This window comes from Scaptodrosophila lebanonensis, unplaced genomic scaffold, assembly GCF_003285725.1.
Source record: "Scaptodrosophila lebanonensis strain 11010-0011.00,11010-0021.00 unplaced genomic scaffold, SlebRS2 tig00000142-arrow-arrow-pilon, whole genome shotgun sequence".
In the NCBI taxonomy this organism is placed as follows: Eukaryota; Metazoa; Arthropoda; class Insecta; order Diptera; family Drosophilidae; genus Scaptodrosophila; species Scaptodrosophila lebanonensis.
Window position 1 is genome coordinate 54,866 of NW_022060589.1, and position 72,089 is coordinate 126,954.

General features: G+C 39.7%; 1 protein-coding gene across 1 annotated transcript; it reads right to left on the reverse strand.

The window, feature by feature from the left end:
• Positions 1-4,024: 4,024 nt before the first annotated feature.
• Positions 4,025-32,494, reverse strand: LOC115629382. The gene is given in 5 exon segments (XM_030525836.1): positions 4,025-5,484; positions 29,984-30,113; positions 30,286-30,382; positions 31,006-31,162; positions 32,140-32,494. Coding segments are annotated over 5 exon segments (2,199 nt in total).
• Positions 32,495-72,089: the final 39,595 nt, after the last annotated feature.

Sequence of the window (72,089 nt, forward strand, 5' to 3'; positions counted from 1 at the left end):
ACAGCATCAAATTGGCCACTAACAAGCGAGTTGGCAGCGCTGTTCGCGACGAGGGCGCACAAAAATTAACAAAACGCAAGAACAACACCAACAAAAAAAAATAATAAAGTAAAATAAAATAAATACCGTTGAAAGTACACACAAAAAATAAAAAATAAACGAGTCTGATAATAATAAAAAGCGACGGACGGGTAACAAATAAACAAATATCAACTCACGCGCTTAATTACCTACAATCAAAATGCATTTAAAAAGCATTTAAGCCTAATTGATGGTCAACAAAATAAAAAGTGTTAAAAACCAGGCGAAAGCCACAACTTGAGCATAATGACGATGTAGGGAGCTGCTGTGCTCGGGACCCAAATGTGCAGCATTAATGCCAGATGTTTATGCGAAATTTGAATTGTTTAGCTGATGGCAAATTTATTGAAATTTATTGCCTGCGATAAGAGTGAAATGTTTGCGGTGCACAGCAGTGTGATAACAAAAACCATTTGAACGAAATTCAATTAAAATGAAATAAATTAACATGCAACTGCAGCATGCAGTAAGGTAAGTAGTGCCGATAATCCGTACATATGTATATGTGAATGGTCGACTTATTCATCAGTGTACTAAGATTTCGGATTTCTAGTGCGAGTCCCGCACCTTTCATTCAAAACATCAGGCTTGATTCAACGCAATGCTAGTTGGGAATATCCTGTAGACATTGCACTTGTAAGAGGTACTTGAAAAACAATCCACCGACAGATTCTGGTCCTTCAAAATGTACTTTTGGTATGAAAAAGGGTCCTGATGTTAACTAAACTTTCGCAAAACAATTTTGATAGCGGGCTGTTCTTATATCATATTTTTCAAATGATAGCTTCTCAAGAAAAATGTATTATGAAAAGAAACGCAAGCTTCCGAGTCAAAAATTAAGGAATTAGGTTAAAAAGTTCTTAATAAATAGAACATGTAAAGGGTATACAACTAAAGTTAATGTAATGTAAATAAAATAAATAGTAAATAATAAATAAAATAAATAAATAAATAAAAAAAAAAATTAAAAAGAAATCAAAAAGAAATTGAATATTTTGAGCATACAAGTCTATGCAATAGTTTTAAAACAAATTAAATAACAAAGTTATAATTGATTTGTTGTGTAGAAATGCTTGAAGTTGCTTTAGGAAATTGTTTACATTGATGGAAAAAATACTAAAAACGACAAATATTTTTTTAACCTGTTTTTTCAACTAAATATTTATCAAATTACATGTTTCAATTAAAAAAGAAAAGCTTTGAGAAAATTAAGATCAGGAAAAACGTTTTTTTTTCTTTTCTGATTGGAAAAAATATCTACAAGATATAAATTAAAATTTAAACTCAAATAAACACATACATTTTATAATTCCAAAAAATTAATGATACATGAAATAATTTTTAAAAACTTCTGCGCATAATACCCATAATTTCCAATAGTTTGGCACAAATTGAAGGATCAATGGCATACCAATCGGTCTGCACTTTTGCCATAAATCGTCTCTGTTTTTGGCCTTAATCCCAGACATTTTCTTTGTTAATATCTCATGTGGGTGTTCTATGGTATTTAAGGTATAGAGAAGCCATCTGTACAAATTAATGAAATATTTGTAAAAAATGGACTGCCCTTATCCCCAGTTGACTAGCTTTGTGTGCCAGTTGAACGACCACTCAATGCAAAATGCGGAGAAAAAAGAAAAAACGATTTTGAGGCACGTTGCGTCGAGAAATGAATTTCAAATAATACACAAATGGATTTTATAAATAAGTAAGCGCGAGCAAATGAAATGAATAAATAATGCAACCAAAATCGAAAGCACGCATGTGGGGACAGGACAGGACACCCTGTATCAAACAGTCAGTTACAACATCGAACAACAGCGAAGCGAAGCGTTTCGAATTTGTTGCTTATCCCTGCGGTTGACAGCGAATTTTGTTCGTTGCCATTCACAATGCACATGACAATTTTCGAGTGGCATTTGTATGACAGATTTTAGACATGACAAACGCACGTGCAGCTGCCACCAAAACAAGCTGTCCACCCGCCACCCCCCCCTTTCCCTTTCCCATACCCTCACTATAACTAAGTTAAGGTGCAACTATGCGACTATGAGTTGACATTCACCCAAACACACATTTATGGGAGAAAGGGCGAACAATTCGTTACCAGAAGGCCACTAAAAATAGTAACAAAAACAAAAAAAAAAACAATAACTAAACATTACTTTTCGCGTCCATCTAGTTTCGTTTTTGTTGCGTATGTACGAGTATGCCCTTATTTATTCATACATTGTTTTATATATTAATTTCGGTTTTCACTTTGGGCATTAACAGCAACACTTCATGCAGCATTCAATTATTTATGCAATTAGAATATAAATTTACTTTATTTATTTGTTTTTAACTTTTGTTTGTTTCATTTGATGGCTTTTTGTTTATGCTGCTGCTGTTTCTGTTTCTGTTTTTGTTTTTGGTGTTTTGTTTCTGCATCAGCTTGTGTTTTTTTGTTTTATAGTTTTATTTACACACATAATAATAAATATTTGCTTAATGTTCATAAATTTACTAACACTATATGGGCAATTGTTTTTCTTGTTGCTGTTGTTGTTGTTCTGTTCTCGGTGTTTGTAGTCTCGCTTAATTAAAACATAATGCTGCCGCCTGCATTGTCAGCTCGTAATTGTTGTACATACATTATTGTAAGCTGTCCAAAAAAAAGAACAACTTTCACACTGGCTTGCAGAACTGTACACTCAGAGAAAAATTGTATGAAATTATGTGAAACTAATTTCCTTTTGCTTCAAAATGTTTGGGGAAAAGGAGAGCATAAAGCGTATATATTTTTAGACAGAAATTAAGTAAATTGTAGTAGAAATGCTCTAAAATTAATTGTCTATTTTAGAAACTATTTCAGTATCCCTTCTCGGACAGCACATTCAAAAGTCAAGTTTTGAGATTTCATGAAAAAATATTTATTTCTAGTCGATTGGTCCGTTAGTTGTGTTTTCTACAGAAAGTAAACTGAAATGTAGAAACAACCCTCTGGCGAAACAAAACGTTTAACAAAACACATTTTTACACAAAAATATCAGAAGAAATCGGTGCACTGTTTGATATAATTTCTGTGGTAAGGGCAGGAATTATAGAGGAGTTCGTTGGATCCTCTTGGACCCTGTTTGATAAAATTTAACAAAAGGAAATAATCACGATTCTGCCAATATATTTTACGATAAATTTCTTCAGCCTGCATTGAACTTAACAAATAGATGGAATAATCGGACAAAAAAAATATTGCACTTATTTATTTTTTATTTATTTATTTATTTATTTTATATTTATTAAAAAAATAAGGAGATCCTTTCAAATTGTATGGATTTGTTCCATTAGGATAAAGTAAGCTTCGCCTTTTTTATAGTGTAGATTGAGAGTTACTTCATCCAATAAATGGCTGAGTGTACAATAAATTATATTTAATTTATACTTGCACTAAAGTCCACATCGTACAGATCCCGTTAGAGGTGCGCCGATTAGCGATGGCAAATGAAAAATGTCTGATTGAACCAAAGAACGCATATTTTTCTTCGAGTGTATATACTTATTTAGTGTGTTATTGTTACAAGGTCGTCGAGACTGCATAAGTAGCATGAGATACTCGTAACTGTATCGCATCGTAGTTATGGTTTAGTTGTGTGGGTGCAAGTACTTACAGTGATAGTTCGAATGTTCGCTTTTCAAATGAATATCTCTCTATGATGTTGTATGTGTGTGTGTGTGCGTGTGTGTGTTTGTGTGTTGGCGTGTGTGTGTGTGTGTGTGCATCTGCAGAGGCGTCTTAGACGCGTATCACCTCCCCTGGAGATGATTTGGGACAGAGCACATCCTCAATGCTGTCGCGTAGTCGGAGTGCTGCGCTCAGCTCGGCAGCAGCCTCCTGTGAGTTAGCTTTCATCGCAGCCGCTGCGGTGGTTGCCTCCCCAAGGGGTCAGCTGAGCGGTGACTCGCGTCACATGAAAATATCGGCACCTGGGCCGGCGCCCAAAAGAGCTGCATTTGAGGATTTGCGCGGCGTGGTGGGAATACCGTGCGGGCAATGCATAGTGGCACCCCCTGCAGCGCTGGCACCACTCGCTGCCGCCTTGGACTCATCCTCGAAGGTGACCATTTTCTCGCTCCGTGGCTTCAGCGTCACAATCTGCAGCTGGGCTGGTGGTGGTGGCGGCGGTGCTCCGCAAATCAACGTTTGTGGCGGTCCCAGCTGCAAGCCATGCGGCAAACCCATACCCATGCCCATGCCCATGCTCATGCCCATGCCCATATTGCTGGGGGAGTAGCGTCGTGGTGGTGGCAGTGCCAGATCTCCCACGCCGCTCAAGTTGAATTCGCTAATGCTGCGCGGCACGAAATATTCCATGTGGTGCTCCGGTATGCCCGTGGAGCGGCGTATGGGGGTGTTGCGCTGAAAAGCGGATGATGAACCACCCACCATGCCGCCAACACCACCACCACCACCACCAGCGGCAGCGGCAGCGGCCGCGGCCGTGGCAGCTCCCCCGCTATGCATATGACTGCGACGCGGCAGGGAGCTGTATTGGGTGAGCGTGTGGGCCGGTCCAAAGAACATTGTCTGATGATGAGCCAAACTGTTGCTTTGAGCATTGGCAGAGGTGCTGCCGCCAGCACCGCCAGCGCCGGCCAACATTTCGGCGTTGGGTCGTTGTCAGGAGGGCTTGGGCGTGACCGCGACCGAAACGAGTGCCACTTCCTCAGCTTTGGGCATTACATGATCCTGCACGCTAAATTTTCGCAACCACATCACAATCTCCGTCTGAATGAGACTGAAGCACATGGCGACCACTGCCATGCCCACCAGTATGTACACACTGGCGGTGTAGAGGGTCACTGTGCCACTGGGCGCCAACTCACCGAACCCAATGGTGCCCAGCGAGGTGAAGCAGAAGTATAGGGACTCCAGTACGCTCCAGTTCTGCAGCTTATGAAAGAGTACAGCGCCGCTGGTGATATAACAGAGCAGCACGCACACACATACGGAGATGGGAACGCTGGGTGAAGCCGCACGATTCCCATTGCCACCGCTTTCGCTGCCTCCAGTGCCACTCTTCATTTTACCCTGCTGCTCGCGCTGCTGCTGCTGTTGCTGCTGTTGGTAGACGGAGGGCGGCAGTCCGTACGGATGGAGCTTGCTGGAATGCTGGTGGCCATAGTGGCCGCTCTTGCCAGCACCACCTTTGTCTCCCTTTCGCGAGCCGGACCCGCCTGCTGCGGTCGCATTGCCGCTGCTGACGCTGCTCTTGGAACGCGAGCGTCGAAAGAGGCAGCGCATGCCGGCGGACAAGGCCTCGCCCATCGCGGACAGATACAACAGCACAATGGGAATGCCGAACAGTGCGTAGAGGAGCGCAGCAATGCGGCCCCACTGTGTCCTTGGCGAAATGCCGCCGTAACCTGCAAAGACATAGAAAGGAGAGGGAGAGCTCATATCAGTATCATCCTCGCGCAGAAGCCATAATAAGAGCTTCAAGTTCGCAATATATCATTAAACCAAGACAATTCTAGAACCCGAGGTTACATATCGATGCACTACTGTAGATCGAACTGGCTTTCAAGTTCGCATTATATCATGAAACCAAGGCAATTCTAGAACCCGTGGTTACATATCGATGTACTACTGTAGATCGAACTGGCTTTCAAGTTCGCATTATATCATGAAACCAACACAATTCTAGAAACCGAGGTTACATATCGATGTACTACTGTAGATCAAACTGGCTTTCAAGTTCGCAATATATCATTAATATTATCATCAGCTTTTTTTTGGAGCGTAAGGATGTTGTTGTTATCTTTATTCTAAGAAATTTTATAAGCGGCTGGCAGAGAACTTTTATTGTTTTATTTATTTTTTTGTCATAAGTATATTGATAAAATACATCTTTGAAGAAGATACTATTTGTATGAGCGTTTTAGGGTATACAACTACATATTACAAATGTTCGCATGATGAGCCGCCGTTTTCAATCAATCAATAATTTTTGGAATTAAATAATTGTTCATGATCTCAAGGATTTTGTTTATAGCACTCTTTCGTTTGAAGAAATTTCTAAGTGCGTTCTCTCCTTTATGATTTGTATAACATGGAAAACAATATTCATTCTGCATTAATTTTGTTAGTTGATCACATATAATTGAAGAATATAAGCATTTTTAAGTTTACAGAAATAAGGTTTTGAACTGGTTTATCAACAGTCAAGAGTCTGTTTTTAGCAGAAGAAGAATACTTGTAGAATTTATTTCTATAATGCTGAAAAATTAAAATCTTAAAACTAACAGAAGTCGTTAGCAATGGCCTGCACGGCCTTGAGCTAAAGAAGAATACGCTGTTTGTTTGCATTATTTACAAATATCCCAGAAAATATCCGATATAAGGATGTCCCCTTACATCCCTGTCATTGACAGATTCCAATATTCGAATAAGATAACATAACACGAGGCAGTGACTCAAAACACACAATTGCAGCAATTGCAAGAATTTCTTCAATTCACTGGCTGTGTTATGAAAGGCAGTTGTTAGTTGGAAAGTGCTAAGGCATGCGGACACAAAAGGGTTAAGTGGCGGCAGTTGTTGTATTTGCTGTTGCTGCTGTCTCTGCTGCGCAAAAATGATGCCTTTTACATGGCCAAGTCTTTCATTAGACTTTGCTGCAGTCAAACAATTGACTTCCTGCCGCATTGGCCCCCAGCCTAATGGCCTCACACGCATGCTCGTACAGCAGTTCATTGCAATTGTCAGCAGAAGATCCTCGGCTCCTTTCTTCCTGGCTCGTGACCATCTCTTGTACAAACTTCGATAGTCGTTCGAGAGTCATTTGCGAGTCTGGGTAGAATTGCTGTTTGGTGGGAGGTGTGATGGGAGGAGGGGGAGCGGGGGGACTGTATGCAAAGATGACATCTAAGCACATATTTAATTTTTCCTGTGATGGCCACAAAAACTTTTACGGCCAGACGTTTGGCTTTAGCTTTGATGTGGGCGCTCATATGTATGGTTGGCTTGTGGAGGGACCCACTTCCTTCGTCTCCGTCTGTAACTGTGACTCGTTAGTGCCCGCATCGTGTGCCCGGCTAACGCGACCTAGCGCAATGAGCAGCGACGAGCTTGGCTTGGCTTGGCTTGGATGGGCTGCCCTCGAAGTCCCCCCGCCCCGGGAATGAACTTTTAATGTGGAAACTTTTATAATTGAGTAAAATTGTGCGTGTAGCTGTGCGTCTGAGTATCTGTGTGAGTGCGACTATGTGGCTGTATGTATTAAATTTTATTACTTAAAAATAAAAACCGAGCAGCGACAACACCAACAACAAAATACTACCAAAAAAAAAAAAAAAAAAAAATCGCCTTTGCCCTATGCCTGAGCCTTAAAAACCCAAGCACGTTTAAGTACACATGTGTTTGCGGTGGGGGGCAATGGGTCGGAATGAGTGGGGGAAGGCCTCCACTTGAGTTCCCTCCGTTCAGGCTACAAAAAAGTTGCTAAAAATTATCATCATGCTTCTGCTGGACCTCTCACATCGTCTGCTCTGCTCTGCTCTGCTCTACTCTACTCTCGACTGCCCAATGGCTCGTCCTTGTACTCGTCCACTGTCCAGTACAGTCCGAACCCTCACACACACACACACACACACGGACACACGCAAACACAAATTTGTATGCCCCTGTCCGATTCTGTTCGCTCAAAATTGTTAGTGAAAATTATAACATTTACAATATGGCATACATAAACTTGTATGTAGTTATAACTAACTAGCTAACGGCGCACACATGTCGACCCATGTGGGTGGTTGTGACCCCAGCTCCAGCCCCATCCCTGGCCCTGGCCCTGCCGTTGCCCACTCAGTTCGCTCCCTGCTTGTTCAACTTATGAAGATTTGTAATGGAGCTGCCTGTAAAAACTGGCAATTATGAGTGGCAATTTCCAAGTTTTCCTTCAGCACAAGCACAACTATTTTCATAGATATGTTGGTGTTCGTGTTGGTGTTGGTGTTGGTGTTGTTGTTGTTGCTCTGGCTCTTGCTGTTATTTTCTGCTGGCCTTTGCCCGCAATTGCCGCATGGCTAACAACATTTACCGCTGGCCCCTCACACTGGCAGCTGTCGATGGCATTTTGGCGAAAGTGTTGTGCTTACTTAGTTCTTGTACTCGTTGATTGTTGACTATATGCTTGTATATAGTCGTTGTTGTTGTTGTTGTTACTCGTATTGTTTATACAGCATTAGTTGTTGTTGTGCTAAAAACTAGCCCCTGATATTAGGCACGGAAATTCGGGCCAGCATGTACAAGTGATTAAATGATAGAAGAAGCGGAAAGTAAAACTTGACCATGGCCAGAAACTTTTTAATTTCCAAAACCGATGCTCGGCTACAAGAACTAAATAGAATCATTTCTGTAAAGTTGTGCCAAAAATACAAGTTCCCCTCTAATATAAGTGATAAGAGCAGATTTGAAATGGTTATTTGAATTTAGTAGGAAGTGTTTAACTTTTTGCTAGAAATATAAACAACAAATTCAGGACTGAATGAAAGGCTTTGATTAACTTAAGTAGAGTTTTTCATATGGCATTCAACCTTTACCAAATTTTGCAAGCTCAGTAGAATTTGCTTGTGGCCCAACAGTTCGTGTTTGGCCCGGTAATGGAACCTTTTAATTTAAATTTAGGTTTGGCAACTCGAGGTCAAGTAGATAAACAAAAATCCGTTTTGTTATTTTTGACCAAAACAAATAAACCTACACCGCAATTTGCATCATGCGAAATAAACATGTAATTATAATTCGGTGTTGATTTTGTCAGTCATTTGTTTTTAAACATGAATACTTATGTAAATTTAAAAAAGGAAGTATAAAGCGATTTAGGTCATTGATATATTTAAGTGTTTTCGGGCTATTGTTGTTTATTTCAATGTGGAAAATATGTTTAGAGCCTTTTACAACAATGTCGAATCGTTCTAGCAACTCTACAAAATTGTTAGAAGGAAGTAATTGCTCCAAAACTTATGTACTGTACTGCTTGCTAAACAAACCTTCGGGTGCTTCGAATACAAAGTTTTGCCCAACTTCGAATCTTCTATACGAGTATGTATCTAAAGCGTTCATGTATATTGTATATGTCTGTCGCTGTTTGTTCGTTATCCATTTCTATTATTTTAAAGCCTGTACCGGAAGGCCAAGAAGAGCATATTGGTTTGTCTGTCTGAACGAACGCCCGTAGTTCGGAAACTACTACGGAAACTACTTGGTACGTAGATTTGTTTATTTTGTTGACCTTTTACCCCCTCCCGTCGATACAGAATTTCTGCAATATTGCCCTGAAACGTAAGTGAATCTTTGTAACTATTTATTGCAAATATCTGCCATCGATGTTAGCTTATTAATTTTCCCATTGTTCGAAGCAATGCATCAACTATGTACTTGCAGTTTGCAGCCAAATTACTAAGGACCTATCATTTTCAGCTTTTCAGAGTGCCTGCAAAAGACTTGACAGTCCGTAAACATATTGTTTTGCCCAAATTATCGCATCAACTACTGGAGTTGGCGAACTTTTGTCAACTGTAAGACACAAATAATTGAATTTACAACGAAGAAAGCATAGGGATTACTAAAAGTAGTTCACAAGTAAAAGGCAATTGACATGGAGGGGACATGCTCGTACTCTACGAAGCTGGACAGACGGCTTTGTAAGAAGGACTTGGCGTAAATGCATTGGACATCCTTGGAGATGGGAAAGACTCGCTTGTGAATTTGCATCAGAGTATTTACTGATATCAACTGCTGGAAAATAAACGCCATTTAATTATCTTTGACGTAAGAATTAAGCTACTAAAGCTTTTATATTTTGCCACATACTTATCTTCATTGCAGGCGAAGGTGTTGGTAGATAATAGACAACAATCATATTGGTTATTACATTAATAGACAAATTTAATTGCAGTTTTTTCTTTCTTTTTTCCCCTGGTTTGAGTTCTGACTCTTTGAGCATTAAGTTAATATACTTATTAAGATAATAAGTTATAATACATTTATATATTTCACAACTATACGATTTGTAATCCAATTCTGTCTAAATAGCATTAATCATATCATCAGTAACATCACATACTTTATCAGAATGAGCTTACAAAAATGACTTTTTTTAAACTGGCCCCGAACCCATTTTTAAATTAAAGATTTAGTTCAAGGTAAGAATCGAGACGCTCAGATACTTTCGGAGACGGGGAAGCAGTAACTTGAAATCCAAATTCAGCATAAAATTTATTTTTTAAGCTTTAATTACTCAAGAAGTCGTGCTGTCGATACAGATAACTATAAGATGTCTTATAATATACTATATTATATTACTATAAAAATATAGAATAATAATATGTTTTGATTTCAACTTTAAAAAAGAACAAGAAAGTCTGCAAAATAACTATGCAATACACGTTGGGAGAATTTCATTTACCATTTGCCCAGCTATGCCCTGATTCACAGCCATACACGTGGTTTATATTTATATATTTTATAATAATGAACTACAAAACTTCAATTAATAGCAAATTTTAAATTCATTTGTGTTCGATAACTTTAAAGCAATCCGCGGTTGAGGATCAGCTCGCAACTTCTCAAAACATTCGGCACAATTATGTTTAAGCTAATTGTGAGATTATCATTCTAAAATCGCACTCAATCTTCCGTTCTCTGTCTCTCCCGACCACTGACGGCTTACTGAGTCATTAGATTTGATTAGCGGTCATTGATTACAATGCACATACACGTACATACTCGTATATATGTATATACTCGTATACTCGTACAGAGCTCTGCATAAAGAGCAAGAAACAAAAAAACTAGAAACACACAAAATTGCCAATGGCCAACGCCTAAAGTCAGCGAACGTCAGCAAAGCCAGTGCGGACGGGAGAGTGCGGACAGGAGACTGGGAGAGAGAGAAGTTGGTTCGCCAAAGGCCCAAGTCCGAGTCCAAAGTGAAAACCAACAAAATGTTTTACTACGGCAATTTGGGGGCATGAAGTAATTACAAAATACACACACACAGAGACGCACATTATCAACCTCTCCCTCTCTCTCTCCCTCTCTCTCTCTCTCTCTCCTTCTCTATCTCTGTCTCGCTACCGCTTGTATTTTCTTATGGCATTGGTTCCCGTTTCTCCTCCCCCTCCTTTAAACTGCCACGATGCAGCATCCCCCCTCTGCGCTCAGTCTAATAGCTAAGAAATTAATTTTCACAAAAAGCTATTAAGAGAGTCACAAAAATTTTCAAATATAAAACCAAACAATGGGCATAAGTGGGGGTGCTGTGAGGCTGTGGCGGAAGGCGGAAGGCGGATGGTGGCAGGGTGGTGGAGCGGGTGGTGGGGGGATGGGACTGGTCGATGGTGTGTTGGCTTTTGGCCGGTTATAGGCAGGGCGTTGAAGGTTAGGTGGTTAGCTGACTGCTGACTATTGCCGCTGCTCGAGCCTTGAGGTCAAGTACCAATGGCTGCATGGAGTGTTTGCCCATACACTGAAAGAAACTCATGGATTTCCCTTAAGCAACTTACTAAAATGTGCGAATAGTTCGTAAGAACAGCCAGATTTTTCTAGCGAGTTTTAAGAGCAGTAGGAGTTTCTAAATTTTGCACAAGTCGAGCTGCTCCTAATATTTCCTATATTCAGGTTTCAAAGTCTTTCCCATTAGAGCGTTCCACGTACTTTATGGTTTAAAAAAGAGCCCGAGGAACAAAATAAAAAATTTAAGTCACTATTTTCGACAGAGGCAACGCATATTTGTAACTTTATTTCAGGATATTTGGCTAAACATTGCATTTTGTAAGAATTGTTGAGTTGAAGCTTTGTTAATCCAGTTAAGCAAATTATAAATTAGTAGAATCTCTAAAAATTATAAAGTTATTTAAAGTTATTAAAGCATCCGTATTGCATCTGAAATGCTAAATTTTGAGAATGACTTCAAAGTGCATTTCAATGGCTTAGTAAATTAATTGGTAAATGAATTGCTCGTACCTCTATCAGAGTAAGCAGGAGAAAGTTTCAATTGTTTGAAGGATTCATTCATTTACAGCTGTGTATATATGAGTTACGCTAACAAAGAGCTGCTGGTCCAAACGAAGCAGATTTCATTTTGAAATCAGTTGGCAGTGTATTTGTTATGATTTAAAAAGGTTTAGAAGGTCAAACTAATGAATTTTGTTATTTGACATGTTACAATCACTTCAACTGATTTAAATCGAGAAGGTGTTTAATTTATTGCTGTTCTTAGCACGACTGCAGCTGGAGAACGAAGACTTTGGATATGTAATTTGTTCAGTGTAGCTGTACTGCGGAACGGGGTCGTCGTCGTCGTCGGCATCGTCATCGTCATCGAGCCGCCAGGCTGGTTTGAGAGCAACAGCAGCCTCGGGACCGTGCGGGGCCGGCGCCTCTGCGGTTGTCTTGCCGGCAACGCTTTAAACGTTTTAATTACAGCGCCCAGGACCGAACAGAACGAGCGGAACAGGCCAGACCAAAAAATAGGGCCATGTGCCTAACATGTATACTACTTATATATATGTATATATAAATGTATGTGTGTGTGTGTGTGTGTGTGCATGAGAGTGTGCGACGGCTGCTTTGAGTAATTAAATTGCGACACAATCACGCGCAAAACTGTAACGCCCATAAATAGGCAATGCTCAATGCAAAGAACACAGAAACGCAAGAGAACATCAAATAAAAGTGAAATAAAATAAAACAACAACAGGAAAAAGAACACAAACAATAAGAAGGGAAAAGAAAAGAAAAATAAATGCCATCAGTGTGATAATCATAATAATAATAATAACAATGATAATATGCATAATATGCGCGCATGCAACGACAATAAAATACAATAAAAAAGAGCAGAAACAAAAACATATCATTAAATGACGGCAGCAGCAACGACATCGGCAACAACAACAACAACAACAACAACTGTGACAACAAACAAACAGCAATGCCATCAAACATGACAAACATTTTTATGACACGGCAACTTGGGCCGCTTGAAGAATTAATTAAAAATTAAATGGCCTATTAAAATTGTTATCGAGACGCACTGACGCCATCGTGACTATGAAACAAAGCGAGAGCGAAACAAAAGACCAAGTCATAGTTAAAGCCAAAGTTGTCCACACATATACAATGTATATACATACATACATACTTGTATATGAATACATATGTACTTATAATATGTACATATATGTATGTATAATCGTATATAACGACACATTTATATAAAAAGGCATTGCCAGCTGCAGCCTCGAATTTTTGTGGCTTGTCAATGTTAATGACGTGCGGGTTTTTTTGTCGTCGACCGATAGATATGTTTGTGTTTGTGTATGATGTGTCTGTGTGTGTGTGTGTGTGAAAAGACACACTCACACACACACACACACACAAGCACGCAGGCATGCATTGAAATTCCAACGCTGTACGACGACCGAATCAACAAAGGTCAAATGACAAAGCTAACCAACAAAAGGCTGGGCGGCCGGCGTGGCATGCGAACGCGCTCAGATGAACAAACGGTGGCTTAGAAATCAGCTGCTAATTGCCAACTACATGCCCTGCAAAACAAGAGCAAGTACAGTTGTGCTTAAAATTTCAGGAGTTGCCAATAAACAACTTTCAGCCAATAAGCCTTATATTGTGAAGCAAATTTCGTACGAGGAATAACAAATACAAATTTGAAATAAAACTAAGCCCGCCATAGTTTGTGGCAGACTTAAGTAAAAACTTAATGCGAATGGAATAAAAAGCTGCTACTATTTAAAGAAAATATTTGATTACTGAATCGGTATCAGCGAAATTTAAAATAATAAAGTATGAACGCAATTAAAAAGCTGTTGGTAGGAGTTAAGTGTTCGTTCTCCACGTTTCACTGCACGGGGGAGAAAGTATGTTTTATATTTTTGTAATTTAAAATTTCTGCAATTTTTACACCTCAACTCGCACAGAAGCATCGCGAATTTCATAATTATTTGTATTATATGTGCATACTGGGGCATTATGAAGTTATTCCTGGAGTGCGCACTGCCTTCAGAATCATGTTAAATAGCGAACTAGCCATATCTTCTTCGGCAAAAAAGTAACACAGTTTAACAATTTAAAAAGCATCCCTGGTTGAATCAGTTAATTAGAATAGTGGCAGGTTGAAGTGTTTTCATTTTTCGAAACATTTTTCCTCAAATGTTATGTAAGTTGAAATGTGTATTGAAGAATTCTTCCTAAAATGTGTCGACACCATTTTCTAAGTATACATTTGTACTTTTGTAATTTCAACTCGCACGGAAGGTCCGTGTGGAATAGATAGGAGCATCGTGAATTTAATAATAATTTGTATTATATGTGTACACTGTAGCAGTATTAAGTTTTTCCTTCGGACAATCTCGACAATCTTTTTAATAAGTTATTCAATGATTTAAAAAATGTCTCTTCATGAATCAGTTCATTAGAATAGCTATAGTTATAATTGCTTAAGTGTTTTCATTTTCTGATATATTTTTATTCAAATGCTATGTAAGTTGAAATGTATTGGAGGATTCTTCGTAGCTGGAAATTCGACCTGTTGCTAACCACATCTTTAACGTTAGCCAACGTTCCTCCCAGGTTAGTTCCAAGAACTCTGACATAATCCCACCACTTCAAGCAACTTTTGGGCGTTCGTTCGTGTTAGTGAAGAAGGCTGTCCGGATGACACGTAGTTTTCACCTCCACAGTCATAGTTTCTTCTCATAGTACAGACAGCTCCATAGGATGTCATTTTTCCGCCTACGTAGCCATTTGCAGCAATCATCAGATCTCTGACTTATGTGTAGTGACATGTCGTGCCCTGAACGCCCCAATTTGTTACACAATAGCCCCATAATAAACTTTCTCTTGCTATACCCTAGCCCATCGATCTGTGTCTGTGTGCAAGAGTGTTTCTGTGTGTGTGTGTGTGTGTGTGTGTGTGTGTGTGTGTTAGGCTGTCACATTGCCTATGCATAGAGTCCACATATTGTTCTACATAAGGCACTTTGATTTTATGACTTTATTAAGCATTGATATGCGACAATATACAAAATGCAGGGGATGTTTGCCAAGTTGATTGGTTAGACAAAAAAAAAAAAAAAAAAACAAAAATGTAGTGAATAAGTGAGTGAGTGAATGAGTGAATGAGGGAATGAGTGAGTGGAGCAGAAGGCATTCGACTGACGACATTAATGGCATGCCCAAAAAGACAAAGACCTCACAGTTTTCCGCAAGCAGATAGCGATACACAGTCGCCCTGTCGCCCTCTCCTCTGAATACTGAATGTTTGAATGCGCATGCATATGTATGTATGTATGCATGCATGCATGTACATATGTATAGATGCATGGATGTATGTGTGAGAGCGAAACATTCGCTCTGTGGGTGAGATTGATTGCCTGCAGTAAGCGACGCATAGGCGTTGCGTGAAGTGCATAACAAAATGGCTGGCAAAAAGATGAAAAACTACCAAACGACAAAGACAAAGAGAAGCAACGAAACGCGCTGGCAACATGAGTGGGCGAAACCGTATGACTGTGTTACTGGATTCAGCTGTCATGGGTCTACTACAGGACACCCACAGTATGTGTGGCTTAAGAAAGGAGCTGCGGCTTTAATTTCCAACTGATAATTTGATCAGGCCAGCCAATTCGACAGGTGTGTATTTAGCTCTACAGTCTAGCTTTGACAGAAAGTTTTTAGAACATATTTTACTTTTTTCAGCCATGGATTTATCGCATCATATAATTAAAACAGTATATTATTCTTCTTGATCATTTAAACAAATTGATTGTACATATCGAATCGAGTAATGATATTGAAATGTATTTTTTTCCTTTATTTAGTTGAGGAAAAAAACCAAATTTAGAAAAATATGTAGGTCCGCTCAATATATTCAGCAATATATTCAATAGAATAGTCATATTCTACTCAGCTCATAAGAGCGAAGGAAGGAAGACAGACAAAAAAAGACATACAAAATGGGATTCAAAAAGCTACATTATTCTTCTTGATCGATTTTCAAAAAACCGACTCAAACAAATTGATTACTGGTATTCAAATGTATTTCCATTCTATTCGGCAATATATTCAATATACGTGAAAAAAGCAATATCTCTTTATTCTTTCTATACTATCAACATAAAAAATGGGATTCGAGAGAAGGGTGCAAGTATTGAAAAGATAAGGCTAATCTCTAGAGAGAGCTCTCCTTACGAATGAGCATCAGTGACTAAATTGTTGGCAAGACGAGAAGTAAGTGGAGTGCCAAAGTATTGTTTTACATGATTGTACTTAGTGTGGGCTTACTGTACGTGATTGTGCTTGTGTAACTGGCTGACTGTGGCTCTGCCGGTTTGGCGATCTCTGAGGGCAGTCAACGATTGCGGGTGACCGGGCGTGTGGTCGGCGCTCTGCGTGTTAGCGTGACACATATCAAGCCTCATGTTGTTGAACAGGAAGACATTAAAAAATGTATGCAGCATGGCGGACAGGCCGACAAGCAGACGGTCGGGTCGGGCGGGTCGGACGGGTCGGACGGGTGCAAAAGGGAAAGTGTGGCTGGCGAGGGCGAGGCAGGACAGCGTATAAAGTGTTGAGTGGTTCGTTACGAGTTTCGCTCGAGTGCGGCGACATGCCAATGTGACTTTGTTTGTATGTGTCTGCGTGAATGTGGCCCTTTGATTGTATATCAGTATAAGTGTGTTTGTTTGTGTGTGTATGTGTGTGTGTTTGTGTGTGTAGGCGTTGCCAGTGCCATCGTAGTTGTCGCCATCGCACAGTGGGGCCTTAGGCCGAAACAGCTTGCGAAAATCAAAATTTTCATGAACGCTTTGGGAGTAATGAATAAACGTGTCTAATAGTTTTTTTTCCAAAGATTACGAAAATCTTACTCTCAAAAAAATCGGAATTATAGTTTAGGACATATGTGCACTCAAAGTCGACCCTTTTTTAAGCTCGCAACAATTAATTCAATTTGATGCAAATACTTCATCTTTCAGGTATAATATTAGCTAAGTTATGAAACGAATCATTGATGTTTTGATTTGTATTGCTAGATGAATTAATTTTATGCATTATTTAATAAAAACTATGTCTTTCGTATTTGTAGTTATCTAGAAAACGTTATTTTTTAAACTACCTATTTTTAGGGTGTTTTTCAACTTTGATGGAAAATACAAAAAAAGTACCCAAAAGTACCTCGCCCATATTTTCAAAATATGTTCCCTAAATATTCTTTTACCTAACGCAATAAAACTTTCATCCGCCCGGATCCGCCGGTGTGCACCAGAGCAAAAAGAGTGCCGCAACTTCGGAAAAAAATCAGCGAAAAAGGCGCTGCCGCGGGTATAAGAAGAAGAATGCATTACAGGTAGATTCGCAGTAACGGTTATTAGGAACATTGTATTTAGCATTATGGATACAAAAATATACCTAAGCGGTCCTATTTGATCCACATTTAATATTGTGCAACCAAAATTATGCATAACATTTATTACAGGTAGTGTAATTTACAATATCAGGTGAAGGTCTTGCAATATTTTTGACCCTTTCATGAATTGTAATTTCTTTGGTTTAAAGCATTTGAACAGGCAAAAAGAGGTTTTAGTTTATTATCTTAGGTATGCGTTTAGAAATGGTATATATTGCCAATATTTTTGGTGCAGCGTAATAGTCGAATTTTGACTTAAAAAGCAATCAGTTGTGTCTAACTAGCAGTGAATAACATGGCTGTGCAAAATGCAACATTATTTGATCTATTTAGGAATTCCAATGATGAGAACGAATTTGAAGAAGCTGTTCTGGAAGAGCTGTATGATGCTCTGGAAAGTGCAGATCAGCAAAAAATGTTGAGAAATAAGCTTAAATTAATTTATTCTAAAATCAAACAGAAATGGATAAGCGTAGGATATAGCAAGCAGAAATTTGATTTAAAATATGAAATCTGGCTATCAACGACTACGTACTTGGATACATCAATGGACGATGTACCCTCTACATCAACTGGACGAGCCAGAGGAAGAACAACGAAATCCATTGAAGAATGCTCGGATTTTACAAGAAAAAGAAAGCTTGTCGATGTCACAGAAGCCATAGCTACGGATCACTTGTCGGAGGCGCTGTCCATGAAATACACCAAGGATCAGGAAAAAATAAAATCGCAAGTCACAAAAGCGGTTGCTGACGCAAGCCCAGTGCGACTTAAAAGGATCAAGGAAAGCATTCCTACTCCGCCAAACTTACTGCCAAAGCAGTTCAGTGCCGATGAGGCTTTGGCATTGTTTATGGATTTGGGATTGTCAAAGGAAAAATATTTAATATTGCGACATTCCCTAATTCGGCATAATGTTGATGTTCTTCCTGGGTACAAACAAATAGGATCGGCTAAGAAAGAGGCAGTACCTCAGCCCACAATAGTGACGGAACAGTCAGTGCAAGTAACACTTCATGACCAATTGGAGAAATGTCAGAGGAAGCCCAAGAGTCGAGGAACAAGGACTATAAAAAATTCAGATATTTGAACACATGCAAGACGTCACGAATAAGGCAAAACGAGGATCTCTTCAATATGTTGTCAGCCTCTTCAGATCCACTGGTTTCATCCCTTAGACATGTGAGGTCTCACAAAGAATTAGTTAGTAATTATTCTTCGGACATGGTGAAATTATTAGATATTCCTTCGAATGTAGACGACTATTTTAAAGAAAACATATTAATGTAAATAATTGCAGCTGTCAGTACTTTATAATAAAAATTAATGTAATCATAAAATATTAACAAAATATTTTATTTTAATTTTTTTTTATGTAAAAAAAATTTTCAATATTTTTAAATTTAAAAAAAAATTTGTAATATTTAAACAATTTTTTTTTCAATTTTTAATTTGTTAAAAACTAAAAATATAACATAACTGAAAATAATTGTATCATTAAATGTTTTTTATTAGTTTGATTAGGCAAATATTGCACTGGCAACAAAATCCAACTTTGAGCACACATTGCGCAGCTCCTACAAATCACAGCACAATGCGCTATGACTTGTTTCAAAGCTTAAGAATGTTTCTTTCAAACAAAATTTGAATGACGAAAATTGCTTCAGCCTTTCAGAAGATATGATTTTTGCAACGAAAAAAGTCCGAAGGCCCCACTGTGCATCGTCGTCGTTGTCAGCAAAATGTTGACTTATCTGTGATTGCCATTATTGTTGTAACTGGTGCGGCGCGCGCTGTTGACATTATTTGTTTTATATTTGACATTCAGAACACCCTAATACACACACACACACACACACACAAATATGTATACATAGGCACCCACATAGAGACTCTCTCACACACCGCTAGTGCCATAAAACTGCCAGGCAAACAGAGCACAGCATTGCAATAAAATAAAATAAACTGCCGCGTATACACACACACACACACACACACACTCACACACACACCCACACAGACTCACTAACAAACACACACTTATACACACATGGCCTCAAGTGGCCAGCGACCATAGATTTTGGCGGCACGTGTCGCAAATTATAGTTGGCAACCGACCAATACAACAACAATAACAAAAGCGCAGCATACAAATTGTGCAATAATAATATTACAACAAAACGTGCCCTGTCGTAGGTCAGGCCCGTCTCCTGTCCACTGTCCACTGTCCGTTCTCTTAATGTGCGTCTGTAACTGAGTGCGTCCATGTGTGAGTGTATTGATGAATAGCCGCAGCATGTCGAACCGCACCGAACTATAGCATTCCGATTCGTCGCCTATATATACTATATACTTGTACTGTGTATGTACATAGTTTATTACATATATACTCGTAGGTATCTGTATACTATAATGCACATACTTGCTGATGCATGAAATAATGCAGACAAAAATTAGTTAATAAACTTATCACATATATGCAAATATCGGGAAATCACAGTGCGGGCCAGGCAAAGAGAAGTGTTGTGCAACCAAAAGTAATTTAATTTGTGAAATATGTATATAGCCATGTTTGATTAATGCCCATAAATAGCTAGCAATTAAACAGACACACAATCACAAATATATTATTTATGTAATTCGCCCACCTATTTATATATACTCGTATATTCGTAGTAGATCATTAATGATACACGCCAGTGGGAAGCAGCCTATGCGTTTATTCAACCAACAAATATTTATTAAATCTTTAATTATCCTAATTATCTCTTATTTCTGAAATCAAATATGGCCCAGAAAATGCACAGACTAGTCATTTGAAATTATGTTGATACTGTTTAGATGTCTTGTCCTGCACTTGATATTCCATGAATAATAACTCACTGACATTGATATGACATGCAAAGCTTCAACATAGACAGCAGAGCGCTTTTAATCCTGCATGTGTACGTTTGAATGAATAGCCCACAAATTAAAACGTACACAATTTCAAATCTCAAGGTGTTATTCCTACTCGCTTATTGAATCTGTAATTATTTGCGTGTGAGTAAGCCAAAGGTGCTAGTCTTGAATGCCAGCTAAGCCAAAATTTGAAACACACTCGCACATATGTATACGACTCTGATTATTTGAAATATAAAGCTATTCAAATAACAAATGCTGCAACATGTTAAGTCGATTACAAATAAAACCTTTCATTGTCCTTTTTTCAGAAAGTAATTAATCTTAGATTGCCTTTTCTATTTGTGTAATGGTGTTCCTTAGTTAATTCTGCATTCTTTTCTTTTAATTTAATTATTCATCTGTGAACACAACATTGGTTTTAAGCCAAATGTCTTGAAAGGAGGACGAGACGCAAAGCACACTTTTTTAATTTACTTTAATTTACTTTAGAAATAAAAGAGAAACTAAAAATGAAGGCTTCATTAAATATTTCGAGTGAATAACAAAATTACTAATACGCTTCATGGTCGTCCTTGATTAAATATTGTAAAAGCTTGCTGGCAACTACGTTTATTGGTATACATACTCACTCATTCGTTTAATTAACATGACCTGACTCAAAAGGCTGCAAAGTGCTTTAGTTTTTTGTTCCTAATTAGCATAATCAGACGCGCACAACCAAGTTGATTGGTGAACCCTTAAAGAATACGACTCTTATTGTAAATCATTTTCATTCATATTTCATATTTTCATTCAACGGTTTATTCCTATAAAAACGCTACAAAAAAAACTTCAGTGAAAGCCATAAATACCATTTAGCCTTAATTGTATGCATTTGACTTTTAAAGAAATAATGGAAATGGAAATAGGCCGGATTATTTTAATGTTACGCATATTACTCATACGCACCCTTGCCAAACTTTGTAAAAGTTATGCAAAACTATGAGTTTAATTCTTTTTGCATACAAAGTGGGGCTTTTGCGCGGATTTTTCCCGGGAACTCTATTGTGAAAAATGTGGGGTGCAAGTCAATTAGCATTATTATGCTTAAGCCTTTTTCGTAGCTACAATGGCTGCGCATGGCTTGGATATTCGCACAGAATGTTTATTGTGTTTAGCCTTTCACTGCTTTAGTTTCCTAGCGACCTACTCTATTGATTGTGATTAATCTGTGGACACAAATATTTACTTTAATAGCGCAAAGTTCTCATTAATCTTGGGCATGTCGAATGCTTAATGCTGTGTGTTTCTCTTCCCAAAGCAAGCGACAATGTTTACGTTTATGGAGCGTCCACTCATTATTATTTCTACTTATGACCATACAATAAAACATAATGGTCGTTGCATAATTCGATAATTCGATAAACTTGCAGTTGAAATAAAGTCCCTGAGAGCTCATTTGTGAGCTGCGAAAGTGTGAATAAGCGTGTGTGTGTGTGCGTGTTTGTCAGAGCTGCGTCTGCTGCTGCGGCTTTTATCAGCTGCTAATTAATAATAACGAGCTAATGGCTAATGGCATATTTATATGTAGGCATGTGAAGACATGATGTCTGCCTGTGCATGTGTGTGTGTGTATGTGTCTGCATTGTAAAAACTGTTGTTGACTTTTGCGCGTGGACGCAACTGTCGCCAAAGGCTGGTACCCGATGGTCGCTAGCCGCTGTCCGCTGGCACAGTGTGTAAAAATCAGTTGTCACTGCCATAATTACATTTCGTGCCAGGGAGGGGGAATGAGCGTACAGAGCCGCGCGTAAAAGCCGCACATAATGCACACACGCACGCACGCCTGCACATGAGAGCGTGCGCGCCTGTCAATAATCATGAAAAGGCATCAACATAAATCAAAACGATGACGACAAGGGCAACCGAATGCGCAGGGATATAGAATGGCGGATGGCGGCTGGCGGTTGGGGGCTTAGAGTTTAGCGTTCGGCAATTGGGGGTGGCAAGCAGCGATTTCTCAATGCGGGCGACGATGTATTATAGATGGATATTTATATTTATGTGCATATGTGTTAATTTTATTACATTGTACACACTCGCCCACACACACACACACACACACACACAAACACGCGTGTGCGTGGGACAATCAAGAAAGCGAAACAAAACCATTGCTGCACAGCGTGGCGCATACGTAATATTAATTTGCCATAACTTTTACGGCGTTTATTAGCGGAAATAAATCGCGGCTCACCTGAACGTAAGAGCCGGCTTTAGTGATTGGCGCTTTGGTGCTGTTGTTGTTGTTGTTGCTGTTGTTGCTGTTGCCAGCCACAAAGCAATGCAAAGGAAAAAGCTGAAGCAATGAGGGCGCCCACAAAAGTAGGCAATGAAATTTGTTTAATGTGCCTAAACACGGCCATTAGCTAAAATCCACAATTGCCATTCGAGTTGAGAATTACTGCGCCGACACAAAATGTACGTAGATGTGTGAGTCTGAGTGCACATCAAGAGTAGGCAACGGTATTAGTGAGTAAGTAAAATGGACCTACTTATATTAAACGCCAGCGGCCACGATTCGCTCAAAAGTAGGCAATACCATTTGCAATAACACTATTTAGCAATAAAACTGCGTCAGCTGAAGAGTTGAGGCGACACAATGCCCAAGGTCACATTGTTTCAGTAAACAGGATTATCTTTTAAGTGAATGAGGATTACGTAGTGTTTGCGACATAAGCCGTAGAATACTGTCAACGTATTGTTCTACAACAAAAACTTAAACACTAACTGTTGTAAGTTGTAAATTGTTGCAGGAATTATACAGATGGATTCAGCCTGGTCTAAAGGGCAAGTGCCGCGAACTCAAAGAAAATTCACTCTGTGTATCAATAAATATTGTATGTAATGTGCAATGCACCAGAAAATAACAGCAATTTTCAAATACATAGCATTTAAGCACAATGTTAACAAAAATATAATCGAGCACAAATTTGGTTATATTTGTTTAAAGGAAAAAGAAGGCAACGGTTTTTTTTTTTGTATTTTAAATGCAGCAAACACTGACACTAAACAAAATATAAATAGTAATATTTTTTAAACTTTTTGTATATTTTTCATATAAAAATGGTGGCAATAAATATTTGAAAATTAATTTTGAGTTCGTTTTTTCTGTTCATTTTAATGATTCCATAAAGTGAGTTGATTGAAAATGAAATAAAGACACTAATTTGAACAAATGGCAAAAATACACAAACAATAGTTTAATTTAAATATAAATATAAATTTCAATATGCGAGTATATAGGGCTGCATCAAGTCACATAACAAGGCCTGCCTAATGTATTCTTCTGTATTTTATGAAAGGCAGATATCAAATGCAAAAATATACCAATTAAGCTTCATATTTGTATCAGAAATACACACACCAATTACTGTGGCAACAACGCATGACAAGTGCATAATTTACTCGATACTTCCCAGAGCGTTATGTCATGTCACTGTCAAAAGGCAATTTGTGTGTGCGTGTGCGTGTGTGTGTGTATGTGCGTGTGTTTTCAAATGCGAAGATTAAAATAACTGATGCATATGTGGGCACGTCTGTACTTGTGGCATAAAGTAGGCATTGAAATTGGCATTCGAATGAAGTTATTCGAAGTAGGAAATGAAATTGAGCGCAAGGCATATGTTTCAAGATTATAGCTTATAGCTTGTCTCATGTCTGAACAGGCAAAGGAATTTGCTTAACATTTACATGCCAATTGCTGACAAACTGCGTTGAGGTCTGAGGTACAAACGCCAACTGGCATGCCCATCCAGCAATCATTTGGTGAAAGCTATTTGATAGATACACACGAATAGACAGACAAATTGGTTATTCGTCAGTCAATCAATTGAAAATATAAATATGTAAACAAAAGCTGAAAAGAAATAGAAATTTGCACTGAATGTGTAAAGCACCCCACTGCCGCCATCACCGATCTAATCAACTCCTTCTCACACTTATCATTGCCACCAAAGCTGCCACAAGAAAAATGATTGCGGTAACTGAGACGATGCTGCCTTTTAATTTTAATTGAAAGCTGAAAAGCTGTCGTGCCACCTTCAAACGAAACGCTTCTGCTGCATTCACAAATGATGAGCTTGAGAGGCTTGAGAGGCGAGGGGTTAGAGGCCATGACAGGCATTCAAGTGTAAGCTATCTAAATATCTTCATTACCAAATAATGAGCAATTTTTGTCTTGCCCGCTTACCATCTTGTGCCTTAGATAATCGATTTTCGCTTAAGTTTATTGATACATATATATGTAAGTATATGTATATATATATACCATTGATTTTTTTTGTACGCTTATCCACGCCATTTAGCAGCCATTCAAAAACTGCCCCTCCTCTTTTCTAATGCTGCAAATTTTGACGGAAGTGCGTTGCGTTGAGCCATCAGCCTAGAACACTCTATGCTAAGCATTTTAAACAACAACAATAAGAAACTTGTCGCTAAGCTGCAGCGCACCAAGTGCCAGGCAAAACACAAGGCCCCACCAATATTAAGCGAAAGCAAAAAGAAAGGAATGCCACATCGACGTTGGTATACTCTTACAGATGTATACTGCTTATAGGAAGTTTGTACTGTTTCTGCAGTTTAAACGTGACGAAATAACGTGTTCGAGAGACTACAAATATAAGGCCTACAAGTCTTGGCTACACTTTTTTTTAACTAGAAAACGGGACCAAATATTTCATGATGACCTAATGGAGCTAAATATTCTCCGTAAAAGCCTCGACGAGCTAGCGGGAATCCCACAATGTGAGTTCTTTCCTGAATAAAGTATGAAACATGATTTAAATATACTTTCAGACTTAAAATTCTGTATGTAAGGTCACTTATACAAACGTCAAGCTGTTGTGTTATAAATAAAAATAAATAATAAAAAAACAAGAAGAAATAAATAACAATATTTTTCTGCAAAGATCTGTCTACATTATTAAGTGGGCCTGCCTAAAAGAGGACACATAATGTGTCATTGCTAAGCACTCCATGATATTTTGCATATCTATGGTGATATTCTGCCAGAGCTTTTCTCTTCTGTTGGGGAAAAATTAGGTTCCTTTCGATACTTAGCATTACCAACTCCCATGACGTATGCATAATACCCGTTTGTCGAGGGCATAAAGGAAAAAGAAAACGTACCAAGCTTATGGCAAAACTTTTGCAGCAACTTGCCGCCATAGCTTGATGCCAAGCTATCGTTCGGCTGCCCGCCTAACTGCCTAACTGCCTGACTTGACTGACTTCACTGACTTGACTGGGTTGCCTCTGGTTGGCCCCAACTTGCCTGCCTGCCTGCTTGCCTGACTACCTCGTTTGCCTAACTTGGCCAACTTCGTCGACTGCCTGTGACGTTCTGTCGTTGGTTTGATTGGATAAACGGCAATGGGAACGGCAATAATAACTGCTGCTCGATTTATTTTGTCATGTGGGTAAGCTTAGCGTTGACAGCGCTCCCAGAAAACACATTAACTCAAGTTCACAGTTTACTTTTTGCCCCAAACAATCAAAATGGGCGCGGCCGTCCAAAATGTTGAGCCCCAACAAGAGGAACTACAACAACACAACAACACACAACACGAACCGAACGAACCACGCACAACGCCCAACTCTGTCGCATTTTGGACAAATTGTTTCATAATTGATTGATGTGCACAAGCCCAAGTTTTTCGTTTAGTCACACTCTGTGGGATGCGGGGCGGTGGCGGGTAGCGGGGGAGGGAGGGCAGCAGCAGGACTGATGCTGAACGGAGGGCAGACAGACATGTGAGAGAGACTGACACATGTGAGTAGCTTACGCGCTTTACTGACTTCTTCCTGTTGTTTTTGTTGTTGATTTTATAGTTGTTGTTGTTGTTGTTGTTGTTGTTGTCTCTACTGTGTTACAGAACATCGTCTGCCTGCCAACTGCAGGTCTTCTGCCCACGATGTTCTCTTTCTCTCTCTCTTTCTTTTTTTACCACAAATTTTGCCGCTGCACTGTGGTCCAGGCTTTGTAAAACTCTGTTTACTTTAATTGTGTTGCATTAAGGTTTTATTAGTTATTATATTAATATTATTTTTTTCAGTTAATAAAACTCCTAAAAGCTGCAACTAAGATAGAAATCTAATTAAAGTGTTAATAAAGCTGTTAACTACAGCTGAGGCTGGCAACTGCAGCTGCAGCGACAGCCGACACTAACAGATGTACGCGAGCGCTGTTAGTTAACAGAGCGCTGCCCGCGTCGGCAGCCGCTCTCCCTGATACTTATGTTAATTATTTGTAAGCGCATCACTTGGAATTACATTCGCCGTCTCAGAAAGAAGTTAAAACATACAAGTTAAAAAAAGAAAAAGTGATAGTTTTTCAAAACCTCCATTTTGGCAAAAAAAAAAAAACCATTAACGCATAACTTTTTACAAGTAAATTGAAATAAATTCTAAATTGGTTGAGCGCAACGAAATTGTATGCAAATATTCCTTATCCAGAAATGTCTTAAAGTGCTTCACACTGATCACTTTTTCATTAAATTTATGTGAGTGCCAAGCTAAAGTCAAATATATTTATATTTAGTGACTAACTTCGACCCAAATTTTGGTTTATTAACATATGTTGTAAGTAGCAAGTGTTTGCATTCAATTAGTGGCAGGCACTGAAAAAAAATTGTGCTGTCAGTATTTTTCTCATTTTTGTGTGGCTCTCTACCACGGTATGATGGGAAAATAATTTCACGATATACAAACACACGTACGTACGTAGCTTGACGCAGGTTGTGGCTGCAGCGGCTCCGGTCCTTTCCCTGGCTCTGGCTCTGGCTCCGGCTCTGGTCCTGAATCCGACCACCCGCCGTGCTCTGTGGCCTATTCGTCGAGTTATTTAGACAGATTTTTGATAGCTACTCTTTTGCCCAATTGCCAGAACCGCCGCTCAATCTCTTTTGGAACTACTTGACAGCATTATGCTCTTTTTTTTGTATACTCGTATATATTTGTGCTTTCGTATTCTGTGCATTTTTTGTGTGCTTTTGTGTTTTTGGTTTTGTTGGGGCATAAATTGAGTTTTGATTTGAAACTCAATTGCCATAATGTGATGGCTGTGCGGACGTTGACACATATACATATACATGTGTATGTATAGTATATATGAAGCTCACACATACATATATACATTTGTATAGAGAATTTCAAAACTGCTCAGTTGACTTGTGCGGTTGACGTTGACGCCGACGACCCCAACGTCACCTCCTATGCCGCAAATTCGATTGATTTGACAGCGCGTTTATGGCGAACCTCCTCCATCACAAACGCCTTCGCTAGCTTTCAATCGCCCCCACCCGTCCCATTCATCCCAATCGTCATTCTTGTCTCCTTCTTAGCATGCGTTCTGGTTTTGATGTTTAATTTGCCTTTACGCTGACGCGTGTGCGATTGTTGTGCTTTTTGTTGCTGTTATGGCGCGTTTTCTCAATGATTTTGTTAGAACTTTGCTTTGCTTTGCTTTGGTTTTTGTTGCCACAACTTGGTTTAATTAATGCGACCACTGTGTGTATGTTTAGTATAAATCAACGCCTAAGTGGCCACTTGGCAACTGAAAGTGACAGCAGAAGCTCAACACGTTTGCCATCCCACCCGAACATACACTTACTAATCGCCCCGAAGAAAAGCAGATAGGTATATTTTACAAATTAGGTCTACGAAGTAAGTCTGTTTGATGATAGTACGATTGTCTTGCATTGAAATTCATTTTAAATATTGCAGCCGGCAAAAACTCTAAAGTATTTTAACAGATATGTAACCTTTTGTTAAACCTAAAAATAATATATATATATATGAATAGAAAAATGTATACATCAAAAAATTACTAATATGCATTAGATTAGATTAAAATATTCCGATTAAATCGGCTCGCATATTTTCATTTAGAGCTTTTTACACATACATCATTTACTTAATAAATATTTACTTGGTAAATTTTTGTTAATACAAAAATGATGAGACATTTGATGGAAACTAGAAATTGGACAGAACCTAAGAGGAAATAACAGATTTACATAAGTTAAATAAAATCCTATTTTGTTCTTTAAAACAAAAAGTGTGAGACACTAAAACCCTATGTGTTAAAGTTTATTTGCTACGAATTTTTGTTAGATTTGGGAGTGTTCCAATTTTTCTTTCTGCAAAAATCATTTAAAAAGCAATCCTTTGGCTTATTTTATTTTCATACAAAAACTTGACTGTTTCTCTAAAGGCACTTAAGTAGCCTTGTAAGCAAGGATTAAAAGATATCTGCGGTATATAATCGATAGTGTCAATCGCTAATTTCAAAATCATATCTGCGCACAATGACATTAAATTATATTCAAGCTTAGCCAAACCGAGACACTTTTTACTATTTTCGAGTTTTCGAAATCACTTCAGGACTTGAAAAATTGTTTATTTAAAAAAAGAACTCGCGATTTGCTCAAATTTACATAAATATACTTACAATTTTAATGAATTGATATTCTACTTTTTTTGCCAACATGTCTGAAAAAATGCCTATAAACAGGAATATTTTTTTATGCGCTCATCTCTAGGGGACAATATAATTTTTGACTGCAAGCTTGATGCGTTGGCAGGCAGGCAATTTAATTAAAATCCCCACACACACACACGGAAGAAAACAACACACACACACACTCACGAGTTTATGCAAATACTAAGCTCACATGCTGTTGCTGTTGTTGCTGCTGCCGAAAACCTTTTAGCGTTCTTGGTCCAAACAGCAAGTTAATCACATTTTGTGGCCATCTTAATTGTATCACTTTATTTTTTTTTCTTGCATTTTCTTGGAGCTGTCAGCAAAATTGCTTAGCTTCGGGCACAATATTATTTATTTAAATCGCCTGAGACATAAAATTGGGCACTCAAATTGCCGGCCAATTGCAAAATCAACGCGCACAGGCACACGCACAGGCACACGCACAGGCACACACACACACACACACACATATACACACAAATACAAACACAAATTGAAAAATGTTATCAAGCGAGTGGCATGGTACGTGAACTGTCGGGGATGCTTGAATGCTTCGATGGCTTGGGCTGCTCGTTTGGCTATCGAAAAAACAAAGCGGCTGCCGGTTGACAGTTTGTTAATTAAAAACAGCAGCCGGCAGCAGTCAGTCAACGTCTCAGTCTCAGCACTTGAAAGCACACACACACACACACACACACACACACACACACACACACACACACACACACACACACACACACACACACACACATCGTGTTGGCCCGCATGAAAAGCATCGTGTGATGTGCCGTTCAACGACAACAAATACACAACAAAAGCAACAGCAACAACAGCAACAACAACAAACTACAGCAAGTCCAGCAAGTCCGGCACGCAGAGAGGCCTGCAGTTGGCAGCGGCTAGGCTAATAAATTGCAGCCCAGTCGAATACGATGCCGGACCTTCCCCCAACCCCCAACCCCCATCCCCCATTCCAGCCCAGCCCCATCGAATGCGTCCTACTCACCTATCGTTGTAATTAATGTCAGGGAGTAGAGAAACGCTGAGGCATAGGTCCATTTGTGCGTCGGTGCATTCATTTGCAAGCCGCCAGGTTGATAAATTTTCGATTGACGCACGGCTCGCAGTAGGGTGTCCTTTATATGTCCATATATATATATACACATATGCACGTATGTATGTGTGCGTTCAATCCAATATGGCAGGTGACAAGATGAAAGCGTAAGGAGCGAGAATTGGTGGGAAGAGAAGGTGTGAGATATTTGCTAATGCTTTTGTTGTCATCATTCGTGTTGAGTTGAGCCTTACCTGGAATAATTGCACCTCCTGCGCCGCTAAGCGCGTCCAGTTCTCTTTATAGAGTATATTCAGATCCTCTGTGATGGACCATAAGCGATCGACAGTTCTGTGTCAAACAAAATTAAAGTGCATTAGTTCCTTACAAAAATATAACAGCAAAAATGTTTTCAATTATCGGTAGGAATCCTTGGCAGATAAATTTTCGATTTTTTCCTAGCTCTTACCTAGCTTGAAACCTAGATTTAGATTTTAATTAATCTAATAATGTACAATTGTAAATATAACTCTTCATTAAAAACTACTACCTTGAAAATTCATTGAATAAGAGACATCCCCAAATATTTTAAAAGATTGAATAAAGTAGAGAGCGATTAGAAAATTTAGTCCTTCGCGTGAAGTACATTACTTGTATTTATTTAAAACAAAATGCATCCAAAATTCAACGCTTTAAGCTAGGGTCCACTCTACAGGGTCTGCCTTTTCTTTTGAAATGACTGGAATATGCTTCACATCTGACATAAAACGTAGCCGTGGCCATAGTTGCGGTCAATTAATTAGCCATATATATTGCTGGCTTAATTAAAATGTATGCGACAGTCATGGATGGATCATGGCTTCGTAACATAATACTACGAACTGATTAGAAAAAGCACTGTTATCTCAGAGATCTTAATTATTATATAAAAACATAATTAATAACAAGAATGCTTTTGCTTTGGGTTTACTTACCTCGAACGTATTTCCGCATTGGCCAGCTCGGTGCGTGGATATGGTTTGGAGGCCGCCACTGCTGTTTCGAGTGCATTCGCATCTTCAATCTCCCCCTCCAAGGTAACAAAGATAATTGAGCCCATGGCCGTGTACAGCAGCACCAACAGCAGTACACCTGTTGTATACGAGCACACATATAGTATTTGTTTATTTATTATGTTTTTGGGTTAACGGAAATAACGTATGCATGTAAAACAGAATTTGACTTTCAGTTTTGGGGGCGGTGGCAGATGAATGTTTTGCTTAACGAACTATGCTATACATTTTTCCAATTTATAGTCAGGTCGCCGGCAATTTAAAAGAAAACCACACCAACCGATTTTCCCTATCCTATGGGTAGGCCGGCAAAGAATTCACCAATTTATGCAAGTAGGCCATGAATCAATGACTGTAAGAATGTGTATAGAATTGTGTATGGAATCGAACTGAGATTATGTTTTTGACATACTGTACTTGCTTACTGGAACTGGAACTAATGTGAAAATTGTCTGCCTGTCCTGGCTCTACCTTTGGCAAAATTTCAGTTGCGTACTTTATTCTTTATTTTTAATTTCGGTTGTTAACTGAAATTATTAGTATTGGCTCACACATTAATTTCTGTTAAGGTCTTGTGATTACATCTTGTATTAAGTGCACAGCTGCCAAGGTCTAATGACTCCCAACTGATGTGTGTATGGAAGGACTTTAGCTCGAGGCGAAAAGTGAATTCAATTACAAGTCAACTGTCCAGACATATCACTGGGGGACGATGAGATAACGATCTGACATCCTCAACTGAACTGAACTGTTGATGTCTAACCTGAGGCCAGCAGGGCCAAAAGGCTTCGCATGGCTATTGCATTCCCACAATTGGTCAATAAGCGAACTTTCGCTGCTTTCGCTTCAGAATTAAACACCCACAGGGCTATGCGTTATGATGTGACGTCACCCGATCAATTGAGAGCTAAGTACATTCCAAATGAACAGCCAAAGGACGTTCGCAGCAACGAACTATTGACTTTTCGCCAGAATTGGAATTCGATATTAATTATGTCAGTTAGTAGAGATAGATTTGATTTGAAGGAAAGCATCGAATTAGGACTAAACACTTACCTGTCGCTGATATGCAATGCGATTTGGGGGCTTTCTGACAGCCACAGAGGCTGCCACCGCCTCCGGTTCCACCAGCAGTGCCAGCATCGCGTTGTTTTTCTGCCTTGGATGTGGTGCCACCAGTAGTGCCACTGCTTCCACTGACGCCTTGGGCACTATTAGAGCCACTGCTGGCAAAGCATAGGGAGGCACTGTTGCGTGCACCACCACCACCACCAGCACCACCAGCACCAGCATTGGCTCCTCGTTGGATGCTACCACCGGCGCCATTCGAAGCATTCGAATTCGTATTGATGGTGTTGTTGTCGCTGCCGCCTAAATAGGCCGTCAGCGGCAATGGCGGCTTTTTGTTCATTTTATGTGTGTGCGTGTGTATGTGTGTGTGTGTGTGTTTGTCCGTATCGCTGTGCGCTGTGCGCTGTGCGATGTGCGTTGCGGGCAGCAGTCAATCAAGTAATGTGTGTGTAACTGCCCTTTCCCTCTTGTTGCTTCGCCTTGCGCGTCGCGTCGCGTCGCGTCTGCGTCTGCGTTTTGTGGCGCTGGCAATCAAATCAAAAGCTTTGGCGCATCATGTGGCACGTAATTTGCATCGAGCGTTTGGCCGTTCCACCTTTCACGTTCCACGTTGTGTCGTCGTGTGCTTTTCGCCGCTATTTGCCGCCCTTCTTGCGCCGTTTACCGTTTTGTCGCCGCTGCTGACGTTATTATGTGACCGTCATAAAATGTAGTCGTTGTCCTTGTTGTTGTTGTTGTTGCTGCTGCTGTTGCTGTTGTTGCTGCTGTTGCTGCTGTTGCTGTCGATGGCGTTGTTAACGCCTACACTTGCTCCTGCGTTTTCTTCTTCTTTTGTATTTGTTGGCACGCTGCACGCGCTGCTGTTGTTGTTCCTGTTGTTCTTGTTGTTGTTGTTGTTTTTATGACTGGCGCCCACAAAACGGAAATGTTTTTGCACGCGTTGTGTTGTAAAAATTGTCGCCGGATGCTGCAAATGCAAAATATTTTGTGAAAAACTGGCAAAATGAAAATGAAAATTGCCGAGGCGCATACACACAGTGTCTGTACGAGTATGTGTATGTGTGTGTAGGTGTAGGTGTAGGTGTCGGTGTGTGTAAATATCTGTCTAGGTATATGTATGTACACACATATGTGTGAGAGGCGTCGACAAATTGCATGGCAAATGCTGTGTAATTGAGTCAAGAGCTGCCAACGACAACATGTTTGTTTTTGTCATTAGTATCAGCGTATATATATATATATATATATATATATATATATATATATATATGTGTGTGTGTGTGCGGATGTGCCTGTGTATGTGTGCTACGTAATCTGATAAACGTGAAGATGGCCGGCATTTAAATTAAAGATTGCGCGCCCCAGCACAAAATGTTGCCAACTTGTTGTTGGGATCCACAATGTTGTTGCTGTTGGCAAGCACGTGCCACACATATATGTACGTGTACACACACACACACACACACACACGCACACCTACACCCACAGACTCGTACAGCCGCCCATTGACATACTCGCATCCTCATCTACGCCCACTCACACGCAACCAACTGATGATGACTTTTTTGGCACTTCAATTAAAGGATGTCGCGCCCCCAAAACCAGACAATGTTCCACCACTGCCTCTAACCTTTTCCCCATCGCCACCCGTTTAACTCAAGCCCTTAACCCGCTTACGACCGCTCCACCATAAATTTCGCCTGCCCATGCAAAATAAATTTGCTTTGCTTTGTTTTGTTTTGTTTTGTTATGTTTTGTTTTGCCAGTCGCGTCGCATCGCATAGCGTCGTCGTTTTTGTTTATTACTTGAGTTTTTGCTGAGCTCGGCTCCAATACTAATTATGACTGCCAGCCAGTTAGCACGTTTGCACAGACACTTAACGGGTTAAGGGCAAAACATTGTGCCTTGTCTCCTGCTCGGCCGCCTGTTTTGTATGCAATGCTAAAGTTCAGATTTAGGCCCCCAACTCCAAGTGTAACGACTTGTCTAATTGCTACCAAATCCCTCTCTCTCCTCTCCCCTACGTTTCCATTTTTTGTTGTTGTTTGTTATTATTATTATTATGCAGATTTCTGACAACAATTTGTGCATTGATTATACAAGTATACAATGAAGGAGAGTTTCGCAAGTGAGAAGGAGATGCTAAGACAGGGCGAAGGCGTTTCTTTCTTACTCCCTCCTGCTGACTAACTTTTGTTCAGCTTTCCCTTGTGCTGTTATTAGAGATAGTATATTTTATAAATAAAGAACTACAACAGTTTTTCTACGGCTCTCGCATGTGATATATTCCCTCAATAGAATAGCATTCGAATGTGATTTGGAGGAGTGGGTGGGGAGGAGCCTGCTTAATAGTTGGGCCCACTTAATTCTTGTTTTAAAATTTAAATGCATTCGAGGGAAAAAGGCGCTACTTACACTACATTTTACAGATTTATTGCATATGCTCAAATATGAAAAGTGTATAGTGGGTGCCAGGCCGAATTTAAAAGAATTATGTGCTCAGCAAATCGATTTCACATGAAATGTGTTTTTGCTGCCACAATAAAGATTTAATTCAATCAGAGGTATGGAATATTAATGCTTAAATAATCCCACCTGTTATACCACAATTTATCAAAAATTAAAAGTGTAGTGCAGCTTGCAAATGAACAACTCTGTAATGCAATACCTTGTTAGTCTGATGCACAAAATCACGTGTCAGTTGGACAGTTTGCTTGAAAATCGATAGCTTGGCCAACTAAAATAATAATAATAATAACATCAAGCTGAAAACACACGAAGGATGGAACAGACCACGGAAATACTTGTAGTTAAGATATCAAATTAAACAGCAGTCATTAATTAAATATTATATGCAAGGCGTGTGCAAATTCGAAGCTCGGAAATGCTACTCGTTTATACAGAGAGTATGCAAGTTATTAGTCCCAAAGAACAAACGTGTTTATTGGACTAATTCTTTATTATTGCGCACACAGCAATTGCCTAATGCATCAATTATGATTAAATTGAAATTGATTTCTGCTAATAATTGTGCGGCAGCTGACAGAGCGACTGAAATATTGGTGAATATTGTGCATTTGCATCCGCACATACATCCGTACATACTATACTCGTATATCTATTAAGTTCTACTTTATATGCCTATCAATGCATAATGCAATGCAAGTCTGTCAGATGCTGCCTCTTTATTGGGTAATTGCTGTCATTGAGAGCCCTTTATTTTATTCATGCTGCTCAAATTATATCCGGAATGAGTCACGCCATAAACAAAACAAGGCTTTCAGTTCAATCTCATCACAAACATGGATAGCTTTTACCGGTGAAAGCATTACATTTAATGCGAGGGTTGCTGCTCTTGTATTCGTAGCTATACGTAGGCGGTGAGTGGGTAGATTATTTTAATGAAATGATTGTATTTAAGTATAATTAATTAGTCTCTTGAATATAGACCACTTCTCGCCCATTAAACTAAAATAAGCTTTGAGATTATGAGAGATTTTGCCACATACTTGTGTTTGTGATATTGAAAAAAATAATTATCGGAAAAGTTATTCCAATGATATAGTGAATCAATAAATGTAATACTTTTGATTATGGTAGTATCTACAATACAAACTTTTGAATTTGACATTTGCCTGAGATATCGAAAACAAAAAGTCTTTGTTTGATTTCTGGAAAGTTCATTGCTTTGGCAGTTACATATACGACAAGTGAACCAATTTTGATGAATCCGGAATACTATATAAAGCTCAAAAATACCAGACTCGGTTAAATGAACTTAACAAACATGGATCTGCTAGTACCAGTACATATATGGCAATAGACTTGCTCTGCATATGGATTAAAGTGTCCAACTGTTTTGGTTCGAAAGTTCAAGGCGTTCATACGGACAGACAAATGAACGGACGGAGAGAAATGAGATAATCAGAGATAGAGTTATTAGTAATAATTATTTGCAATCTGATTTTAAAAAAGCAACATTTACATTTCCATTTATATAGATTGGACCCATCTGGGAATTTAATGCTGATTTGATCCTCAGAGCATCTCAAACCAAAGCTATGCAGTGCAACCAGACATTGTTATTGTCTATTCAATGTATTGATAGGATATATAGACTAGGATCAGTTATAATGCAAAAGAACCTAATATGTGAAGCACACTTATACAATGAAGAATCCTGCTATCGGTAGTATTTTCTTTTCTCGCATTTTGAAGCTTACGTGTGAGTCGAGAAGAAGGCTTTTCAATATTTCAATCGCAGTATGGAAACACCTCTTGAACAGACAAGAGTATGTGTATCTATTTATCAGTCACAGTACAGTCGTGCAACCTGTTTACTATACACGTATTACACATTTAACGCAACTCGCACCTTTTTAATTGCTGACATTTGCTGAACGCCGAGTGTTAAATCTACCGTAACCAGCAGCGTTCTCTGTGTGTCTGTGGCTTTATGCGTGTATGCGCGTGCGTGTGTGTGTGTGTGTGTGTGTGTGTGTGTGGGCTTTAGTTAAGTGCAAACTTATGCCAATTATGTAGAGCTATGGCCATACTTTATGTATATACATTTGGTCCTCATTCCCGGGGCCGATTCGCTCTCCTCACAAAAACTTTACATACGAGTACGTTCGAGTTGCCTTGGCTTTTACTTGACTTTGCCTTTTGCTCAATTTGCTGGCACTTCTTCCCGAGCACTTCTGAACCTTGAGAGCTCAACCAGATTACACGGATCATTAGCTCAAATGAGAAAGTTCACATGTTCTTTTCACACTAAACACGGCACTGCCATAGAACAGCGACAGCAACAAAAGCAACAACAGCAACAACAACGGCAGCTATAGGAACAGCAGGGGCAACAACAAACAAGAATAACAGATATAGTAGCAGTGTCCAGCACTTAATCAAATGCAAGCAATGTGCGTTGGTGGGATCTGAGCGACAGCAGGAAGGAGGAGAACGGAGCTGGAGAGAGGGAGAGAGAGACGCAAGGATAGAGGAGACCACTATGTCATGCAATTGCAAGGGCGCCCTGTAAGTTGTCTGTCGTTTGTCAAGACGTTGCTGCGCTGCTTTCAATTGCTTTTAAAAATTCCAGCTGCGTACCATCAGACAGAGAAAAGCCCATAAACGAAGAGGGGAGAGAGTGGGAGAGACGACTAGAGATACAAGTATGAAACGAGTCACGAAGGCTGTTCAAACACCGAAACTAATTTCACAAATTCCCGATGCAAACTTTGTTGGCCAACTTTTTTTAATCTCAATACAAATATTACGAGTTCACAGATAATTAAATTATTGCTCGAGCTTAAATTATATAAATCACAAAATGATTTTTAGGTCAGCATTAAAATTATAATCTTCTTGTTCCATTAATTTTTGTAGACCTTTTCCCAAAGAAACATAATAAATTTTTACGCGCACAAACTACATCTAAAAAGTAAGAACATTAATAAAATAATACAATTAGTAAAAATGCCTTTCTTTTGTTATACTTTTTTTTTTGTTTAGAAAAATATAGTTTCAAATAACTTTTTTAAAATGTACTCGCGTATACATATACGGCTATGTATAGTTGTCCTTTGCTATTTTTCAAAGCTTTTGTAATCGGTGTACAAATAAAACTAATGGCTTGCCCTTTCCCGCAGTTGTCCAATAATAGACCAAATACCTTATAAAAATAGGCAACGAAATGTGAGTTTTCAACTTCAGTGTTTGAATTATTTAGTCTATTTTTGGATGTGATGTCACATACTCGTATGTTTGATTAAGTGCCTAAAAACTTAAACGAGCATCTGAACAACTCTTTAGTCGCTCTGTCGCCGCACGCGCTGTTGACTGGCGACGTCTTCAGTTTTCCTGGCGACGTTGGCATCGCAATATGCCTGATTGAAACGAAGTAACTTTCAATCACACACATGCACACACACATACATATATAGTACATATATGTCTGTAGTATAAATGTATACACAACTCACACATACGTGAAGCTATTTGCGGAATTTTGATGGATTTTCTCAACTGATTTCCACACGTTTAGGGGCAGGCAAATCAATGGAGCACAACAGTACAAACCAAATGTACTACAATTCTCTGCTGCCTGTCGTCAATTCGTTTGCCCAAGCATTTTGTTGAAGTGCAAAGCAATGTCTGTTTGTTTGTCTGTCCCTCACCCTCGTCCCGACCTTCTAGCCCGCCTAGCCTTTGCTGTTGGTGGTACATTTGGTTAGTTTGTTATTGATGAGTTAGATGAGGCGGCAGGAGCTGGAGCAGGAGCAGGAGCAACAGCTATGTACGAGTACGTGGACAGCAATAGATAGAATATTACGCATACGCCCCATCCACCACGCGACCAAACCAACACTGGCCACCACTGACCAAGACAGAAGAGCTGGGTAAAAACCATTTTCATGTCAAAGCACGTGTGCGGTAAAAACAGTGAAGTTTTGGAAATTTACAGGAAAACCAACAACACCTCCACAGCTACCCCCACAAGCTGGCGATAGTGAGGGCGACAGCGACGGCGACGGCGGATGCAAATAGAAAATATCCAAATATATATTTCTCACTCATTGCACTGCGTTTTCGTTTTCAAGTTGCTGCACAATTAGACTGCAAATCACGCCTCGGATTTGGTAAAAGCATGCAACAACAGCAGGAATGGCATTGGGAATAGAAACAGCAACAGCAACAGCATAAGCAACAAAAACAGCAGCCACACAAAAAGCAATTGGAAAACGTACAAAAAGCTAGACGGAATGCAAAAGGCATAGCAAGTTAAGCCGAGCAACAAACAGAGCAGACAACGGTGCGCAGAGGCGGAGGAAGAACTAAGCTTAGCTGGTCAGAGCCGAGGGCCGAGAGCAAGGCCATGGCAAAATAAAAAATAAGTGGGAGGATTGGTGGTAAACCGAATAACTAAGGCGTTGATGCCCTCAATATGCTTTGCATATCGTTTGAAATGATTGAAAGGAGGGAGAAGCACATCTTGATCCCTAATACAAATTAGATTTTTATAAAGTAAGTCTTACAAATAGATTTTCAATAGCAATATTTATAGCGACTCCAATGTGTTTGATTTACTTGAAGGAATCCAAAAACAGTCGCAATTCCCATTTCAAAATATGCTATATTTAAATGTATTTTTATTTCCTTGGTAGGCAAACTATTCTAAATAGAAATTTTAAATTATAACATTGTTCGAAAGTTAATATTGCAGACCAAAACGCAGTCGTTCGAGTATATTGAATTCCATGTTTGCAGCCTTGATTAAAAAAGCCAATTCGGGCAAAAAGCGTTGAAGTTTGCAATTGGGGTGTTGTTGGAAGTGATGGTCTTAAAATAATTGGACTCTGGTCAATGTTAGAGAAAATGGACGAGTATATGGGAATACAGGTGTGTTTGCACATGCACAGCTACTTCATCAGTTTAAGTGAGGGAATATTTGATTGATCAACAATGTATTGGATATACTTATTTAACCTGCGACTGGGATGCTTAGGTATACGTACAATGCTCCAAGCTAGGCCACCTGATGGCTCTTAGCACTGAAGCCTTCCAGCTGCTCTAATCTATCAACAATGCTGCAGCTGTTCCAATTGCTAACCCCCAACTAGTACATTTATATTCCGCAATACTATTGCCACCTAACATACAAGTATATATGTACAAGTATACGCTACACTATTTGTGTTCCCCACAACTCCGCCACCAGCACTTCCTCCTCCACTCATTTAGAATGGTGGCCACAACTCGAAATGCCTCACAATTGCTGCCTAACAAGTTGAACTTGAGCCTTGAGCTTGGGCGCCAGCTCTCGCAGACAAATGCTTAGGCTGTTGCCCACTTGAGCAAGCCCTTGGGCTATATTGTAACAAACTCAAGTTAACCCATTAGTGTAGTGAAGAGTATGAAGGGCACTTGCCGTCACAGCATAGCAATAATTGCATACAAATAAATGCGGGAGGCGGGAGGCGAAGGGAAAGGGAAAGGGTATGGAGACGGGTCGGGATGCGTACGATGCGACGCGACGCGACGCAGGCAGGCAACACCACAAGGAGGTGGTGAGGGCGTAGCTTGAGGTGTAGGACGAGGGCTGAGGAAGCTTCTTGCTGAATGCAAGTGGTGTGGCAAGGGCAGAGGAAGATGAAGACGATGAAGGGGCAGAAGATGTCGGCGGCGGCGACGAATGAAAATAAACCGAGAGGCGAAATGAAAATGAAAAAACAATTTCATTGCAATGTAAAACGTAGGCACAAACAACATGCCAAACAACATCAGAGAAGCTTCAAGCAAAAGCGTTAGTGTTGTTGATGCTGCTGTTGTTGTTGTTTTCCTTGCTGGTTAGCTGGTGATTTTCTAGGGCAAGCAAATAAATTGAAAAAATACAAGAAAATCAGTCAGTTTGTATGGCCGCCAGCGCAGCTATCCTCAGTCTGTTTTACATTCCCCCCGCCTTCACATTCCCCTCTCCGCTCACCACTCTCCACTCTCCCCATCTACCCTCATCATGTTGAGTTGAGTCTCGCAATGATTGAATGCCCACACACGCACGCACACCAACACACCACACACACACACAGCAACAGGGTTGAGCTCTCGGCAGCTCTAAATTCAATTCAAACTCTTAGCTCAGCTCAGCTCAGCTTCTCGTTGCATTGACATGAGCGTAGACGCCGGCGCCGGCACCGGCGCTGACGCTCACGTTTACGTTTACGTTGACAGAGATGTCGCAGTCGACGCTGGCGACGCTGCCAAAGCAAATGAAGAATTTTGTGTGCAGTCTTTTGGGGGCAGCACGTGCAAGAGCAGCAGAGCAGCGATGAAGCGAGGAAGCGAGGATGCGAGGCAAGAAGGCAACAAACCAACATAAAATTGTTTTGAAAAAAAAAAAAATGAAACAACAACATAAAAACCAAGCAGAGACCGTCATGAAAATGGAAGCTGGAAAAACTAACACAACAACAAGAACAACAGCAACAACACACACACACGTGCGTGGCGTGGCGTGGCACGGCTTGGCTTGCCGAGCCGAATGTAAAAAATCATGAAAAATGTAAGGTAGAAAATAAACAGCAAAGACGCAAACAAAAAAGTGCAAACAAAACAAGACACAAGTTTTGTGCCAGGAATTTTGATGCACTTACAAAATGTACGTTCGTCGTACATATTTGTCTACACACACACGCACACACACACACAAATGCAGCACACGCTACTCACAAGGATACAAATGTATCCAAGTATATCACAATAAAGATGCCACACACATGAAGGGACGAACGATGGCTACATCAAATGGAAAGTTTCGCCCATCAGTTCTTGGTCTTTGGCTGTTGGTTGGTCGCTGCCACAAGTGGCGCAACATCAGCAGCAGCAGCACAACCGTAGCAGCAGCATTCGTGCATCCATGCTTTGTGTCCCACTGTGTCAGCGTCTGCCGTTGATTGGCGCAAGGCCAAAAGCGCAGAACGTTATGTGCATGCGGCCTGCTGTCTGCTCTCTGTTGTCTGCAGTCTGTAGTTGCAGTCTATGCAGGATGCGTACCATCCTCATGGTATTTCGGGAGAGGGTCTTAACTAACTTGAAAGTTTGTAGGGCGCTTCACGAATGCATGCGAACGAGTATTAAAGATAATGCCAAAGTGCTTTTAATTAACAAGGCTAATGGCCAGCGTTTGACAGGGCCAAGAGTGCGAACTTGCTCTCGCCTGCGTTCAAAAGTTAGACATTAAGCTCGGTTAAAAAGTTAAGCGAGTTTTTATGGTTTGGCAGCGAGTAGCAGGCAAGTCAAGTGCAGTATGTCCAATTATCTTCAATGTGGTGTTTAATGGCTTAGAAGCTGCTGAGTGGACCACTCGTTACTTTTTAAATCACATTCTTCACAATAAATGATTGTGACGTGCTAGCATTTGTTTAAAAATAAATAAACACATAATAAATAATAAGCTGTAATTCTTCTATTTTTTTTTATAATTGTGCAACGGCGGACAATGTCTAGTTTAGAATCGTTATTTCAACAGCAAGGTAGTAAACTGTAATCGATTTTATTCTTAGTTGCACTTATTTCAAGTATTAAATGATCATTAATATAAGTACAAACTTATGTGTATAAATTTCCTATTGGCTTGAATTGTTTATTTTATCTCCAAAAAAGAATTTGTTCATTCATGATGTGCAAGAGTTGTTTGAAGAAAAAGGCATGGATAACGAATTTTAATTTGAAATTGCTGTGAATGAAGCAAACAATTCAAAAGAAACTAAACCTATGAGTAGTTTAATAATATTTGTTTTTTCTATTCCTTCAAGAAGGATTTCCATATGCTAACAGCTTGGAATCCTAAATTCTGATCATCCTGACTCAATAATTTGCAACAAAAAAAAATGCAATGCATACAATTTTGAATCGTTTAAGTGTTAAACTGTGCAAATTTGTCTGTATTCCTTTTCTACCTCCTTGTATTTGGAATAATGTTAAATGTGGCAAATAGAAATAGTAAGAGATAATCAACCTGGAAGTTGATTGTAAATTAGTTATCCCCCACCTTTTTACAAGTATTTGCCTTTCAAAGTAGTTGCCTACGGCTAGCTAGCTATTGAAACCGTAACAACTCAATGATTGGAATACGCTGCAGCTACAAAGTTATAAGAGGAGGGGGATTTTCCACCTATTAAGCGCCTGCAGTAGTTAACGAGTAATCAACATTTCGGCAATTTGAGCAAAATCGGTGAGGTGGTGCAAAAACTTTACGTGCATCAGGCGCATCATATAAAACGACTTAAAAACCTCGATAAATAAATCTTTTGGCAAGTAGCAATATCAGGCACTGGCCAAGCCGCATCAGCGGCCACATCCACATAGCCACATAGCCACAAAGCCATATAGCCATACCGCCACACGGCCAGAGGCTGTCAGCGAAGAAATAGCTATAGAGCAGTCAGTGAGCCAGAGAAAACGAAAACCAAACAGCCATAACTGGCGCGTATTTCATGTATTTGTATTGCAGTTTCCAGCTCAAGCGAGACGACCGGGGCCTGCAAAATGACCCAGAGCCATACAAAACTTTTTTACCACATGCCAACAACTTTGTAATCTTTTGCATCGAGACTATAGCTGGGCACAGCACAGCAGAACAGAGCAGAGCAGAGCACAGCAGAACGGAACCGAGCAGCAGATGAAGTACGTGAAAGGCCAGACCACGAACTGGCGGAACCAGCAACAAATGGACGGACTGCTGCCTGACTGACTATATGACTGGACGATTCTGTGGCTGCCCCGCTGGAAATGCATAAACAAGCGGAACGGCCTGCCAGTGCCAGACGCAACAGAACGCCACTTGAAATTACACGGGTAGTCAAAAACGTAGCCGAACCGAACATTCGAGGAGGAGTCTGGGGGTAATTGGGGCGTAGGAGAGACGAAGAGATGGTGGGATGAAGAGATGAAGAGACGAAGAGACGAGCAGCTTGCGCATCAACATCAGGGCATCAGCATCAGCATCATCACCCTTGCCTGTTCCCTGGGAAGGCAGACACATCAGCGGCAGGCGCTGGTCGAAACGTTTTCGGTTGCCGGTCTCGTACGTTCTGAGCCTTTCCATACACCATCTACCATACGTAACAGTATCTGTAACTTTAGCTGTATCTGTAGCTGTATCTGTAGCTATATCTGTGGCAGTATCTGCACGTTCATTCATGCCATGAAACGTGTTAAGGTGCCGGAGGTTTTTATTTTCAAAGCAGGCATGTTCCTGCCAGTACGCCTGACAGTTACTCTCAGTCTGTCTTTTTCAATGTCTGTCCCCTCCGTCTGCCTGTCTGACAGTCTGCCAGTCGGCCTGTCTGTGTGTCTTAATGGGTGCATGGGTGTATGTGTGTGTGTCTATGTGTCCGATGAGTGCGAGCAAATTTAATCAGTATACCATTTCTAACCATTTCGACATACAACCTGAATTTAGATAACAAATTATGCAATGTACGCTACAGTCAATAAGCAGGCAAGCGGGCCCCCAGCTCCCCCATTCCCCATTCCCATCACCACCCGGTCTCTTTTCATGTCCTCCTCTTAGTGTGGGCGTCACAATTGTTGCATGTGTGTGTGTGTGTGTGGAAGTCGCTCATGAACAGAAACGCAACGTGACCGAACGTACATACATTCATTCATGCCAACCAACACATTCACTTTTTGCCCTCTTCTCGCCCTCGCCCCCGCCCCCGCCCTTACTCTCATCCTATCTCCTTCTGTCTCTTTGAAGTCAGCGTGTTTTTATGTGTGCATGTGTGTGTGTGTGTGTGTGTGTGTGTGTGTGTGTGTGTGTGTGTGTGTGTGAGTATAAACTCTTAGGCCCTCTTTTGCAGAGGTCGGCAATTTTCATTTTGGTATTTTTTCCGCACCCACCCCTCCCCTGTACCCCCAACCCACCTTTCCACATGCACACAGAGAGACGACACGCACAACAGTCTGACCGACCCTGACGACCCAGTGGCAAATTTAGTAGGTCGCCGGAAATGACAGTTATTGCCATTTCTGCTGTACATATCGAGAGAGTACGGTCCGTTTTTACGCTACAATTACGAGCGATGAATGAAAAATACAATGAAATACTTTTAAATGGCTGCTGAGTCTGTTCAATAAGTGCCAAAGCACGTTCGTGTGTGTTCCTGTGTGTATTTGTGTGTATGTGTGTGTGTGTGTGTGTGTGTGTGTGTGTGCATTTGTGTTTGACTTAGCAGTGCAGCAATCCTAGAAATTTGTGTGAAACATGCATGTGAGCGCCCGAAAGCGAGCTATGATTTTTTCCCTTTTGCCATGAAATATCATCTTCATTCTAAATGCCACGTCTAAGTTTAGGCTGCCATTTTGCAGACTTCCGAGTGAGTGCATAAAGTGAGTTTTGAATTTTGAAAATGTCAATAGGAGGAAGTTCGCAAAGTGCGTTACACCTCATTGCAATTTAGCAAAGCTGCTGGGTACTTATAAGGCTCAGCCATGCCTCATCCAATGCCTCAGTGGATGAAGAAGGATATTAGTAGAGATTTATTTACTAACATTTTCTATGCTATTTTGTGATTTTTATATTTTCACTTTTTTTTGTTTGTTGAATTATTAGATCAAAAATGTATTTCAGTTTTTAAATACGACACCAAATTTCGTAATATTCTATTATGTAATATCTCAACATTTATTTCTAATTCGTCACGAAAAGAACAAAGTGCTACACTTTTTTTTCCAAATTATATACCTTTATTGTTTAGAGATTTCTAATTTTCTAATTTATCTTGCAATTTAAATGAGGCTACTATTTATTTTACAATTATAATAATGCTTAAAAAATTATTTAAAAAAATGTATATTAAGCGACTTTCTAATAATCTTGTAAATTAATAATAAAGTGAAATAAAGTTTAAAAACTCAAAAAATTATCCTTGGACTTAAATTCGTTTTTGACTTTTTAAGCTTATTCACATTTTTAATCCTTTTTTCTCCTCTTAACACTCTATTCGAGGTAAGGCACTAATATCTATAATACTTGTCAATTGCTCTGCAATAACTCAATGACAAATTTTTGTCAAATCTCTTTTCCACTGAGCTTGCGTATTAAGATTAAGGTGGGCTTAAGGATAATAAATATTATAAACCAATCCAGACCACTCAAAGCCAAAACCAAACCCAACTCATACAAATACGGCCCAACTTTGTCATAATCCAAAGCCAAAAAACTAACAAACCGCTAACAAATAAAAAGTTTCCCAAAACCGTTGACACTGGAGGCGCCACCACTGCCGTCACCACTGCCGATGCCATCAAACCACCTACGAGTGGCCACAGTTGGCCGGTCCACACGTACACACGTGCCTGTGTGTGTGTGTGTGTGTGTGCAGTTTTTCGCATGGATTTTAACGCAAATAAATGAAATTAAACATTTTAACAATAAATGCAAATTTAGCTAAGCCGCCTATTGGCGTCAACACAAACCGACACGGGCGACAAAACAGACAAACACTAACTCCCACACACCCACACAAACACGCACAAACACGCACACAAAGAGACACACTCAAGCACGCCCACATTCATATGCTTATACTGTAGAGGCACATATGTATGCACACATGCGCAGCAACCAAATCGAAAAGTCTATAAAGCAACGCAGCACAAAATAAAAAGCAAAAACTTTTCAAAAAGCTAAACTAAACGAATTTTCGGAAGTGGTGCGGGAAGATGAAGAGCAAGGGGGCACGCAAATTTTTCGGTTTATTTTCACGCGCAGCTGGCAAAGCCTCAGCGTGACCAACAATTCAGCCAAACACAACACAAATCAACAGTCCGTGCGTCTCCTTTTTTGTGCATACATATATGTACTCGTGTGTGTGTGTGTGTGTGTGTGTGTGTGTGTGGGGTATAATATATGAGCATACGTCGGTCAGTTCATCGCTCGTTGGGTTCCAATGGTAGACAAAGTAAAAAGGGATTTTACGAAAAAAATCGAGTTTTTTTTTAAACAATTGTATGATTTAATATGTATAATAATGGGTAGAGCCGTGTGTGCTTCCAATGTGTGTGTGTGTGTGTGTGTGTGTGTGTGTGTGTGTGTGTGTGTGTGTGGGAGCACTGATGTGTGCACATCTGTGGGTATTTATATTTGTATTTGTATATGCACAATAACTGCCTAAGCTGTTTTTCAATAATAAACTAGTTGAAACGGCTGCCCCACAAAGGAGACTACAACAATTTTATAAAGTAATCGAAACGAGGGAGCGCGCGCCTATAAACCAACACACCAATACACACAACAAACACACACACACACAGGAAAACGTACATTCGCACAAATGCGGGTTATAGATGGCTGTGAATAAACAGAAAATCGAAAACCATATTTCAATTTACGGCATTTAGCACACACACACCTAACACACACACACACAAACACACAAACACACACACATGGTGGCATAGGAGACGTAGTGGCAGACACGCATGATCAAATTGATACGCTTACCGTAACGAGCAGCGCACCATTTTGAAGTTTTTTGAAGCGTAGCCTGAAACGGAGGCCAGCGCCAGATTTGTTTTTGAGGCTGCCAGGCTGAGGCTAGCGGTCGGTCGTCCTCATCCTCGTCCTCGCCCTTCTATCCCCATCCATTTCGCCATCCTTGTCATGCTCTCACACTCAACATCGTCCGTCGCCTGACCAGCTAATCGAGGCAAACGAGCGAGTGAGCGAATTGAAGAGCCCCGAACACCGAAAATAAATTGCATGAACACTGGCGGGCACCCGAAAGCGGTCTCTATGTCCGTGACTGGCTTTTGTATGTTTGCATCTGTGCATGTGTGCGTTAACCCTATAAAGCCCATTTGTGAGCATGTTAGAGATAAATGCCATTTAAAACGTAATGCCTGCGCATCAATCGAACTAAAAAGGCATCCATTGAGTTGCTATGCTTCGAGCATAATATTTATTCATATTTATTTGCAAAGGGCGCCTTTTTACGAACTTTGTTATATTTTTTAATTATAATTATTGCCCCTAACTAGTCTGTTTTTTGTTAGATTGATGCCATAACCGTTTTATTTACGGGTATGTTAAATCTTGAAGGCTCGTCGCATCGCACATAAATACTTGTATATATTCTTTACACCACGAAACATTCCAATAAGTTTTTCACAGCAAATCGTTTAGAGTGAAAAGTAAAAATGATAAACTAATAGTTGGAAAGTAATAGTTTGAAAATGAAATAGAATAATACATAGAATTTCAAGGAAAAATTGCAACTTCCAGTAATTGTGTTCTTTCTATTATTCCGGTACTCGCAGGTTCCCCGGTAGCCGTTCTGTTCATTGTTTTTTGTTTTTCAATAAAATTTCACTTCTTTCATTTTGAATAACGTGCTAAATGGCTATTGCGTAAATGAATCAAAATAAATATTAAAATAAATTCAAAGCTTGTGCATAATGGATAATTAAACTCAAATTTTAAGCAATTTTAAAAAATAGTTTGGCTCAACAATTAAATGGGAATTTGTGCATACTAAATTTAAAAACAATTATGGCGCATTAAAGATGAAATTTATGAACTCTTTTATAACTCCACGGGCAAAAAGGGAAAACTTTTCTAAACGAAGAAACATAAAAAGAAGGAAGCCAATTAATTTCACATTCAAAAATTATGAGTGCTAAAGGAAAGGAAAGAAAAGTGGAAAAGCAAGCTTTCTGAAGTTTTCTAAAGTTAAGGCCACATGGGTTAATTTGTGAGTGTGTGTGTGTGTGTGTGTGTATTCGAATGTGAATGTCAGGCTATTGCCGCTGCTCGCGTTCAAACACGATTTTACACCTCGACCGCAATGGCCATTGCGGTATTTGCGTGCGTGTGCGACTCGTGCGGCCCCGGCTTCATACATCATTCAACAATGGCCGGCAAATGTGCCGCTATATATATACACGCATACATTCTACATACACACGCACACACACACACACACACACACACATGCACAAGCATCTGTATGTGAGTCAAGAAATGTGCGCCGGATGTCATTTGTATAAGTTTATATGGTGGGATTTGGGCTCTCTGTGTGAGTGAGTAAGGGAAATTGTTTGCCTTATACAGATATTATATATGTTCGCACATACACGTATGTACATATATCTGTGCATGTATGGTTTTTTTGTGTCTGTGTGAAAGTGGTAGCCAAGTGGAAAAGTGAAATAAGCGCAGCCTTAATGTCCGCACGCACAAGTCAATTTGAACAAACGCAATGTTGGCATAATGTTGGCAAGCCAAACGCAAATGTGTCGCGTATATGTATAAATGTATGTGTGTGTGGTACGCATGTGTGCGGCTCATATACACGTACATATGTGTGTGTATATTTGTCTGGCAAAATGCGTGCTCTTCGGCACTACAGACAAAACAAATGGTGCAATGCGTGCTGAGAGACAGCAAGGATGCCGTAACTGTCCTACAAAAGAGATAATGCATGACATACAAAGACAGCTTTCAGTAAGTCAAGAAAATAATAATAATAATAATAATAATAATAATAATAAGGCTAAGCACTCCCACTCTAGCCCTACTTAAATTTTTTTTAACTTGGATCTCTTTGGATCTCCATTAAATGTCCTGCGACTTTAAACAATTTGCTCTTATTTTGCCTTTATTTGGGTAGAATAACTATAAACCTATAGAACTGATATGTATGTATATATGTATGCTTTATCTTGCAGAGATGAAGTTAACTTAAAATATCCGTGGATCTACTCCGCTAATCATTCATTTTATTTTCTTCCATTCAGCTCGTATTTGTTTGCTCAAAATAAGAATTAATGACATTTAAACTATATACTAGAGTCAAATTTACTTTTGGTAGTGAAAATGGAAACTACTTGAATAAATTAGTCCGAAATTGGATAAAAAAGTGAGTGATTTTCACTAAAATCCCTAAAAAAACATTTGAAAGTACTAACCATATGTAGCTTTGGCGTTGAAGTAGTCGCATTACTTAATGTCAGAGATGGAGACACGATTCTTAGAGCAATATTCAAGAAGAATATTAATAGCTGGCAGCCTGCGAGCAAGCAGATGTAAAACCGTCTTCTAAAACAATAAACCTATGCTAGACTAGGCATCGGCGAAACTAAATATATCGAACTATTTGTACGTATTTACTTTTCATTTTGTTTCGAGCATTTAGTGTTCGAGAAAAATATAAAAACTGCCCCATTCGGTTTTATCCCAGAAAATGGCATTCTGTCTCGACTTCTGCTTGACTTCATTCACGACCTTGCTGTTGCCCATACATTTGCAATAACCATTTGGTTTCACTTGTCTGACCTTCAATGTTCAATATACTCGTACGCATTCTGTGTCCCATTTTCGTCTCAACTCTTGCACGCACGTCTCCCCAACCTTCGGCGATTCCGTTGTATCCGTGTCTCCGTATCTTCTGTTTCCGTTTTTATTACTGCTTTTCTACAACTTATCACCTTTGCCCATGCACCTTCCAAGTTAAACATTTACTTTTTTGAACAGCCTGCCCTGCCAGCTTCTCTGTTTTTTTTTTTTTTTCACCACAATTATGAGCAGCTTTTAATCATATTACTGGCCTCACGCCTTCATTCAATTCCCCTGAACCGGCCGTGTCTTCACCTTTTAGCCGCCGTATTTACCCAGCCCGTTGTGTGCAGTGAGGCGTCTCCAATGTCTCATTTTTTACGCCATTTTTTAAGCCATTTTCTTGGGCTCCCAAAAGCGCGTTACGTCTCAGTTACGCCTTGTACCCTTGACCTTCAGTTGTGGCAGTGACAGTGGCGGCAGCGGCGGCTGCGGCGTTGGTGGTATTGGTGGTGGTGGTTAGGCGTTGGCGATGACAACGGCTGATGTTGTTGCTATACATACATAGCTATAGCTTCTTGCGTCTTTTCTCTCGGCTAGGTGACCTTTTTGAATGACTCTCCAAGGAATAAGAGCGCAGTGTTGCCTATCTGGGAAAAAGTAACAACAGCGAGAACAACAGAATTTGGAGCGCTTATCGCTTCTCTATTAGACACGCGCCGAGGGTTTCACCTCCACATCCACATCCTCATCTACCTCACGCCCTACGCCTCACAATCGCCTCTCATCTTTTGCCGTTTCATTGTTTCAAATGTTGGCAACTTAAGTCGTCTCCGTTGTCGTTCCTGGCAACAACTTCCATTGCCCACAAACAATGCCAACTTCCAACTGCCTACTCTGTTGACCACGAGGAGACGGGCAGTTGTTGTTGCTTAAGTAATTCATTTGTGCTTAAAATTCAAAATGGTTTCGTTAAATTCACATAACAAAACTAAGAAAATAAGCTGCTGAAGCTGGAGGCCTCCAGCTTGAATTCTGAGCCATGGATGAGCACTGCTTAAGTATTTGGAAGCCACAAAATGTAAATGCAAAGTGCGCATAATTTTACGAGCTGGCGCTCAGTTGAGACTGTGCAGAGAGTGGCGAAGTGGGGCAGTGTGATGTCCATTAACCAGGGATGCATATCTAATTGGGGGTAACGCTAGAAAGTTGCGGTTAAGGGTTTGCAATCACTTGTTTGGTTAATGGACCAGTTTTCTTTTTCCTCAACGATTTTCCCTCTGTTTTGTTTACATTTGTGCAAATACAAATCGAACCCTATACATGGAAAAGTTACAAATATTGCAGATCGAGGCTGTTGCCGAAGCACCAATTCGCGAACAAAGCTCATCCACCTCATCGCACCATTTTAACAAAAAGTTGTGAAAACAAATGATTGATGCCTATCAATAGCTGTTTATTTATTTAAAAGGCTTCGGGTTCACAATTCTCAGTTCATTATACTAGTGTCGAGGCCTTCGCATTCATAGGAATTTTTATTGCATATTTATTCAGCATCATTAATATTTTAAAAAATAATTAAGCTAATAGTAATAAATAATTGTAGTTGATTTTAGTAAATATTTCAATATAAATAAAAACATGTCTATTTATTCAGCATTATTGCCATTTCAAACAGTAATGAAACCAATAGTAACAATAATAATAATAATAATCAATTTTAGTTTAATAAATATTTTAATATAAATAAATACAATAGCAATAATAAAAACAGCTGGTATGTAGATTTTTCGTAGCATAGGAGTTATTTTTAATGAATAAATAATAATAAATATATTTATGCTTTCAAAAATAATTATGACAATTAAGAGAGAATATAATCAAATAATATACATTAATAGTAATACCCACACTTTTAGTTTAATAAATAAGTATTTCAAAATAAATAAAAACAATAATTATAATAAATACTGCTCGTATATAGATTTTACAACGCAAAGGAGTCATTTTTAAATAAATGAATAAATAATAATAAATATATTAATGCTTTCAATAATAATTATGACAATTAAGAGAGAAAATTTCATGTAATATTCATGAACATCAACAATACATATACATCAACAATAATACCCATACTTTTAAAACAGGGCTGCCTATGAAGGGAAACAATATCCGCATAAAAACACTTCCTCTTCTTATTCGCCACTTAATAGCTTTTCGAGATACTTTAACGGAAACAGTAATTAAAATACTGTAAAATCAATCGCGTCGGCCTTACTCTTAAGCCATTTAGCTTAACTTATATTAAATACTTGCTGATTTGGGTGGCGTAAGCCTTTTTCCATCCCTGCCCATAAGTTTTTGGGATTAACCCGCGCAGGCTTTTTTGTGGCTAATTTAGTTGTGCATTTGTTTCGTGTTTTTTTCTTCTTCTTTTTCCAGCCACCGCATACCGTTTTGGGCATAGCATATGGCGGGCTTCGTAAGCGTGGGCACGGGTTATTACGTGTATATTAAATTTGTTGAGAAAATTTTATGAGCAACTGCGTAAACAACGAGACGAAACTTCAGGCACAAGTAACTGACACCAAAATTATAATTCAAAATGCAGCCAGCGCGTGCAGAAGAGCCAAACAATGATGAAGATACTTAGGGTAAGAGGTTAGGCGGAGATGGGAGACGGCGGAGGAGGGGGGAGGGGGATGGCAGCTAAGCTGGTCAAAGTTTTTGCTGCGCCGCAGTGAAAAGTTCTCATAAACACAATACGAATGAGAATTACAAAGATTTTCTAATGAGCAAACTTGAAAGGCAGGCGCGCGTGGGCAGTTGGTCGTCACCTAAAAAATTGAACGAACCTACACCCACACCTCCCGAACCTCCCCACCTCACATGACCTCGCCATATTCCACCGCCACTTCCCAGCATACACATCGCATGAGCGAAATGTGAACGTGCTCTGACGAACCAAACGGTAGCCGTCGCTGATTTGGCAGGTAAACAGGCTGGCAGGACAACAGCGAGCAAGCAAGATGAGGAGGAAGGAAGAGGCAACAGGCGTAAGGCATTGGGCGGGCTACTCGGCCGCCATTGTTGCAAACTGACAAAGTTTTGTGAGCTACCCATACCCCTACCCCTGCCCCTGCCCCTTCACCACTCCTGTTAGCCTTCGCTTATTGTGTGTATATTAAGCTCATTATGGGATTAAACTCAAACACTTGGCCAAGTCTAAAGTGTTTGAAAGACTGCTGCCTGATGGAATGGCGGCCCGACTCGATGACTGCCTGACTGACGGACTGACGGACTGACTGGCTGGCAGACCAAAAGTATGGATGAGTGACTGGGTGACTAGGTGACTGGAGGGGTGAACCGCTTCTGATGTTCGGGTGGCATTGAAAGTTATGTGCGCGAGTTATTGAAGCGATAAATACATTAATTAAAGTACGAGTAAAGTTGGTCATAAATAAATAAAATGTTCTAGAAAAAAAAGAGAAATGCCGCACAACACAAAAATGGCAACAACAAAAACAGCTCATCAACAACAACTACAACAACAACAGCGGCGAGAACAGAAAAGTAGTAAAAAGCCATGAAATGAAAGCGTTCATTAATGAGCGGCCAGAGGAAGCCAGAGACGACAGGGATTGGGGCAGACGTAACGAGTTTGGCCAAGACCAACATTGCCGGCTAAAATGACGATGACAGAGCAATGCTAGCGAATAATACGCGCCGGGGTATTGAAGCTCAAGTAAGATTAGTCCAAGGAAATAACTATGAGAACGCAGAAACAAAAACAAACACATAGAACATCGTTAGAAAAAGATAGTCAGGCAGTACGTAAGAGGAAAGATCAAAAAGTAGAAAATGCTTGTAGAGCTTTAAGTAGAGCTTATGCTATAGTAAGGCAAAAGCCAAAAAACAAAGCTAGAAAGTCTTTCTGGTAGTAGGAAACTTGTGGCCAAAGCCAAAGGTTTATCATTAAATTGTACATTTGCACTTCCAACAAAACTAATTAATAGAGCAGATGATGAAATCATTTCGTTACTTCGACTTCTAAAGATCTATTTGTTCAGAATACTTTTTCGTTGGCGGGCAGAATGCGTTTTCAGTTGAAAACTATGTATTTTGGGTATGGTTTGTTTACAGAGCTTTTGGACTAGATAAAATGTTTGGTTTTTGTGCGAAAAGCAAGCCACAGTATGAAGAAAGATTAGGAAACAAAATGTTAACGATGTGAATGTATTTAAGGCTAATATAACGATAATACCATTTATTTATTAGTTATAAATTTCCTTTCTCCCTAATTTGTGACTCAAGGTCTTTGAATTTCTTAAATTTTCATTCACATTGCCTCTTGCTATTTGTGTCCTTTTCACCTTTTCTTCACCGCTTTAACCACACTTCTTCCAACAACACACTTTTTGCTCGCCCCTGTCTACCTTGGTGCAGAAAATTTGCACACGAATAACCGCACGACGACAGCGCTGAACAAACTCAATTTCAGTCCAACTCAAGCGACACAACTTTATTAAACTTATGCACAGTCGCCTGCCACGGGCTGCTCCTGCCACACTTGCCATGCTGCTTGGAGGTCTGTCAGCTTTCTAATGAGCTCAGCTGTGCCAAGTTCGTATTAAAAATAAAATCAAAAGCAATACTAATAAACAACCTAGCACAATCCAGAATTCATAATGAAAACACGGGTACAGCAGTACCAGCAGCTGCGAAAATGCGACAACATGGCGTATGCGCAACGCACCGTATAGCGGCATCATCAACAGCAATAATAACAACAACAACAGCGCATCACAGTCGATGCTATGCGATGTGGTAAGCAATAAAACTTACAACTAAACATCAACTATGTGCTTGACAGCAATTAAAGACCCACAAACCTAATACACCCACTTAACCCATAACCGGCAGGAACGTCGCGTCGCGTCCTTAGCGCAAGCAACAGGGGCGAAGGGGGAGAGGGGAATGGCTGTGACGACAACGTCGGAATTGGCGACAGCCGTCGAACAATCAGGAAAATGCAGGCGCCGAAAAATTGTTGAAAACTCGAGGTGAAAGCGAAAGTTTGCCAAGACGTGAAAGTCATAAAAGGAGTTGCTTGTTTGCTCGCAATTGGATGCGGGCATGGGGGAAGGGGGAAGTCTTCAGGCCGGCGGCTGTCTTGATAATTATGATGATGCCGCTTTATCACGAAGTGTTGTTGTTACTGTTGTTCTTATTTAAAAGATGGCGCGCTGAGGTGCTGAGACCCTGAGAATGCACAGTGGCAATAATTCAAAGCATTGCCGAACGAAAATAAACGATATAAGTACTTTTTAAATAGCTGCTCTCTTAAGAAGAATTTAATTTAGTTTCTTTTTCGATCTCTCCTAGCTTGAAATACAAACCATCTAGAGTTATTTTTAGTTTGTAATCACCATCCTAGCGTTACAAGTAATACTTGTGACTTCTTTTATGTACGCTTGTCATGAAATATTTAGATGGATATCAATAAACCTTAGCAATATATTTTTTTTTCTAGTGTTAACTAAATACATTTAATATTTTTTTATCCGTTCTATTTTATTTCAACAAAACCTTTTATAATTAAAAGTCTTATTTATAGATTTTTTAAAGTTATTTGGCTCTTTTTATTATTGCTATTAATAGTAAATAAATATTGTGCCTCCATTTTATTTTCATTTATTTATTCTTTTGCACTGCTGATTATTTTAAAGGTAACTCCAATAGCGAATATGTAGAAATGGCTTTCTAATTTACGCAAACTATATTATTAGGTCTTCTAGATAAAGTAAATGATATTTTGTCGTACAGATAATAAAGGCGCGAGTATTTTTTAAATCAGCTACAAATTCAAACTTAGGTGAGGGTCTCGAATAACTGATATATGCCAGGGAACTTGTTAGATTGTTGATTGATGATATATAATCATATTATGTCCTATATCTAAAAGGCAGCCGAATTGAATGAATACGCTCACTCGCTGTTGAATTTTTCAAACATGTTCAGGACTGTCACTCGTCCCGAATAATTATTGCTCGCAAATGTGTTGAACTTTATTTCAGTAGGGAAACTATGCAGAGAATTTAGTTTAGTCTTTGTAGAGCAAAAGCTGTGAAATATATCTGGATATGTTATAAGAGAAATGAAAAATATATATGTTTGTTTAGAAAGATTGTGTTGTGTGTCGTTAGCTAATACCATCGATCAGTGAATGGCTAAATGTGGTTAGGCATTTCTGTAAACTGTTGAATATTTGTTTGCCAAACTACATTTACGATTCGAACCACTGTGCAGAGTGAGGAACGACGTCGACGACGACAGCTAAACAAAAGCGCTGAAAGAGTGAAAGCCTATGCCATCGAGCTGGCGCCCATTTTAGATGCCACCCAAGCTGCCGGGTATTATAGCCGCCAACGTCGAGGTATCAACGTGCGCCTTAACCCGTGTAGCCGCCGTCTTCGTCGTACGCATTACAGCCACGTAAATGTAATTAAACCATACATCAACGTGAAATATGTCGACGACTTTGTGTGTGTGTGTTTGGATGTAAGGGTGTAAGGGTGTGTGTATGCCTATGTTTAGTGACAGCAGCAGCCAACACACTGAGCTACAAGAAAAGGTAATATAAATAAATATAAAGTAGAATTGTAATTATGTGCTTAAGGTGAGCGATGCGCTCGCCTAGTTTGTTGACAGGCCGAGAGCGACGTTCTCGCCTACACACATACATATAAGCACACACACACAAATATACATATATATATGCATACATACGAGCATACAAGTATGTATGTATATATAATGACAGGATATATAGGGCATAGGCTGACTTGGCTTGCTGTCTGTCTGTCTGCCTGTCTGTCCGCCTATCTGTCTATCTGTCTGTCTGTCCATCTGTCTGTTTGTCTGGGTGGCTGCTGGCTCATTAAGACAAGTTAGTTCTAATTTAATTTTTATGCCAGGCAGTAGTTGAATTGCGACTGGAGCGTCAGCCTCACTTCAGCTCGCTGTCATGTGAAGTGCTAACTTGTGCTACTTAGAGCTAACAGGCTGACAAACAGAGCCCGCAGACGAGACGCGATACAAGCATATACTATATAGAACATATACTTCGACTATACATACGTGTATGCCCCTCTCATACATTTATAGTGTGTGTACACACTGGGGAGCTGTAAAATGGACAAGCTGGCAAGCGACCCATTGAGACAATGTAAGTACTGGACCTGCGTCCAGTCTCTGAATAGGATTTACAGTTGAGGTTTGATGGTTCACACAGACACACACAAGCATACGCATACACACGCATACTCACTTGAGTTCATCATTTAAGAAGTTAATATAATTACCTTGTGCTCAGTGAGTGCCCGGACTAAGCATGTCTACCGACCATTTCCACAACTGATCTGCTTTATTAACTGCAACGATAAAATGAAAAAATATGGCATACATACTTTAATGGGAGTTGCATTTGCTTTTATTTAACAATACAATTAAGTCAGCAGACTATCAGTTTGCTTATTTACGTGTTTATTCATTTTTTTCTTATTAGAATATAACTCAAGTTGTATTAATTATTTACATAAGCTAGGAGCTGCTTACTGAGCAGTTTGCCTTCAAATTTGATCGATTTATTCATAAAGTAATATAAAACATGTTGTTCATTAATTTCTTAAAAGTTGGATCAAGTGCTGTGCAAATCGTTTGACACTAGCCTTGTTAGTAAGAATGATTCAATTTTGCTCAAAGGTGGAATGTAAAAAGCTGCTCTTAAAAACAAATTGCTTTTCATTCATAAAAATATAACAATGCAGTTAATCGCTCGATTCGATATCGATATAGCATTCTAAATGAATTAGGAATATTTAAGCTGAAAATAGCATTTATTTTCTTAATTGACTTTCAATTATATTGTCGAGCATGTGTTTATTACTTAACTCAATTTGTATTTGTCTTTATTTATGCATACATACAATTCATTTTATTTCTTTTTCCGTTAGTTTTCCCTTTGTTTCGAATAGCCAATCAACTCGCTATTATGATTGAACTTTACTGCTTTTCTGATTTACTTTTAAATGATTGCCACACAATGCTTGCGAACAAAATAATAAGAACTGTGCGCTGCTTTTATTTAAAATATAAGTATAACATATACTCGTATGTATACACTCGTATATACAAATAAAGGCGATCTATTTCCAGCTCCCCAGCATTGTGTGCGAATAAAAATTTACAAACGTGAAAGACATCGAAGACATCCATGGCAATGGTGAAGACGTTGTCGACCATCAAGTTTATATTGTCCGTTATCAGTAAAAAATAATGAGCCACTTAACAGAAATATGCACGCATGTGTGCGTTTTTCTCTCTCTCGGTGTGTGTGTGTGTGTGTCTCGACTGAAATGCAGCAAACGAGCGTGGAGGGAGAAAAAACTAGAAATGCATCAAGTTGAAGTGTGGAGAAGGGGGGCGGGACTGGGGGCGGGACTGGGGGCGGCCCTAAGTACTGCTAATGTGCATTTACCTACGAATAAATTGAGGACTGTAAGGCGGTGGAGGAGGAGCAGAGGGCAGTCGAATTGGTGGTTGGCAACCTCAGTGTGCCATCTCAAGACTATAAATTTCCGGCAGCTCGGTCGCTGGATATGAAAAAACGAAGGGGGGCGAGCGAAAAAGAGGGAGAGAGATGGATGGGGCAATGCGACAGGAATTGGAAACTGGCTGAGCATGCTTGTGTAGTCTAATGATGGCCCTAGAAGCGTCGTCCTGTGCCGCTCCGTCCCGCGCCCACCTCTCATTGATGCCATATGGACGGCCTCGATACCTTATAGCCTCGATGGCTAAGACAAACTAAAGGAAGACATGAAAATTTTCGATATCCGTGCCTAACGACTGCCGCTCGACAACGTTCTGTGTTCGACGGGTGTGCGTTTGTGTGTAGCAATGAGATTTTAAGAGCTTTCACTTCCGTCTAAGCAAAATTTGTTATCGCCACGAGCGCACCAGCAAAAATAGTCATACTCGCGTACATACTTATGTATATATATAGATATATATGTATATATATATATCTTAAAATATACACACATATATAAATTGCAAACTAACGCCACCTAGCGACCCAAATTACGGCACTCGAAGACTTCAACCCCCCTTTCCCCTTCACCCCACCCTCATGGCAGGCAGTACTACCGATTATGTCCTGCCTTGCATTTAATGTCACACGCTTCATTATTTCTAATTGGCAAATTTTCAATCAGCGCCCCGCGACGGACGCTTCGGGGAATACGCGCGTAAATTTTGCTGCTCTGACTTAACAACTTCAGAATTCAATTATGCGACACAGAGTGAAATCATCATTATTGATAAGCCGCAAGGACAACAGCAGGAGCGGCAGAAGAGCGGTGAGGGGGATGGGCGCGGGCGGACAAAAAATCGAACGCTGCGAAATGAACCAAAAATATAAGCGATGATGAGGATGGGGACGAGTGGAGAAGACGACAATGTCGGCCTGGGCACCACAGGCCAAGCGAACGACGACAGGACCTCTCCTCCATCATCTCACACTCACAGCAAGCAGCAGTGATGCCAGCTACCAAGCAACCAATCAGCCCCGAAGCTAAAGGCGAACACGGAACTAAGTCAACGCTCAGCAACACACAACTAGCCAACAAAAGTTTTGCCTGCTGGCCAGCAACATTGAATGGTAGTTGTTGTTGCTGTTGTTGTTGCTGTTGTTGTTGTTGCTACTCCTACAGTGTTGCTGTTGCTGCTAGTTTTGCGCTTGAACTGGGATTGGGTTGGGGTTGGCTTTGGTGTGGCAAAAAGAGGCGAGATTTAACAAAAGAAAACGTAACGCGCAAATTATCGTAATTATAAATTAAGTCGACGTTGTTGGCACTGGCCGTTGCAAAACCAGAGCAACACATACAGACACACACACACAAAGACAGACAAGAAGACAATTTTGCGGTGGGTGAATGGTCCGCAGCTAGGGTTGGGGTTGAGGTTGGGGTTAGGGTTGGAGCTGGGACTGGGGCAGAGGCTGGGACTGGTGTTGCTTCTGCGTCGAAATGTTGGCAAATGTAATGAAAAATACTTTTTGTAATGCGTTGAAGACGAGCGAGCGAGCGGGCGGGCTGGCTGGCTGGGTGGATCCAACTGTGTTTGCTGACTGGCATTCGAAAATAGATTTTCACTATACTTATGCCATATTGGGAGGGGGGGTTCAGTGGTGGGTGGGGCGTCGGTTTGGCTGGCAAGATGAAATGGTATGGAATTGCCGCTGGTCTTAGAAACTTGCACGCCGAGCTCTGTAAAGTGGAAAACTTTTGCCTTTCTTTTGGGAGTTCAAAATAAAAAATAAAAAATCGGAAGCAAAATAGACCAAAACAAAAATGTAGCGCAAAGCAAAGCGACGAAATGAGTGAAATGCAGAGACTGAAAGAGAGTGGGAGAGTGGGACAGTGATTGAGTTAGGGGGAGTGCCAAGGGATGTGGAAACAAGCAAACTGTAAAACGCCGCTGTTTTTATTTTCCACTTCTTTTCTCCTTTTTTGGGGAGTGAGATGGGGAAGAAGCAGGAAGTTCCACTTACTGTTGTTGTTATTCTTGCTGATGTAGTTGTTGAAGCTGTAAATGAAGCCATTTGCCGAAAGTATGACAACCAAGGAGGGAAGAGGGAGCCTTGGGATAGCGTTTGCGTCTGAGCTGAGATGTTCGGCCTCCTCCATGGCCCAAATGCAAATATGTGCTGCCTACTATTAGGCGGCGTTGCAGCTCGCCGTTCACTGCAATTAAGGGTGCGTTTGCACGACTCTGTAGCTTTGAAGGAACTGTAAGAACATTCGATAATGAGAACACTACAATTTTGAATCGTCTCGCACAGCTCAAGAGTAATTGTGATGGAAGCACAATTTTTGAATTGACCATACAATTCTATAAACATGATATGGTTTTAGTTTGAAACTCTTCTAGATTTGTAGTACATTTGTTGCTCGTCTGCATTGAAAAGAGCACGGGCTTTAAAATTGAATGAAATGGTTGTAATAGTTTAAATTATTATAAAGTTTTCATTTCATTTGATTTTGGGTGTTCTATGATATATTAGACTAGATATTGAAGAATGCTTGATGCCTTCTTGTTCCTGCTAGTGGTACCTGATCTCTTCTCTAAAATTACAATGTAAGACAACTTATTTAAATTACATGAAAATTAATAGGCTCGAGCAGTTCTGTTGAAGTGTTCCGATAAATAAGTAATGGAGCCGAGTCTAGAACCACTCAACCAAAACTGATGCTGCTGTTATTTTATACTTTTAGTTTTGAAATGTATTTAAAATGTGATAAAAGTTTCAGATTTTTATTGCCTGTTCTGAGGCTTCTTTAAGCAGTTTGACCTTTTTATCATTGTGTGTGTGGTTCTTTATGTGTGTGTGTGTGCGGGTGTGTGTGTGTGTGTGTGTGTTTGCATGAGTAAGGGGTAAGAGTTTAGTACAAGTGCGACCGAGCAAAGGCACGCGCAGGCTCAAAAGCAGCGACAGCTACTGAGTGCCACTTACACCCACACACTTGAACACTCACACACAAACACACACCCATACACACGCGCACATACACACACGCGCGCACACACACATGCATAGACCGCAAAGCACCCACAAAAGCAACTCTGTCAGCAAATTTAAAGCAAGAGCGCCGTCAAGTTGAAACAATTGAAATGACTGGCGGGCACTCTTGTATGCCAAAAACAACAACAACAACAACAACAGCAGCAGCAGCAATAATAGCAAAAGCGACAACAACAACGACAAAAATGCTAACAAAATTTACAACTTTCATGCCTATCGAAAAATACCAACGACAAACAACAACAACAACAACAACAGCATCATCATGAGCAACAACAAGAACGGCAACAATAATGGAAATGACGACAACGACAACGACAGCAACAACAACAGCGACAACGCGACACAAAATGGCGGACATTAAAAATGTCTGCATAAAACTAAAGCGAAAAAAATGTTCTAAATGGCAGTCGTCGCCATTCAAGGACATCAGCGCATAAGTAGCTCAGAAATTAGCGCTAAAAAATTGTTAGTTCGTGGTGTGGGGGAAAAGAAGCGAAATTGTGGGAGAGCAGTCGCAGAAGAGATAATGTTTGTGGGGCGGGGGGTATGGGGCTTGGGTGGTAATGCCATCAAGTAGTAGAGCAATTGGCGGGCACAAAAATAGAAATTAAATTTAATGGTTATAAATTGAAAATAAATAAATGAAATGCGTAAATATTGACCTAATGACTGTGTCTGTGTGATTGTGTTTGTGCGTGGCCTCGACCACACTACTCTTGGCCTGGGTCGCTCACATTCTCAGTCTATGCCTACACTCAGAAAAACTGACGGTGTATTTGCTAATGCAATGCTGGGAGAACAAATTTAGGGACAGTTCTTGAATTAGTTTTCATAAAAAAGGAAAAACAAAACATATAAATTATATTGATTAACGTTTAACTTTATCGCAACACTTGAATAACAAGAAAAATAAATATTTTCAATTATTTTACATTATATTTTCAGTTTTTTGGGGAAGTAATTTATTTACATTATTTGTTTTTTTAAATATAATTAATGGTATACCAATATTTAAAATTCGGAACAAAAAAAAAAAGTTTCTTGACTCAATTAATACTTGCCTTTAAAGTGTGAAGGGGTTTTTGTCATAGTAATCAGCTTGGCTTAAATTCTAGCTCTGGTACCTCTAAAAATAGTTCCTACTTCATCATTTAACTAACTAACTAGCCTAAGAGCTTATTTTTTGCGCTTGCGAGTGCATATATCTTACAATAGCCGATGCAAAACATTGTCTTTATGGTTAATAGGCGACTCCTAGCCATAGGGAACATGGTTTATCTGTTCTCTACAATGGTTTTAGTAAATAAAGACCTTTTATTGCACATGAAACAGTGTTCTTAGAAATATATTTAATAATTGTATACACATTCCAATCACACTAATGTAAACATCATAAAAGACCAAACAATTTAGGGATTCTTTCTTTCTCCGAGTGTATGTGTGTGTTAACGTTTATTGAGGGTCACCCAAATGGAATTAGAGTCAGTCCACAAATGAACGCGCCCCACTTTGTTCTGTGCCGCCACGCCCTGCGCCGGTCCGCCCCTTGTCTAAGCACCACTTGCCATTGCCATTTGGATTTGACAGCGCTAATTTGTTGATTCGCTGAATTAGATTTTCGGTTTATTCACTTTTATATCTATTGCTGATGTTGTTGTTGCTGTTGTTGTCGTTGTTGTTGTTGTCGTTGTTGCTATTACTGTTGTTGATGACGATGTTCTTGTTGTTGCTGCTGCTGTTGTCATTAGCATTTTGATCTGACTTAAGCGTGCTGATGCAAAGGTTAGCCAAACTTTGCTGGCAACCAAATGCCACCCCACATCAAATTCCCAACCTCCCTCAACAATTTGTCCAAATGTCCAGCGACAAACTGAGCGTCCAACCCAACATCACCCACGCCCATCTAAGCGCTAATGAGCTTATTGTAATGGCAGCAGGCCAGGCAGCTCTAACGCCAGGCCCGGAAGTAATTATAATTGTTTTTGACATGATTTTTGGCATTATAATTTAATTGTGCGTTGAATACTGCAGCCAGTTTTGGGGCCCCCACCAGTAGTTTAGTTCGAACTCGCTCGTCCGGTCGCTCCAACGGGTGCTAGTTAAGTGTTTTGTTGCCATCTAAATAATTCTGACACTAAGCATATTCTTTATGGGACAGCAAGCTTTCCAAGCTTTGAATCGCAGTGCGTGCTCTTTGTGGCTATTTTACAATACTCTCGGCCCTACTTTGAATCGATTGTAGGACGAACTGTTGCCCTTAATTGTGAATCGATTTAAATCGTTTTGGCACCTCCATTAGCCCAAAAGGGGCTTGACCGAGGCTTTGGAAGCAGGCGTGCGTATTCATCCATTACTACACTATATTAATATAGCTTTTGATTGGGCTGATCCAAACTTATTTTATGCGTATGGCATATACACTTCATAGCTTAGATTTGACTTCAAGAAGTCTCTAGCTGAAAGGCAATCTCATGCATATTTAATATTCGCATCTTCTATGCATCCACTTGCTCAATTTGAACAATTTTGTTGTTGTTGTTGTTGTTGAAAATAAGTAACGAAAACAGCAACTAATATGTTTTCTTATGCAACAGCTTGCATCAGAAATGCCAAACGGATAGCATGAAGAAGTGTTGCCTACTTTGCAGCGTCTTCGAACAGCACAAAAAACTACGAATTGAGATTGAAGCAAAACACACGTACATGCCACACACACACTTAGAAAACTGCACAGACGATAGTTCACATTTGTGTCAACGCCAAGAGCAACAAAAACATATAGTTATTTGTATACTATGTATATAGCAAATACAAAAAAAAAAAAACAGGCCATTGCATGGAGCTTCATAGCACAAGTAAGTGCATAGCTACACCTACTTACATACATACATATGTATGTATGTATGTGCGAGTACGTATATACAGGCATACATACGAGTAGAGTATATGGCCATAGCTATCTATGAGTAAATAAACTAATACCCAAAAATCCATTAAGCATAAAACTTTTGGACAAGCCGACAACAGCAGCAGCAGCAGCAACAACGAAGCAGAGTACAGTAGGGTATGGACGGTTGGACGGCTGGAAGGGTTAGGGATGGCAAGGTTTGGGGGCGAAACGGTATGGGTTATAAACATTTTTGCGTGCGGGTTTATTGTATATTGAAAAGAAAGTACTACACACATAGCCCACTCGACAATAAAAACACAAACACACACACACACACACCCACACCCCAGTATGAATATATTCACGGAAATATGTCTATATCATAACTGTGCACACAGACAAGCAGACACTCACACACCACTCAGACACTCAGGCACTCACACTCAGTCAGATCTCGCATCGTGCGCTGCACATATGCGTCGCGTCTGGCATGTTGAGCTGAGTTTATCTTCACATCTAACTACACAATATATGTATATTTTGTACTGATACATTGTACATACATGCCATATAAATCGAAGTCATGACAAATATAAATAATAAAATTTATTTTATTTTTATATAGCATTTTTTTTTTTTGCATTTCAACGTGCTTTTAGTACATAAATCTCAAGCTTAGCAGCGACAGCAGCATCGGACAGTCGTTGAGTGTGCTCGTTGGTGGTGGGGGACTTTTTTTTCGGGCCCCGAGTCCCTGTCTATGTCTGGGTCTGAGTCTGGGTCTGGGTCCTGCTATTTGGTCGCCTGAAACAACAGACGCGTGACGCTCTGTGGGCGTTTGGATGCCGGGCATATGAATATTATTTGTGCATAAAATAAAAAACAAAGAGAGAGAACACAAAAATGGAATGGAATGGAAAGCAAAGGAAAACATGAAACACGAAGCAACTGAAGAAGAAGTAACAATAACAAATCCAATATTAGATAGCTATAACAACAATGGCTTGAAGTGCGAGTACGTCGCTGAGTCTTCGGCACCGTGGCACACACTCAGAGAAAAACAAATATGCACATACGAGTATACGTATAACGCAAAAAAAACAAGTCCGCTCATGTTTGTTTTTACAAATTTCATACTCGCTTGATTTTGTTTTGTTCTTCTGCAAAGGCAACATTCGTATTGCATTTAACAATTTTTTTATTTTGGCGCAAAACTTACAAAATATTCCCTTTATTCTCGGTAGCAGAGCTGTGCGCGTAACATAAAATATTTTTTCTTTCCATGAGTTGTTGTTTTATATTTGTATACCCTGTGCCCAAAGCGTAAAAAGAGTATACTAGTTCAGTGTATATATTCTTGATTATGATAAGACTAGAGTCGATATAGCCATGTCCTTCTGCCTGTATGAACACAAGGGTCTCAGAAAGTAAAAGTGGTAGAAAAAGAAAACTTGCTATCTAGGTTCTCCTAAATCCAAGAAAGGACAAATTTGTGGCCCCCTCCACTATTTATATATATATATATATTTTAATAACTACCGTTTCTAAGTAAAAATCTGTTTTCTTTATAATTTTTAAATCAAATGCTATGGATGCACAGACGAATGCACCGGACTACTAATAAAGACACAATGCAGGACAACTTTGAAATGTTCGGAGTACAGTCACTTATTATTATTTATTATTATGTAGTGCGAGTACTTTAAAATTTCTGGAAATTGATTTTTACTTCCTGATTTCCAAATTGTAATATGTATTTAAAATATATAAATATAATGTTTTTAAAATATCAACCTCAATTTCCAACAATTTTCAAAATCTAAAATTTTGTATGCAGGTAAATTTTTTAAACTATAACTAGAAAGTTAAAATCAAATTTGTAACCTTTTCTAAAATATAATTTATGGGAAATTATTCGACATTGTATTTATATTTTATATATTTTTATTTATTTTTAATCTTACTGCTCATGATTTTTTTTAGCTTGGTCATTTTATTTGTTCCGCTTGCAATATTCCTGTTTTTAATTACAACTAGAAAGCTGTAACATTTACCTAGTGTTCAGCACATTTTTTTCTGGCAGTGTAGAGGCGTGTGGTTGGATGCGCGTGTGCTGGCGTTTTTCGGTTGCTTTGGGCTACGCAGCTGGTGCCGCGCGAGCTGTTGTTACTGCCACTGTCACTGCATGACTGTGGAAACGATGACGACGACGACAACGGTGGCGGCTGTGGTGGCGGTGGCGGTGGCGGCCTTGCTCGGAATTTGGACTGACGCACGCATTTATGGCTATTTGCCTATTTGCTAAACAATAAAAAAAAGGCAAGTAACGGCAGCGAAAGTAGTGAGTGGCAGGGCCAGCAGCAGCGACAAAAAAAAAATATAACAACTGTGAACAAGTTGGCAGAAATTGTGGACTGCAATTTGAATTGGCGAAGAAGTAACAGGCTGCATATTGCCGATGGATATAGATATAGATATCGACATGGACAGTAGGCCAAGTTTTGAATGGGCGCCGAGTGGCAGTTGAGTATCCAATATAAGTTGAAGGATGGCAAAAAATCTAGTCGAGTAGAGATGAGTACGCCCTCGCATATCGATTCGATTCGAATTGGATTGGATTGGATTACATGGAATTTGGTGGCATTTTGTTTGTAATACATATGCACATTTGTCTGCTTTTATGGCGGCGGAAAAGTTTTGGCTTTGATAAATAAATATATCAATTTATTGAAAATACGGTGAATATTAAATAAGCACACATTATTGAATTAGAAGAGCTATAATTGAATAAATTTTATTAATACTATTGCCAGTTTAAGTTTGCTAACCGCTATGTTTTCAGACGTAATGCAAACAAGCTATGAATACGCACATTTGAAATTAAATCGAGGCGGAGAAAATGCATTATTGTGGTAAATAGTTGTGGACATTTAATTTTTGTGTAGAATTTTGTGTGCGCTATGAAAATGTATAATGAGCGGAATGCATTTTATAAATAATAGGCGTCTTATTCCTGAAGAGAGCCAATTTTTTAACGGTGCGATCAGTTGTATAGGAAGCCTTTGTATAAATAGCTTGATTGCTTGGGGAGATATCTAAGCCTAAATGGTTAATGCATACTTTTTGTTTTATAGGTAGCTAATGATGTTGCAAAGCATGATTCTGTTCATTGTTGGAGAAGAAGACGACATTTAAAGCTTTCTAAAACACAATATATTAATGTTTTTCGTTTTATAAGCAGATTTGTCCAATTGAGTCTAATTGCATATTGAAAAAAATTGTATTGTTTTGTGAGATTTGTGGCTCAATAACAGCAGGCAAAATTTTAAGAAAATTAGTAGCGATATAAAGCTTGATCATAACTTTAATAAATTGTCTTCAAATATGCCTTCCTTATCAAATATTTTACCTTGCAAAGCAAAAAGAGAAATTAAAACGTTTAGGCTGTTTAAGCTGCCTCTGCAAGTTGTGGTCGATGTTTGTAAATAGCTATTTGAAAATTATTAAATTGTAGCACAAATATCCCGATTGTTTCGACTTATGTTGAGCTTTTCAAAGTGTTTATAAATAAAGCCATTAGCTTATATTTGAATTTAATTTGAATATAACTACCTAAGAGACAGAGAGAGAGAGAGAGAGAGAGAGAGTTTAATATTCTTAGCTGCTTATTATTTGATGTTTGTGTATGGCCATTTTTATTAAGCAATTCATTCGTATTTTTGAATGGAACTCGGATTTTGTTGCAGCTCAAAAGGAAACCCTTTACCCCAGTATTTTAAGAACCTTTATCTATATTTTTGTTCATTTTGCTGCAGAGACAAAGACTTAAAATAGAACGATTTGTCAAGCAGCTACATACTTTTGGCAATAAAATGCCGAATATTCGTGTACACGCATAAGCATATACGTATGTACATACTATGTGTGTATGTGTGTGTGTGTGTGTGTGTGTGTGTGTGCTGGTATGATTGAAATTTGTTTCATTAATAGCACCAAAATTGCTTTCATTTGTTCGGCCTCACGCGTCGAGTTGTTTCAATCAGCTACCATTCAATGCCATATCTGCACATCAAAATTTCTAAGTACTTAGCTTCCTCTGAATTTCCCCCTCCAACAACTCAAATCTGAGCTCGAACTACAACTTTAGGGCCAAGCACAAGCTCATATACATACACATACACATACACATAGACATAGACATAGACATACATAAATGCTACATATCAGGCACACACTGCTGAATAACTCTGTAGGCATCAAATTCATATTACTGGCATGGCGTCTATGCCGGAGCACGCACCAAGCAAAACGTCATGCAGAAAGCAGTTAATTGTGCCCAAAAACCCATTTGGGAAACGGCCTAATGCGGCAGCAAACTTACAACTATGCTTCAAAAACTTGCTGCTAAGGATTAACAATATGCCTAACGAGTATGACGAAATGTTGCCAGAGAATGAGCAACCCACACACACACACACACACAGACAGAGTGCCAGATAGAGAGTATAGGCCGCTGAAAGGCGCAGAACAGAAAACACAAAACACAAAAAGCACAACACTCATCAGACAAAAGGCCGACAAGACCACTAACAATGGCAAATAGTGCAAAGTGTATCTAAATTTTCTGCACTAACACCCAAAATCTAATTTATATTATGTTAATGAGCCTTTACGCCAAATTTTCAGCTCAAAAACTTTCGACTCCCCCCCCCCCCCTCCCCCCACGCCACTAGTCGAGAAAATGAGCAGAGAAGCGAGAGCCCGCAGGACATGCCTGGAGTGATGAGCTCCGCTTAGGACAGCTGGCCAACCGCAAAAATCGCATAAAGTCGAATGGGTTGGCAAATGGACGAGTGAACGAAGGTACGAAAGTACGAAGGGATAGCAGGACAGCAGGACGGCAGGACGGCACTGACTGATGTACAAATGGCCAAATGGAGAGACAAACGAACAAAACTGTCAACTGTCGACGGCGCACAAATTGTAAAAAGTTGGCCGCGTTATCAGCCAAATTTGAGGCAATAAAATGTGAATGTCGCACGCTGCTTTCTTTCATGCCTAGGACAACTGTGTCTCTCCCTCCTTCTCTTTATTACACTCTTTCTTTGTTCGCTTGTCTGTCTGTCTGTCTGTCTGTCTGTCTGCCTCTCTGTTTGTGTGTCTATATGACTGACAAAGCCAATAACCAAAAGGTTATTAAATATTTGGCAGCATCGCAACCAGCAGCGACGCCCGATTGGGAAACTTAAGGCCTGAGAGACGGGTAGACTAAAAGACTGGGAGACCGAGCCACAAACAGCCCAACGTTTTTTCATAAAACATCAAAAGGTTGTCAAGCAGAATAGAAGAAGGAGCGTTAGCAGCTGAAATTTGAGTTGGGTGCGGCATACAGTGGCGCTAAATGCCAAACATTGGAATGCAACGAAATTTCAAAAACTACAAGTATGCTCCTATCTTACATTTGGAAATAATTAAATCGGTAGAACACCAAATCATTGAAGTTTAAGCACGGTTATTAGGTATTCTTTCCATTTTTTATTGAAAGATGATCCTCTCAGCTGCTTTCCTGATCTCGCCATAGTTCGTGACTTGAAAACCCACTTACGAGCTTCAGTCGTGTCTTTGCAGTTGTGCCTTTGCACTTGTCTTGAACAATATGTTAATAAACATCTGTGAGAGTACAAGTAAGTTCGTAAATTCTGCATCAAGGTAAGGCCATTTATTTCTTAATAGATGTGATGGCTTTCGATTAACCTCTAAATCTTTTTAAATCCTTCGAATTCGATAGTCGCATTCTTATGTGTATAGTTTGCTGTTTGAGCTTGCGAGACGAACAGCTTTCTGGATTAATTCGTTTACTTCTTGAAAATTGAAATTTATTGCACATTGTCCCACTGTGCGACGCAACGGTAGCAGCTGCTGCTGTCGCTGCTGGTTGCGCCCGCAAGGCAAATATTAAACAAATCTAAACGAACGCATTGGAAAGTTGTCAACTTGGCGTGATGATAACAGGAACAAAGCCGCATGCTAATGCACGGCCATGTAGCATGCCACCAACTCGGACCATCCCAACTGCTTACCTCCCCAACTTTCCGATTCCACCCCTCTTCGGCTTGTTGTCATTTCTTTTGTTTTTGAAAACGAGAAAAAGGCAAAACATTGGCAAATTTAAATGCAAATTACGAACGCGCGCATCAAAGTATAGACAGTTTTTGAAATTATGGCTTAAACTAATGCCATGGCAAACATTCACACACACACGCACACACACGCACGCACGCGTATGTGCTTGTGTTCATATGCTGGCAAGGTATGAGAGAAACCCATTCGCTGTTATCAGCGATACGATGTCGGTAACGTCGCCGCCCCATTTGGCAGGGAAATGCAGCAAAAGCGCTTCTAGCATGTGTTACGTATTCTGTGCCACGCCCCCAAGCGCCCACACACACACACATACAGACCCACACGCGCATTTATACGAATGGCTCACGGCACGCACATACGCAATATTTTTATGCGAGTTTGTGGCACGCCAAATTATTTAGCCGTTGTGTTTTGTTTGTTGCGCCAAACCCATGCCACTGACTATTGCTCTTGCCATGGATGTGGTTTAGGGTATTGCGCTAGAGATGAGCACTGTCATGAATATTCTGATGCTCGATTAGCTGCTGACCGCAATAATGGGAGGTAAGGCATGCACAAACAAGCCTAGCTGGCCACAGCAGCTGAAATGGCAACAAGGCGCTGCAATCTAATCAATCAATTAAGTTTATTAATAAATAGAGCACAATCCATCGGCAGATCATGCAGTATATGTGTGCGGTATATTCCTACCTTGTATCGCTTTAAGTTTCAGCCTTTAAATGCAAAGATACATATACACACAAGTATATGTTTTGAAATACATTCTGTGTTTGCCAGCTCGCAGTCGAGAAATTTATAAAAACTCATGTGTAAATTGTGTTTTAAACTTTTTCCAATATATTTCAACTTTGCTGCCGAGTCGAAAAGTTAAAAATACTTGTAAATTTATTTAAAGGCGCCAATCAATGCTCAACATACCTTTTCAAACTTCTAAAAAGATACATGTGTAATGAAATCTTCTCCTTCAACTAAAACTTTTCTACGCTGTGGAACTGTAATTCGAAATCTGAAAGCAGAATTATTGAGAATTATAAAGCGTTCAAAAGCGTCATGGTCTTTATTTCGAAATTATTTTTGACTCGAAAAGCTCAATATATTTATGTTTTATTGGTAAACAAAAAAAATGTATCTCCACTCATATTGAAGAATTCTAACTAGATAAAGCCACACATGAGCACATTTTTACTTAAGATGTTCAGTTAGGCGAACGACGCCGTATCTCACTCTAATGAAGGCTTTTGAATGTAGGAGATAGAGAAGAATTACCTTTCAAACAGGAAAGGGACAATGCTAGTTGTTTGTTCATTCATAATCTAATAATATATTCGAATCTCTTTTCTTTGGGCTTAAGGCCGTTTTTCTTTCAATCTGTACAAATACTTGGATGTGAAGGATTAATTTGCTTTACATCTCA